The 72,089-nt window shown below is 44.7% G+C and overlaps 2 protein-coding genes and 2 pseudogenes across 2 annotated transcripts; 2 read left to right on the top strand and 2 right to left on the bottom strand.

Annotated features, from left to right (window-relative positions):
• Positions 1-22,891: 22,891 nt before the first annotated feature.
• LOC144715861 (18.2 kDa class I heat shock protein-like) lies at positions 22,892-23,854 on the top strand (annotated as a pseudogene).
• An 11,447-nt stretch (positions 23,855-35,301) lies between these two features.
• LOC144715853 (17.8 kDa class I heat shock protein-like) lies at positions 35,302-36,174 on the bottom strand. The gene is made up of 2 exons (XM_078590856.1): positions 35,629-36,174; positions 35,302-35,516 (listed from the first exon to the last, which is right to left on the bottom strand). The coding sequence occupies exon 1, from the start codon at positions 36,100-36,102 to the stop codon at positions 35,632-35,634; it is 471 nt and encodes a 156-aa protein (XP_078446982.1). The 5' UTR covers positions 36,103-36,174; the 3' UTR covers positions 35,302-35,516; positions 35,629-35,631.
• A 5,077-nt stretch (positions 36,175-41,251) lies between these two features.
• On the bottom strand, positions 41,252-41,937 carry LOC144715420 (17.8 kDa class I heat shock protein-like; annotated as a pseudogene).
• Positions 41,938-42,515: 578 nt separating this feature from the next.
• On the top strand, positions 42,516-43,260 carry LOC144715418 (uncharacterized). Its single transcript, XM_078590326.1, has one exon. The coding sequence runs from the start codon at positions 42,580-42,582 to the stop codon at positions 43,171-43,173; it is 594 nt and encodes a 197-aa protein (XP_078446452.1). The 5' UTR covers positions 42,516-42,579; the 3' UTR covers positions 43,174-43,260.
• The last annotated feature ends 28,829 nt before the right edge of the window (positions 43,261-72,089 follow it).

Genomic DNA, 72,089 nt, shown 5'->3' with positions numbered 1-72,089 from the left:
GTCACCCACTCCAGCGCCGCGCCAATGCCGACTGTTGAGCCACTCTGTGCTACTTCCTACACGCATCCACCGCCCCTGCCCACACCGGATTTGTCCGGACGAATCCCGCCACCAACGATGAATGCCGCCACTGACGAGGTACGCTATTCCCCTTGATCACCAGTATATTACGTCTTCTAATATATCTTCGGCTGCACTCCACCGTGCTCGGGTTAGAGTAGGTGAGAGAAATTCTTCAAGAAAATTATGAGTTGTGTTTCCCAAGGCACGGGCCGAGCCCGTACGTTGCATGGGGCCCCTACGAATAGATTCTGTTCAACGCCGTAGGCACCTTCGTCCCCTCTAACGAGGCTCGAGAGGCCACCGTTGCCCTCACCCGACAACCCCCATTCGGAGCTTGGAGTTCGGCATCCAATCGGGACGAGGCCTGCACGTATGACTCGTAGGACGGATTCATTACATCGTAGTTACATATACCTGTTTAGGGTTTATCTATTTGTCGTACCGCGACACCGTCGACGTCTGACCTCACTATCTAGGTACCGATCCATCAATTTGGTACCGACCGAACGATGTCCTTGACAACGTCCGGCATCACATTACATGGGGTAATACGATGAAAGATATGGAAGAACTGAGATGAGGTGCTACACGCCTTGGTAGTGTTGGCCTTGCACCTTGAGGCCCGCAATTCCACGCGCCCATCGGCCTTGTTGCTACACACGCTTCCAGGCAGGGCACCGCGCGCCTGTGGCCATGGCGCGTTGGCCATCCACCGCCCCATCCCAGCCTTGGCGCTCCATGCGCCACCAGCACCCATGCTGGCGCCTATCACACATGGTCCACATGGGCACCGCCGTGCTCGACACCTCAAGCTGGGCGCTGCATGCCAGCACTACCCGCGAGGGCGCCACGCACCCGCACCATCTCGGCGCTCACTGTGCGCCAATGCCTTAGTCTTCCTGGCAGAATGTCTCCCACCCCGCCCCCTACACACACAGCACACGTGGCGCGCGCACAGCCACACGATATGCCTGGACGACTCTACGCACAACCGCATCGCTACCGCCTAACCTGTGCATCCTGCACACGCATGGGGTGCTTGGCGACCGTGCGCACGCCTGCGCGCCTAGCAGGCGTGGGCCTCCCCTGATCCACTGTGCTTGAGCGCCGATGGGCACACGAACCATAAGGACGTTGGCCTCAAAGATCAGGGTCAGGCATCACCATCCGTAGTGCATGTTGTAGAGTTGCACTTAAGGACTTAGTCTCCAAATCATGAGCCCAGGACACAGACATGTCCTTATAGTTAGCACGCACACCCACGCCCACGCATAGAAAGTATAACATAATCTGTGCAGGAATGCCGCATATTGTTGGGCCTCACACCCACGCATAGAGAGTATAACATAATTGAACCCCTTTCACAAACACGGTTGGATGAGACTCTCATGGATGGCTAACATTCGTGATAGGTTGTGGACCTCTTCAACTAAGATGAAAATGATGCACGAGATCGGATCACCCTACCGTAGACCTTGTGTGGCAATGAAGAATTGAATAGAGTTTCCATTCACCAAGAGAACAAAAATGATTATCTCTAATACAAGCATTGACAACATAAATAAATATGTCAGTTAATGCAAAGAATCATAACACTATATTGAGGAAATTACATTCTACTTTATCAAAGGACTTCTTGATATTGAACTAGATGATAAGGATCGATGCATGAATTTGATAGTTGAGTGAGTCAAATAGTTTGTGAACTAATATAATATTGTCATGGATCTATGGACCCTTGAAAAAATGGCACTACTTAGGAAAAATGTCTCTATCAGGAAATTGATATCGGACGTCGTCGAGGACATCGTCCGGTCGACACTGAATATAATGGTTCGGTGCCAATAAGGGATGATGGTATCACACTACATCAGTGTAAGCGTTAAAATGGTTCTAAACCCTACGAGTCGATGTAACTATGATGCGTTGAATGCCCTACGTGTCGTATGTGTAGGCTCTGACTCGAGGGATGCGCCGAGCCCCAAGATTGGACGGGTCACCAGGTGGGGCAACGGTGGCCTCTTGAACCTCGTCGGAGCGAGGAAGGCGTCTACGGCCGAACGGAATCTATCCGCAGGGCTCGCACGTAGCTGACATACTCATCCGTACCGGTCAGACACTCAGTCGGCATTAGTTCTCTCAATTTGTCCTCTCTCACCTACCTAGCGCGAGCACGGTGGAGTCAAGACGAGGATATACTACAAGAGGTAAATAAATGAACGACGATAGAGGATGACGTACCTCGTCGGCGGTGGCTCATAGTGCAGTGTCGTCGATTGTTAGCGGCAATTCAGAGCGGATGGGGCGGAGAGTCACCACAGAGATCACGGTGGCTCGACAAGCGAGGTAGCGCTAGAGCTATTCGTAAAGGTCAGTGGAAGATTTGTTGAGGACGTCTTGTGCTTAGGGCAACGACCTCTTCGGGGCGACGAGGAATGGATCCGCAAGGAGTCATCCGTCGAGGCGTTGCGGGCCAACGTCGATCGGCGGGGGTGCACGGCGCGGTGGAGATGTCCGGTGGCGTCACCCAGAGAGGTGACAGCGCAGGAGGGCAACGACCATACCTGGTGGCAGCATCCGGCGTTGACGGTTGCAGCTGCCCTAGCAGCTTCGGCTGCTCTGGTGGCTGCGGTGGCGCGCGGCACCTGCAGTCAGCTAGGGTGGCTGCAGCTAATGGTCACGACAGCGCCCGCTGGTCGCGGAAACGCCCGCTATTTGCGGCAGCACCTGCTACTAGCGGTGGCGCCCACTACTAGCGGCAGTGCTTGCTGGTCGCGGTGATGTCCACTGGTCGCGGCGGTGCTTGCTGATGGCGGCGGCTCTGGCTGCTTGTGGCGCCGCCTGCTATTGGCAGCGGTGCCCACTGACCGCGGCGGTGCCCGCTGCTGCCGGCGGCGCCTGTTGGTGGCGACGGCACCCGCTAGTGACGGCAGCGCCCGCTACTGGTGGCGCCCGCTGTTGGGAGCAGCACAATGGTGGCGCGCCTGCAGTAGCTGCTACCTAGGGCTCTGGCGGGGGCTCTGCCAAACAGAGCCCTAGAACCGGCGCGCAGGCGGGACGGAAGGGGCACGAACCTGACCCCGTTTCATTCTGCCCATTTTCTCTCCTCTCTTCTCTTTCTTTTTTCTTCCTTTTCTCCCTTTTTTTTATTTTCTAAATGGTGAGACCAAGCGACAAAAAAACAACTAACTCTTGTCCTTCTTGGTCTGATTTTCTTAGGGCGCCCCCCTCTTCCTTTATATAGGGGAGAGGTCTGGGCCCCCTAACTAGGTCAGGAAAAGGGGGGGAAATAGGTCCATTACGGGCCCTTATAGAATGGGCCCCCATTACACATAGATGGGGAATTAAAATAGAAATGAAATAGGAAAAGGGGGGAAAAGGAGGCCCCTTTCCCATGATGATAAAGCACGGACACGGGACGCATCGCAGTGCCTCAAAAACAGGACAACTACGAAGAAAACACGGGACATGACTAGAAAAAATGACGAAAATCAAAACAAGATAACCGAGCATCTCTTCACCAGGCTTTTGATGACGGTGGCCGGCGGCACAGACGACGTTGTCGGTGATCCTTCATGCCGTGGTCGTCGTCGGACAAGTATAAACCCTTAATTATACCTAATGATGTTTTGAATTAATCAAAATTAAGTAAAAACTTAATTTTGATTTTAAATATTTTTTGGTCAAAAAGTTCAAGATAGGATAATTTTAATTATAAGATCAGATTAATTTGGATTATTAATTCCCCAATTATTATAAATATTAAGACAATTGTTATGAATTAAAATTGGGAATTTAATAATCAAGAAAGGGGTTTTGAAATTGGACTTGAAGATGGATCAACTTTTGGATGAAATTTTATATTTAGGTTTTTTATATATTGAATTAAATTTCCAAACAATCAATTTTGAAATCTAGAGAGTGAAAGTGGACGAATTAACCTAGGTAGAGAAAGTGAAGAATTTGGGGAAAAGGTAAAATCTGACCCTAAATTAAAAATCTAAAAACGCAGAATTGTTCTAAATCTATTTAAAACTATAGATTATAAATCAGATCTCAAATTAGACTCAAATTGCAATGCTAATCTCATTCAAAACAACTTTTAGGGCATGTACATTTCGCCCATGCCAAGGCATTTTAGAATCTCTCAAGAAGAAGTTCAAAATACAAATCTGAAACTTACAACTTTGAATGCAGAATCAAGATCTGTCTTCTTCCAAAGAAACTCTTGTGTCCTTCCTGGCCAAATCCTTGGGGTCCAAAAGTGAATTTTCCCTTTTTCTAGACCTCTATTTAAAAATCCAACCATAAGGATTGTAGAGGGGGAAAAGACAAACATGCCCTCAAATTTCAGGCCAATCGGACGGCTAGATCTCAAGATATCATCGTTTTATTGAGGATTAATCCTAGCCGTTGGTTTAATTTATCTCTCCTCCAAGAAGCTAGGAAACGGAGTTTTCTGATTGGTTGCCACATTTTTTCTCGTTTTTGACCTTCTCGGATCGCGTTCTGGCACGTCGTTGTCTGCGTTCGTAGCTTGCAATCATTGGTGAATCAATGCTCTCTTTGAATGGTTTAAAATGACCCACATCGCCCTCGTTAGCGCCTTCAAAATAAAAAAATAAAAAAATAAAGAGAGGTGAGCTTACCGTCATTTTATTTAATATACGCAACGTTGATTTCCGTGATCATTTAATGCACGCGGCAAATTGACACCACATATATATAATAAAACGACTTCTTAAATAATTATACACGCGTTTGTCGGTTGCCACGTGCAATCAATGCATGCGGCTAACCGATTATACGTATGAGGAAGTACGTCATAAATGCACGCGGAGATTGATTCTCCGCGTGCATTCATTGCATGAAAATAAAAATGGACCTTTTCTCACCGAACGCGCCATGCTGTCATTTGAGTAATCATTCGCTCATTATGGCATCACGATTCACGATGCCATAACAAGCCAATCATTGATTAATCCTGGTGCTTCCATTCATTCGCCCAATTTTTCAGGCGAATGACGTGGACGCCGCCTATTTAAAAGAAAATTGGTATTTAAATATTAAATAAATTAATAAATATCAATTCTTTTAATTCTAAAGTCATTTCTTGACTAAATAATGGTCAGAAAATTATTAAATAATATGGAAAAATTCCATAAAATTTAGGAAAACCCTTACCAACTTTTAGTCAAGTATTTAAAGCCCTTTAAAAAATAGTTCTTCAATGAAATGAGGTTAAATACCATGTCAAAAATAATAAAAAATTAGAAACATCCATAAAATCAAGTGTAACTCATTTATCCCCATTTATTTATGATAACATGCAAATATGGCCAATAAACCACATAAATATAATGTAATATTTATTAAATAAACATGATAATTTGCAAGTTATCAGTCATCCTCTTCTGCGTCCTGCTCCTTGGCCGCGTGCGGCAGTGGCCCATGGTGAAGTCTCATCAACGGGAGTTTTCCCGTGTGGGCGACGACTCGCCGTCACCCTATCCTTGTCACTAGGTGACGAGACACCTAGTGACCTCGGGGAACTACGTGGGGACTGTCGGTGTCCACGGCAAGCATAGGTGTGCTCATGAGGACCGGACGGCACGAGGGCACTCGCCTTGACGAGTGCGGTCCTTGCGGGCTCCGTAGGTTGCTGTGATGGACCGCCTATGGGCGTCGCGGGACGGTGTTCTTAAAGGGCCGTACGATGGCCTCTGTCGTCAGGCGACAATTCGATGCATCGCGGGGAGGTCGCACCTTTAGGTTGTGCCCTCCTGCTCGATCGCGTCTCAATGGCCATATCCCTAGGGTACCTAGATGGTTTTCGAAAAGTCGATGCGATGCAGAAATGATGGCTAAGCGGAGTTGGAGACTTGTTGTGAGCGTCCACAGCCGAGCTCTGATACCAAGTTTATGTCAGACGTCATCTAGTCGACAACGAACATGATGGTTTGGTGCCAATAAGGGATCATGGTATCAGACTCCGCTAGTGTCGTCGTCTGACAGTTCTAAACCCTATGGGTTAATGTAACTACGATGCGTTGAATGCCCTACGTGTCGTACGTGCAGGCTCTGACTCGAGGGAGGCACCGAGCTCCAAGATTGGAGGGGTTGCCGAGTGGGGCGATGGTGGCCTATCGAACCTCGTCGGAGTGACAAAGGCATCTATGGCCGAACAGAATCTATCCGTAGGGCTCGCACGTAGCGGACGTACTCATCCGTGCTGGTAAGACACTCAGTTGACATTAGTTCTCTCAATTTGTCCTCTCTCACCTACCTAGCCCAAGCGCGGTGGAGTTAAGACAAGGATATACTACAAGAGGTAAATAAATGAGCAACGACAGAGGACGACATACCTCGTCGACGGTGGCTCGTAGTGCAGTGTTGTCGATGGTCAGCGGCGATTCAGAGCGGGTGGGGCGGAGAGTCGCCAGAGAGATCATGGTGGCTCGACAGGCGAGGAAGCACTGGAGCTATCTGTAGAGGTCGATGCAAGATTCGTTGAGGACGTCCTGCACTCAGGGCAATGACCTCTTTGGGGCGGCGAGAATTGACCCCCTGGGGAGTCGTCCGTCATGGCATCACAGGTCGACATCGATCAGGGAAGGTGCACGGCGCGGTGGAGATGTCCGGTAGCGGCGCCCAGAGAGGTGGCGGCGTAGGGGGGCAACGGCGATGCCTGGTGGCGGGGTCCAGCGTCGACGGTTGCAGCCACCATAGTGGCTGTGGCTGCTCCAGTGGCTGCGGCGGCGCCCGGCCCCTACAGTCAGCTAGGGCAGCTACAGTCTCTGGTCACGGCGGCGCCCGTTGTGCGCGACAACGTCTGCTGGTCGTGGCGGCGCCCGCAAGTCGCGTCGATGCCCGCTGTTGGCGGCGGCGCCCATTGGTCGTGCCGGCGCCCGCTACTGGCGCGCCTGCTGCTTTTGGTGGCGCCCGCTGTTGGGAGCGGCACAGTGGTGGCGCGCCTGCAGTAGCTGCTACCTAGGGCTCTGGCGGGGGCTCTGCCAAACAGAGCCCTAGAACCGGCGCGCAGGCGGGACGGAAGGGGCACGAACCTGACCCCGTTTCATTCTGCCCATTTTCTCTCCTCACTTCTCTTTCTTTTTTCTTCCTTTTCTCCCTTTTTTTATTTTCTAAATGGTGAGACCAAGCGACAAAAAAACAACTAACTCTTGTCCTTCTTGGTCTGATTTTCTTAGGGCGCCCCCCTCTTCCTTTATATAGGGGAGAGGTCTGGGCCCCCTAACTAGGTCAGGAAAAGGGGGGGAAATAGGTCCATTACGGGCCCTTATAGAATGGGCCCCCATTACACATAGATGGGGAATTAAAATAGAAATGAAATAGGAAAAGGGGGGAAAAGGAGGCCCCTTTCCCATGATGATAAAGCACGGACACGGGACGCATCGCAGTGCCTCAAAAACAGGACAACTACGAAGAAAACACGGGACATGACTAGAAAAAATGACGAAAATCAAAACAAGATAACCGAGCATCTCTTCACCAGGCTTTTGATGACGGTGGCCGGCGGCACAGACGACGTTGTCGGTGATCCTTCATGGCGTGCGCCATCAGAAAAACTATTTGGTCGAATGCCTCAAAAGGAAATTGAGATATCTACGTTTGGAATAAGTGGAAGCAAAGTGGATTTTCAGCTTTGTGGAAGACTTTAAGTGTCTTTATTTGATTAATAGAATGTACTAAGTTGGTGCCAATGATACTCTAAAAGGATATAAAAAACTCTACGGATAAGCCATCTGGCCCTAGGGCCTTGTTCCTACTCAATGACAAGACTACATCCTTGATCTCTCCTTGTGTAGTATTCGCCATGAGAAGGATGTTTTTGGGTTAGTCACCAAGTCTAGCATGTAGGATAATGGATCTTTGGTTATCACCATCTGATCCAGGGTAAGAAGGGTAAGAAAATTGTCAACACAGCCTTCTCTCAGCTGATTAGGTTCATCCCTATTTGTCTCTAATAGGGACACATAATCTTTACTTTGGGTCTGCCCTAGGTTGCTATATATAGTCAATGAGGAAAAATCATCAAGAGTTGTGAATGATTTATTGCAAAATGAAGATCCATAATAAACCAACAATGATATGAAATGCAGTTTTGAATGCAGTAAATTTGTTGGTAAGATATTTTATGAATTAAATATGACTTTTAATTTGCAATAAATGCAACAAGAAAATGAAGGTATGTGTTAGAAGGATATAATTTGGTTTAAAATTCATAAAATGCAGTGCCAAAGGTTAAAAATTTGGTCCAGACTGTACACTTTTTTCCATTAAACTGTAGTGGCCTAGAGGGCCAGATGCATAATATCAACTAACATTTGGTTTCTTTAAAAATTTGAAAACTATGTATAATTAGAGGGGAACTGATTTTAGATGCATCTAGCTACCAGATTGGGGAACTTCCCTTGCATTTTCTACTTCTGAAAACACTCCAACAACTAAAACTTAACATTTAGAAGATCTAGAATGTCTTCAATACGACTTGAAGAAGTAGAAAAAGGGTTTTGAGTAGGTGGCATGGATACATCTAGATGCTAGGCATGTTAATAGCTTAAACAGAATATTGCATTGAGCAATGTGAGAATGGAACAACTTCCAAATAATGTATTAGGATCAAAAAAAAATTTAGCCCTGAAAAAATCCTAACATCCTCTAGGATCAGGATTATTGAAGAATGAAACTAAGCTCATCCTTTTTATGTTTCCTCTACTCAAACGCTTAATGCACCCAGGGATAAAGCTCGTTGGTTATCTTAACTCATTCTATTTCAAAGTTTGAACAAATGTATGAAGCAAGTTTAAGGATGATTAAGAGGGATGTGTGCAAAATTTTATAGATCCAAAGGCATGGATGTAAATATGGAAGGAAGATAATTTTGTCAAAAAATTTTCATGTTGATCAGCTTTGATGATTGTTTAATATCAGATTTTAAATTTGGTCCAATCATAATTCTAGATTTAATTAAATATTCTCTCTACTTGTTGCCACTACCATCAAATCATATATATGGCTTTGCATACTTAGTTTTTCAAAATCTTTTTCAAGCTAAGTCAAAAAAATGCGTCCTTATTGATCTATGGCTAGGAAACTATCTGGTGATATGTCATATAGCAACATGTCCACAAGTGATAACATCAAATTAGATCAGAAATATTACGCTTTTATACTTATTTTTTATGACATATTTTTAGATTTGGACTTGCATTTTATAAAATTTAAAGATAAAATAAGAAATTTATGGTTTATTTTCCTAACCTCGATTTTATATATATTATTGAATTTTGAGAATAACCCCATTTGAATCCTTTGAGTCAAGTGCATTTCTCACATGGTCTTGGCATTTTGGGATACTAATGAGAGGAAAGGAGAAACCCAAGCCATCTCATCGATAATAAGAAGAGGCCCAATACCAAAGAAGCGCACTCTAGAAACACATTCAAACCTACTGAAGAAATGGGTCTACTAAAGGTAAGAATTTTGGAACTAACCCACAATTTGAATTTAAAATACCTGTTTTCAAATCTGGGAAAGAGGAATCATGGATCAAGGCTAGAAATCAATTAATCATAGTCCTTCAAACCCTTGGAATCAAATCCATTGGCTGGGAGAGTTAGGGCACTTTTATTTAATCTCTTCTCCCCTCTCTTTCTATCTAATCTTGGATTTCTGCTCTGAACTTGTTGTTGGTGTCCTAGCACATCATATTTCTTTGATCCATTATTTTTCAAAAAGAGTGTGGGAGAGAGTGTTCAAGGGTGCTCACAATTCTTGGAGAAAGAGCACTACTTGGCATGTGGGGAAGTGACAACAAGGTTTGTGCAATCTCCTGAATGTTTTATTTGAATTTAATCAATTTTTTCTATAGGTAAATATTCCAGTGCATGGCCTAGACTTCAAGCTTTCCAACACATCAAATGATAGAGAACATTAGTGCTGTAACAAAAGATACATTGTTTCAGTCTACTACCCATTGGTGTCGAATTCTTCGACTGCTCAAAGGTTATCTTTAACATTAAATCTTAGATCCTACACTGAAAATTCCTGTCAACTTCTTAAGAAATCACATTTAAATTATGATAACTTATATAAAATCAAATAAATATGTATTTAATTTATTTCAAATAGTTTTGACTATTTTTTATTCGTCTCTTTGATTTTTCTAATGAGGAAATGCTTAAATAATCTAAAATATATAAAACCACCTAAAAGATTATTTTAAAATATAATTGAATTGAAATTTATGCTATCATTACCTTGATATCATAAATTTCCTTGAGGATTTCACCCTAACTTACCCTATTCTAAGGATAATTATATAAATATTTTTTCATATATCAGAGCCTTAAAATGACTTATTTAATCCAAATTCCAGTTCATTAACAAGCCACACCTCAGTATTTTAATGCCATATATATATATATATATATATATATATATATATATATATATATATATATATATATATATTACATGTATATGAGACATATATATGTCACGTAAAATTTATATAATATTTAATGCACACAAATTGAAAATTTTTATGTGCCCTCTAATGTCTTAATGTATTGTTTCTCACAACTACTTGAAGCGGAATGAAAGGAGGGGATCAATTGTCCGTTCCAGCATCAATTGTGCCGGTGTAATGCAACTAGATGATGATGTGGATGCATGTAATTAAGATCAATGAGAAGAATAGACTTAGCGCCGAACTAACGACCATTAACTCACAATAAGAGAGTCCTAGGTATGCCACTAGTCTCCCAATGACCCAAATGTTGGGTTGAAGGCCGACGACGTGAGCACAACTACTGCTGCAAACGCCCTCGACAGGTCCAACCAAGGATGAACTGATAGAAATTCTATCCCTTGGAATGTTGATCCAATTTATACCTATCCTAACCCCAGTGATGGAGATGTGCTCAGGAGGTACTAAAAGAAATAATGAACGTGGAATTGCGAAGAGGTGCAACCGTACAAGATTTTTTGCGACCTGTTCATCCGTGTCAACGATAATGGGAGCCAATGGGTGATCTGGCACTGATGTGGATTGTGTGCAGCAACTAAGCGAGTGGCGTGCGCAAACCTGGCAGCGACAATGCGGATGATGGCACGGGTTTTGAAGTGCGGATGATACGGTGGTTGTGCGGCGATGGTAGTACAACTCGGGTGGCGGTACTGGCACAGCGATTGCCTGGTGTGGCAGTGATGTGGCACAGCGAAACTACAACGTGGTGATGGCACGATGCGATAGTGGTGCAGCGTGGCTCGGTAGTAGAATGGTGCGGTAGTGGAGTGGCGCGGTGTGGCTTCCTCAACGGTTGGCAGCTGACAATCTCAAATTTAGGGGTTTTAATTTGTCGTTGGTAATTGAGATTATTCAATAAAACATATTTAACTGTACTTAATTAAGAGTATTTAGTTAGTGATAAGTATGGGTCGTCTCCCCAATGAACGATGATTAAGGATTTATTTTTCTCACTTTAGTGATTATCGATACGAGAAGAGATAAATACGAGAATAGAGTAGGTGAGATAGTGATATTGAGGAAATATAAGTAGAATTACGCGAAGTGTTATGAGACTAATGTAGATGCCGTGACAGATACGATAGTGATTGAATGTGTGAATGGTATAATGGTAAAGATAGAGATGAGATAATGGGGACGTAAGTAAGTGAAATGATAAATGAAAAGATGATAAAAAACTATAACTATGATAACGATGATGTCGAGAGGGAAACAACATAAGGCGAGGATACTTACCTTAGATCCTTACATTCTGCAAAGATCATGACAATTTGCAAGTGCCTTTAAGCTCCCCCTCTTCTCTAATGGCTATTCCTACACACCCAACAAACCAAGAACACAGTTGATGTATCTCAAAACTCACTATCTTTGAATCAGCCCACATAAGTAGGAAGCAAGTTCTAGATGAATTTGATAGTGATTCAAGCCTCTATTTATAAACGAGAGGGTATGGATGGAAAAAGGAGGGGGAGACGAAGCAATGCTAAAAATTTCAGCTCAATTGGAGCTGTAGATCATCACATATCGTGGTGGCAACGACGTCAATGCACCATCTTCGAACGCGCCGCCACCGTCATCTGAGACGCCCCGCATCCTCACTCGTCGCCAACATCAACTGAAGAACCGCCTTGATAACAACCAAGTCAACGCACCAGCATCAGACGCGTCTCCACTTACACACGACACGTCCCACATCATGCCACGTTGTCAACGCCAGATCCAGAACTGCCCTTTGACGTGACATGATAACACATCATCTACTTTATTTTATTTCTCGTATTTTCTCTTTCCTCTAAGGCCTATATGTAGGCCAATGTTGCAAGAAACATTTGGTGAATCTATTTTCAAGAATTGAAATTTTCTTTCTTCTTGGAAGATTTGCCCTATCCTCCACATCCGGTTCTGGTCACTGCCGCCGCTGATCACCGCCGTGCCATGCACCTTTGGCCGCTGGCCCACGCCCTAGGCCATTGCCCTGCGCTCAGCCACCCACAATCCTAGGCCGCCGCACGCACAAGGAGCCTGCCCATGCGAGCAACCCTCCCACGCACAGGCCGTCGCCTGCACAGGCAGCCTGACCACATGGGCAACCCACCCGCGCGCAGGCAGCCCGCCTACGCGCCGGTCGCTGCCTACGCTGGCCGCGGCCTACGTAGGCCCGCTTGCGCACAGGCCACTGCCCACGCGAACCATCGCTTGTGCAGGCCCGCCCGCATGCAGGCCGCCGCCCACGCAGGCAACCTGCCCGTGCAGGCCTCCACCCGCCCGCGCACATGCCGCCGTCCGAGCAGGTAGCTCGCCCGCGTGCAGGCCCCCGCCCATGCAGGCCACTGCCCGCATAGGTTGCCCGCACGCGCAGCCACCTCACGCTAGGCATGTGTGTTCTGTTCTGTTCATTTAATTCGCACAAAAAAATTGCACAAACGAACCGCATAGGGGTCTGTTCTTTGTTCAGTTCGTTTGGTGTGTGAAAATTAGAACGCACAATTCGCACAATTCGCACAAATTCGCACGATCCGCACAAATTTGCACAAAAGGGAGAGAGATTGGCGACGGGAGAGGGAGAAGGAGAGGAAGAGTGATTGAGAGAACGGACAATGCAGAATTGGAGAAAAAGAGGAAGATGGACAGGGAGAGACATAGACATGGAGACAGATAGAGAGAGGATGAGAGATTGAGAGAGGAGGGTGGGACAGAGTATTTCTGAAGAAGAGAGACAGTGAGAGGGGGAGACATGGATATGGAGAGGGACAGGGAGAGGGAGAGGGGCAGGAAGAATGAATGAGAGACAGTGAGGGGCAGATAATTGGAGATGAATATACACCATGACAGTGGCAAGGGAGAGGGAGAGGCCTAGAGGGGAGAGTAAGAGGGAATGTGGGAGATAAAAAAATGGAGAAGAATAGGGGCAGTGAGAGCGTGAGGAAGAGTCAGTGAACGAGAGAAGAATAAGGAGAGGGAGAGGGGGAGTGATTGAGAGAGGGGGAGACAGAGAATCGGAGAAGAAGAGGGAGAGGGAGAGGGAGAGAACGGGTGAGTTCTTACCTCGCAGAGTGTGATCCAACAGCAAGGAGGGCGAAGAGCGACGGCAAGGAGGGCAGACCGAGGGTTGAGGAAGACCTAGAGGAGGGCGGACTGACGGGAAGGAGGGCGGCAAGGAGGAGGATGGAGGGAGTGAGGAGGGAGTGAGGAAAGAGGGCGGCAAGGAGGAGGACCTAAAACATTTTTTTCTTTAAAAAAAAAAAAATCGTACAATTCGCACAAACGAACCCCACAGGGGTCTGTGCGAAGTTCGGTTCATTTTAGAGTTTGTTCTGTTCGAAAATCCGAACAGAACGCACAAATCCCACGGATTCGCACAAAGCAAACCCCAGGACCATGTCTACCTCACGCCCACAAGATCCCTGCAATCAGCATCACGGCTTTAGTTGGATCCGCAACACCCTGTCAAAGCGCACGTCAATCATCCCGCGAACGACGCGTCGAGAATTTCCCGCAGCCTCTTCACGCACTATCTAGTGCCGACATACTTCTAGAGTCTTTGGTGTCCGTATTCTTCTTCCAGTGTTCTTCGAGTGTTCATCTATCGCCCTCAGATTTGATTGGATTTTGAATCTTCAAGCGACTAGTTGAATAGGTCTTTGAATCTTCTAGCGAGCGCCATTTCGATTTATTGAACGTGTTGCTTTCTTTTCACCATGGTGATTGTAAGACAGTACTCCCGCCCTCGACGAGGAAAGGGGCTGCACCATCATTATTTTCACCGGATTTAAATCTTCGAATTCGATCGTGTGATTTGTGGTTTGTTCCACCCCATGCATCCCCTAGACATCTTAGTATCCGGCTCCCATTGTCACCCTGTCCCCATCTCCTCTAGCCACCCTGCATCACCCCATCATCCCTAGTCATCCTACATCATATCGCCATTCGAAGTTGGAGCAATCCTAGTCCTTGATTTTTACTCTCTCCTCATCATCGTCTTTGGCGCCTCCTCATTTTTCATTTCGGTTGAAATGTCAAATCACTTAGATTCCTCGTCCTCTCATCTTACACGCTCATGTTTTTCAAAGCTGCCATGATGGGGAAGAAGACAAGAGAGAGAGAGAGAGACAGGAAAAAGACAATAGGATTTTATCTTTTTCCTTCCTTTGTCCACGCAAAGAGAGAGAGGAGACAGGAAAAAGACAAAATAGAATTTTATATTTTTCCTTCCTTTGTCCACGGAAAGAGAGAGAGAGAGGAAGAAGACAAAATAATTTGTCTTATTGCGCCTGCAACATTTCTTCCAAATTTAAAAAGAGAGAAATTTTCTGATTGGTCCACATCGCCAAAAAATTCAAACAATCATATTAAATAAAATAAGCCCAAAAAATACAAATAAATAAATATTTTGACTTATAAAAATCATATCTTTCCAAATTTAATGTTGAAAAATTCCATAAAAATCATATTCTGTCTCAAAAAATTGTATTCTTTTAGAATCTATTACAAAAAGATTCTCCAAAAAAGCCATACAATGCACAAAATTCAGAACATATTCTAAAAATAGATTTAATCATTTTAAGCTTGATAAAATGCAAATATGAGTAATTTAACGCAAATAAGCATGTAAATATGATCATATAAGGTACTAAAATATGGATGTTACTAGCAGCGCAGAGGCTTGAAAAATGCAAGGGGTAGCGTTGATACACATGCTTGGATGGCAGCATCGACGACAATGGGGTGTGATGGGAGGGTGCAGGTGTGTAGTCACGTGGCGTGGAGGGGCCACTGAGCGGCGTGAGGGGGCGGCCAGGCAGTGTGAGTGGGCGATTGGGGGTCGGCCGAGCAGCATAAGCGGGCAGCTAGGCCGGCGGCCAGGCGGCATAGGCGGGCGGTAGGGAGGCGTAGGTGGGCAACCGGGCACGTGGTAGAGCAGGCAGCTAGGCAGCATGAGTGGGCAGCATGGTAGGTGCCGAAGGGGATGGCCAAGTGGGCGGTCAGGCATCACATGCGTGTGGTTGAGAGGGCGGCCGGGCGGGCGGCCAGGCAATGTAGACGGGTGGGCGGCTGGGCAGATGGCGGGCGGGGTAGGAAAATTATAAGTATTACTATCCATTATGGCATTATGATTGGCAATGTTAGTATGATATCTTCTCTCAACCATTAGTTGTGATAGTCTTTGCCGATTCAGTACTATGGACTGGGTGGTTGCAAAGTTGATGAAGCTCTTGGTCAAATTGATGCCTTTAAATACAATGTTGGGATATAAAGGCTGAATGAAAATGCTTTTTATAAAACATAAAATGTAAATAATTCATAACTGATAAATAATTTAATAGGTGCACGAGGGGATGGCCAAGTGGGCGGTCAGGCGTCACATGCATGCGGTTGAGAGGGCGGCCGGGAGGGGCTGGGCAAATGGCGGGTGGGGTGGGAAAATTATAAGTATTACTGTCCATTATGGCATTATAATTTGCAATGTTGGTATGATATCTTCTCTTAACCATTAGTTGTGATAGTTTTTGCAGATTCAGTACTATGGACTGGGTGGTAGCAAAGTTGATGAAGCTCTTGGTCAAATCGATGCCTTTAAATACAATGTTGGGATATAAAGGCTTTGGTTGATTGAATGAAAATGATTTTTATAAAACATAATATGTAAATAATTCATAACTGATAAATAATTTAATAGATAATCATATTACCATTGTGGGGAACTAGTTTCATCATTAACTTCCTTATTGGGAGAGTATCTTCACACAGTTCGTGTGCACGACCTCAAAATGTATCACCGCGATCAATGCAGTGTCAGATATTGCGTACTTTTATCAATCGTTTACCTAAGAAGTAATGAATATTCTCACCATGAATTATCTCAAGTGGAATGATTAAATTAAAAAAATAAAGAAGAAAGGAGGGCAGGTCCTAGTGGCCTCAACATGTTAAAATGGGTGTGTGCCCTATATTTAGACTTAAGGTATTTTTCATGAAAGCCTTTATAATTTTAAGTATAGCCACCAACATTTATTAGTCCTATGTGTGGGACCCTCGTCTCTTATGTAGAAGTCTAATTAATAACTTTAATGTCCCAATAACAATTATTGACCAACACTATTAGCAAAGTATACAATTGTAATGACTAATCAATTAAGGAGAGATTTAGACCAGTGAATAAGTTAAAGTTCTAACCCATAGGTGTCAAGCTACACCTCATCTTCTTCCTTTCTCATGAATTGAACTCTCTCACGAAATCTTTAGTGCTATCAGTTACCATAAATGTTTTGCATCGTCTAGCGGAGAGGCCTAGAATGACTTGAATATTTTTAATCATCAAACCATAATTATTCATTCAGTTTGTAGTTATTCATAATAATAATCAATAGATAAATATTTCTCCAATATCTCCATTATTTTATCCTTATGCATCTTCTTCATTGAGTCTTCCTCCCATACTAAGGGCATATGGTTCCATATTGGCCAGTCAACCACCTTCCTAAAATTCTTGTTGTATCCTACATAAGATATATTTGAATCTCATGGTAAGAGGCTCGTAGGTCTTAGTCAAAATATGGCCTTCCATGTACAAGATGTCTTTACTGTCTCAAGTTAACAAACCACTTATACAACCATAACATGTATTGACATAATTTCAACTTAGGCATCATATAATTCAGAGATTCACATAGGTCAACCTAATAAACCCTTCCATAAAGAGAATGAAGCATTTATTTTTAGCATTTCAACAATGATAATCCACAAAAGAGGGTATAAGTTGTTAGTTTCTAGATTAAACAACAAATTTATACCATTCGTTAAAAAGTATAGACTGGAGTACGCGTTGAACCATAGTGAGCCAAAATAAATTAGAGGATTTATCCATGTGATTATACACTATAATTTTCATTGACCAAAACAAAAACCAACTTTGAAAGAAGAAATTGTTTATTTTTTAAGAAAATGGAGTGAATGAAAACCTTGATTATGTCGAGAATAGTTTGATGATATTTTTGACAAACTTTTTGAGGATTGTAATGTTCAAAAATCCCAAAATAACTATTTAAAACTTTCTTATCTTAGTTTTTGTTAGAGGGCGCCAACGTTTTCCCCAAGGAGCACTCTAGACTTGGCATGATAGAGCCAGAAAGTGGATTTCAGGTTTAGTAAAAATGCAATAACTTGAGTTGTAAGATGATTTTTTAGCAATGTTTTTGGGATAGGAAAAGCATGAACCTTGAAGAATGCACAACCTCTGATTTCAATTCATTTCAGTCCAATGATGCACTCTTCTTCAGTTTCCTCAAAATTTTAAGATCAGGTTCCCTTCTTCATTCAACTTCACCCAAACAAAGTGGATCAAATAAACACTCCTATACTCAAGGCTGGCAAAACAGATATTGGGAATGAAATTCAGGGAGGATTAGGATGAGGAATGAAAGGGCTAGAAATAGGGATCCTAGATACTCATTATGTGGCTAGGATTTTGCAATTTGGCCAACCAATTTTGTCCCACATTATAGAAAAGAAATATCAACCACCCACTTAAATATTTCCTTAAAAGTAGGCCCCTCCTTTGATTGGGCTTAAGCTCATTTTGGGCTTCGGATTGGGCTTGCTCCATAGAGGGCTTCATTTCGCTTTGGCTTCCCTTCTACCCTATCATGTATATAAAACTAATATTCTAGTTATCTAAAACTTGTAATACAATGAAACTCTAAGCAAATTATGAGAACAAACCACTTGATTCAAGTGGATCAACTGGGGTTAGTGATGAAAATATATGTGGCCAGCAAGCCAATCACATAGTCCATATCTCGTTCCATGTTGATTAATAGAACATATTCATTATACTGCTTGTGTGGTGCTTATAAATAAGTCCATGAATACATGATCAGACTTAGTGGATTATAGTCAGATCATAAAATGGAGATCAACAATCTTTAAGCATGTGTTTTAAATATTCATATTCAAATTATAGTTGAGAAGGACATCAAAATATATAGATAGAGTAGCAATGTCAAGCTTCACTCATATAATAAGTATGTGATACAGGACAGCTAGATGAATGGGTTTCGAATGACAGATGAGACGGGAAGGGTGACGACAAGTGCTAAGGACTGGGATGGTTTAGGGAGAGGGATAATTCAGACCACAAATCCACACGATCAAATTCAAAAATTTAAATCCGATGAAATAGTAGTGGTGCAGCCCCTTTCCTCGTCGAGGGCGGGAGTACTGTCTTCAACCACCGTGATGATGCCAAGCACCAAATTCAATACTATTGAATTCTCGTTCACGGGAAAACTCAAGAAAGACCTAATCCACTAATCGTTGAAAATTCCAGAGAATCAAAAAACTGATCCAAGGGCGGTGGAAAACTTCTCGCGGAACACTGGACGAAGAACACACGACACCAAAGAGTTCAGGAGTACCTCTGCACCGAAGTGCATGTCGAGGTTGCGGGGAATTCTCGGCGTATCGCTGACGGGCAGGGGGTGCCTGGCGTTCTGGGCGTTGAGTGGCCCTGGTGATGACGTGGCCGGGTTAACCCTGGTCGCTCGGTGGCCTGGGGTGCTTGGGCGGGGCTGATGAGCAGTGGGCACAGACGGCGTGCGTGGGTGGCTGGGTGCTCAGACGGGCGCGCAGGGCGTCCTGGCGCGTGGGCGCTGGGCGGCCTTGCGCCTAGGCGCAAGGTGGCCTGGCGCTAGGGAGCGGGGTGGCCTGGCGTGCGGGCACGAGGCAGCCTGGTGTGTGGGCGTTGGGAGGCCTTACGCTTGGGCGCTGGGCGGCCAAGCACTCGGGCGCTGGGCGGCCAGGCGCTCATGCGCTGGGCAGCCAGGCGCTCAGGCGTTGGGCGGCCAGGCAGTCGGGCGCTGGGCGACCAGGCGCTCGGGCGCTGGGCGGCCTGGCGCTAGAGTGTGGGGTGGCGTGGCGCGTGGGCGTTGGGCAGCCTTGCGCTTGGGCACTGGGCGGCCAGGTGCTCGGGCGCTGGGCGGCCTTGCGCTTGGATGTAGGGCGACCTGGAGCTAGGGTGCGGGGAGGCCTGGCGCGTGGGCGCTTGGTGGCCTTGCGCTTGGGCGCTGGGTGGCCCGACGCTAAGGCGCAGGGCAGTCTGGCGCATGGGCGCGAGGCGGCCAAGCGTTTGGGCACTAGGCGAACAGGTAGAGAGAAGAGGGATAGGGAAAAGGAGAGGACAACATTCAGCAACGCGTGGCGATGACGACGGCGGTAGCGGCAGCGATCTGGGGAATGAGGGGAGGATTAGTGCAAGTCCTCTAAGAAAAGAAAACTCAATTCTTGAATATAAATTTGCCTAAAAAGTTTCTTACACTTTGGCCTATATATATAGGCCTTGGAGGAAAGAGAAAATATGAGAGATAAAATAAAAGTAAAGGTAGACGACGTGATATCATGTCACATCAGAAGGCAGTTCTTGATCTGGCATTGACGACGTGTCATGACGCGTGATGGAGCGTGCATAGGTGGAGACGTGCTTGATGGGGCGTGCATAGATGGACACGTGCTTGATGCTGGTGCGTTGACTTGATCGGTTGACCATAGCGGCGTGTCCGTAGAAGTCGTGTTGACATCATCGCCATCAAGGTTGGTCTCGAATGCACAAGTGTGGAGATACTAAGGATATATAGTGGGTGTTCTTTAGTGCAAAGAGTTCACTAAATTGATCTGTACGAATCCCTGATTGTTATTATATCAAACTGTCAATCAGGTTGATTCATGTCACGGTTTTGTAAGTAACCATTAGATCTAAGACACCAAAGACATCTTATGGGCGTACAGTTATACCTTGACTATGCTTTAAGAGTTGGTAATCATGGGATTCTAAACAGTCTTAGTTTGGTGCATCAGTAAGTTCACGCATACAACTGAATGGTGAAGATGGGATCGTCCACCCTCAGTATAACAGAAGACAACTCAAGAAAGATAATGTAATGAAGTCCTTGGCCAAGCTAGTGAGATATCAAAAAAGAGTTATCCGATGATTTTCGAACACATTAGTGCTAGCTCAAATGATGGATTAGGGTTTGATAGCTGACTATACCCTAAGTCTCCCAAGGAGCGTCAAGTAGAGGAGGGACTATACATACACGATAACCGATGATGAACAGTTTCCATGAGTGAGTCGATACACACTCCTTTGTATATTCTAGTACACGAGGTGTGGCTTAGCACCCCACAAATTGGAGACTAAACATATCAATTGAAGTAAACCAATCCAACATTAATTAATCTATATGATGATAAAGTTAATTGATTTGAAAGGCCAATAAATGTTATTGGGTCATTGGAGTGGTTAATTAGACTAATACATGTGCCTGTAGGATCACACACAAATGGCCTTTTGGACGTAGGAAGATATAGGTAAGGTTTAAGGGTTTTTATGAAAAATACCCACTTAGTATAAATGTGATCTATGCACAGGGCATTTGTTTCATGTTTTGTCGTTGTCGTTCGATTTATTAAAGTTCTTTGCTATGGATTAGTCAGAGTTTTTCATCCAAACCCATGCCTCAAAAACACAACAGCTAGTTCATTAATCATTAAACCCCATTGGTTTCTACCAATTAGAAAATGAACATTTATTTTATTTTAAATATAAATAAGTAATTTTTGTGCATATTTAGGATATAAATAGTATAATAAATCATAAAAGTCATTTAGCTCCACATAATCAATATCATAAAAAACTACTGGCCATAGGATGTGTCATTCATATCATATGACGTATCCTTTGAATAATAATATTCAGTATCCACTGATCAAACCACTGATTAATTCATTATAATCACATCATAATTTACTAAGTCATTTAATGAATTCATGGACATCATTACAAACATCACTCAAGAATAAAAATGAGCACATGTTTATTTCAAATAACTTGAAACATGACATGAAAGTGAGATAGGCTTTATAGAAATATAATACCCATCAATCCTATGTATTCTCTTTAGTTTGGTTCCAAATTCCAAACGGTTATAGATGTCTTTGTCCCTTTCCATTGTTCCATCGGTCATATTGTGGCTCTCAAAGTCTTATCTCCCTCTTTTTTTGCTCTTATTGACTCACAGTGTCATGGTTCTCATTATGCAGCTCCCTCTATCAGATCTCTGTCCCTACTAAACATTAGTGGCAACACGAATAAATATCTCTCTCCATCTCTTTCTTGGACTATCCCGTTCTTTCTTATTTCAGTTAATGTATATTAAATGTCTAGGGTCAATATCTTTAGGAAGTTTATAAGTAAATCATTCAAGATAATCCATCAGAATACAAATATCCTTATGAAATTATAAATTAAATTTTGGGCAGATATCAGAAGAGAATGCAAATTTTACTATGGTATCTTGAACTTTGCGAACAAAGTTCAAGATTTGTTTACATTTTAAAAGAAGATTTTCCTCATCCTGCCTTTCTGGATTGAAGCTAACGAATCACCACTGATCTTAAACCTATACTGAATTTTGAAATCATCACATTATGTACAAAGCTGTCTGAACTTGTTTCATCTGAGGATTGAAGACAGGATCATTAAATAAGAAATTAAATTATCACTTCTGATAATAGGGTATTTATAAATTATCATACTAATGTTGTAATGATATAAGTAAATTCCAGATTAAAATATTGAATCAGAAAATTTATATTTAGAAATACAAATTAGTCATAAAAACGATAGCATCAATAAATAATTTTGTGAGATTTTTTTTTAAAAAAATGAGTGCAGAATTTCATTGACATTAAATAAATGTAGGAAGTGTAGAAACTGTTTAATTCCAAACTTTCTCAGAGGTGATCCCCAGTTATAAGAAGAGCCAATATATGGAACACATTGCATCTGTAATTATCCGATGAAAAATAATTTAAGGTAAAGAGAACATAAAAATAAGTTTTGTCCATTCGTCATTACCAGCCATCCAAGGTTTTTTTGTCCGTGGAGTGAAAAAAAGTCCCTCCTTCTGTCCTTCGTTCGAGCACTTGATAAAATTACCATCCCAGACGCTACGGTGACCTTTAAGTAGTGTACGAAGGTGTGGAATTTACTCATTCTTATTCAACTATAGATCAGTCAGATTCTTTTGGAGAGAGCAAAGTCTCATTATTTTTTCTAGATGATTTTAAATCTTAGCGAAAGAGTGGGACCCCGACACTGGTTCCAGAACGTTCTGGAACGGTTTTCTCGGAAGTTATCGATCCTTCTGGAATATTTTCGAGGGACCCGTCTCTCCTATAAAAACCGAATAGTGGCAGAATTCGAAACTCAGCGAGCAAAAGTTGTAGAGTAAACGAGTAAGTGCGAGGAAGAAGAAAGCAAAGGAAGCGGAGGATGTCGATTGTGCCGAGCATTTTCGGGCGGAGGAGCAACGTGTTCGATCCGTTCTCGCTGGAGGTGTGGGATCCCTTCGTCGACACCTTCCGATCGCTGTCCGAGTCCAAGCCGTCCTCCGAGACGAGCTCCGCCTTCGCGAGCACGAACATCGACTGGAAGGAGACGCCGGAGGCGCCTCCGCGCGGACCTGCCGGGGGTGAAGAAGGAGGAGGTGAAGGTGGAGGTGGAGGAAGGCCGCGTGCTGCAGATCAGCGGCGAGCGGAGCAGGGAGAAGGAGGAGAAGACGGACCGCTGGCACCGCGTGGAGCGCAGCAGCGGCAAGTTCCTGAGGCGGTTCCGGCTGCCGGAGAACGCGAAGCTGGACCAGGTGAAGGCGGCCATGGAGAACGGCGTACTCACCATCACTGTGCCCAAGGAGGAGGCTAAGAAGCCCGAAGTCAAGGCCATCGAGATCTCCGGCTGAAAGGTATTCCCCCCCGTCCCGTTCGTCCTCCGCCGGCGAATGCCTCTTTTTGATGTCGTCGTCTCTAACGGAAAAGAAATCGTCTCCTGTGTCTGGAACTTCTCTCGTTCAGCACGGCGTATAGTAATAAACGATTTCATCCTGATGTTTGCCCTATCATCCAGACTTTAATGGTCCCCAAATTTTTAATGTTTGCCAACATTGCGATTAAACCGGAAAGCGTTGCGCTTCCATTGAAAACTTATTTCAAGAACGCATACTATAGTTGGCTTGGCGGTGAAGGTGATTAGGATGTCTGTCTCTTCCGTTTGTGTGTCCAATATTTGGGAGTCATCTATCATGTGATTATCATTGTTTTCGTAGTGCAATACTGTACCATGTGGAGCTTAGATACTCCGTAACCTCTCTAAATGTCACGCCATCTGAATGGCTCCAAATTTCTAAAGTTTCGCTTGCTATAATCAAGCAAAAAGGGGTCTCTAGGGTGAGTCATGAAAAGACTGTTCGACTAGTCATTCCTGTGGGAAGGGGGGGAATTCTAATAGTTTATGGTTGCATCGTATACACTTGAACCCATTTCTGTTAGAAAGTTAGGAGCCTATTTATGTTGGCTGAATGATAATATTTTTCGTTCGACATTTAACCTCAATATCGAGGAAACATGTTAGAGGCTCTAGTCTGTAGGCGGAAAACTTTCAGAATGTAGGAACTGCCTTATATTTATCGATTTCTTGTGCATCATTTCTGGTGATTAGACTTGAAACAAAAATATAATTTTTTAGAATTAGAGCACACGGAGATGGTTTCAGAATTAGGAGAGAAATTCTCAACTTTGCAGAATTATATATGGAAGAATGTATTCGGTAAGACTACAATAAGGTGATTAGATCAAATCCCTGTAATACAAAGTGGAAGAGGGATCAGATCTGTGCATGACCTATTGTAAATTCATGATCATCTTTCTCTTTGATGCACGGAGAAAATCCATAAACGTTAAGAGATGTACAGAAACCAGAAAAGGCACCCTGTTATCTTACCATAACATTTCTTCACGCCTGGTAACCCTATTAAATCTTTCACCCAATACATTTTAAGATTGCAGTTCATAATTAGATTTCGTATAATGTAGTTTTAGTAAAACAAGGGATTCCTAGACAAAAATTCGCAGCTAAAAATCAAGTATTTTACTCAATATCTTAACTACAACCTAACGCGTACTCAAATTAATGATTTCTAGGTATATGTTATGGATTACTTATTTAAAAAAGGACACCCATTATGTCTCATCATAAAATGTTATTACGGACATTCGGAAATAACTATGCATGCTAGCGGGGATTTCCTGCTCCAGTTCTACTTGTCAAGGAGATAACGATACACTAGTTTGAAGAGACAGATGATAATGGTCGACTGCTGCTATTTCAAAATAGCAGTACAATGGTCGATTGCTGCTATTTTTCAACAGATGATGGACAACGGTCAAGCACACAATGGTCACATTGAGGCCCATAAATACCTGTGTAATACATTAGAGCACTGAGGCTTTTCTTACTCTATTATTTCTCCCAGGGGAGCGGCTCTGCCTGTCACCCTGTCCATCCTCTAATCTATGTCTCTATCTTCTCAGTATTGTTTCAGCCTAGATGGCTTCTTGATTCAAGATCGTGAGATGCCCTCTCTCTCTTCTTCTCTACTTTCTCTTCTTATCTCATATTGGCATCTCACGTTTCTTAACACTACTTTGCCTAGCTGGTCTTCCGGGTCCTCCATCCATTCCCGGTGTGTCTAGTCTTGATGGAATTATTATGGCAGTGAGAGTGACTATATAATAAGCTAATTCTCTACTCTTGGTGCCCTCAGCTATGCTCCTGATCCGTGAAATGGTGTTAAATCTATTAAAGCACGTTAAGGAGCTATTGATGAGCTGAAGCACTCTAACAGTTTTGATTTTTCTTTTGGTGCCCACCAGATCGAACCCCTATACATCGCTTAGCTGCAGAGTCATTCCTATATCACCCATGGACTCGTATGTACCCTGTGCACCTTGAAAAGTGTGGCATCATTTGAAGTTCTGTGTTTTATCAGTCAACTACCCCTGAATCTGACAATGCCAATAATATCCAATGATCTTTTTTATAACCTTCAATAGTTGCCTTAAGATTTCTAGCTGCAAATTATACATGGCTCTCTTGAAGAAATCAAGAAGACCATTGGACAAAAAACAATACAAAAGCATTGCTACATTATTTATAAGTTTTATTACTTTAAAGGTTCTTATTTTATTGATGTATGTATTATGTGATGGATATTATGTGGCCATCAAGCCAATCAGAGCTCCATGTTTTTACTTGAGTGCATTGAATGAAATATTGAATTATTATTATTATTCTTGTGTGATGTTCATAATGAAGTTCATGAACTCGTGTACTGACCTAGTGAGTTATGATGAGACCATAATACAATGATGATTTGTCTTTAAACATGTGTTCATAATATTACTACTCGATGGCCAGTCCAGTTGAACATCATATGATTAATGAACCACAAGTTAGGGTTAAAAATGTCTCTTCAGGCTTTTGGTTTATGGAACACTATTTATAAGTATCCTTCGAGCATAAGGCGAATAATATTCAAATCCACAAAGAGTGAGTATTTAATAAGTGAATTTTATCTTTAGTTTCTATTTTTATATTTTTAATATTTATTTTAGTAATTTCACCTATATCGATAAAAAAATACTTTGAAAATTATTTCAGAATAATTCTAAAAGGAGTAGAAAATAATTCTCCAAAGTGACCTAATATACTCAGAATTTAGAAACTAGTCTTAAAACTTTTACGAGAATTTTACAGGAATTGTAAAGAAATACCTCAGATGTTGTTCGGTAGTGCTGCGTAATGATTGACGGTAGCGGAAGTGAGTGGAGTGCAACGATGAAAGAGTTAGCATTGATAATTTTGACGAAGATGATGGGGGATACATGTCAATCAGTGGCGGAGCATGGACGAGTAAGGATGATTTTACCATTGTTGGTCCGACAGAGATGTATGCAGGTATGCGCCAACAGGTAGTGCAGTTGGAGGTATCATGCATGATAGTAGAAACCTAGGATATTTGTCATGTTAACTAGGAAAAAGGATGACAACGTGAGTTCGAATCAGACAAAAATCACACTAACGGCGTTTTCACGCACCCAGCAGGTCGACAGGCCAAGTGATGCTCTTTCTTTATGTCTCTTGATCTGAAAGTCACTTCTTGAATCCATTGATCCTAAATCACAATAATGGGCCCACATGAGATTCTGAATGTGAAACACCCCTCTAATCATAATTAGGAACATAATACAGGGGTATACTTTATCGATAGTTCCAAAATGATGAATGAAAAGAGAAGGGAAGTGATGCCGGACGTCGTCAAGACGTCGTCCGGTCGACACCGAGGGTAGCGGCTCGGTATCGAATCAAGATCTCGATCGGACAACGACGATCAGCGTCGTCTGATGATGCTAACGGGAAGGTATGAATGATGACGATGAATGCGTGAAAGCCCTACTATGGTACGTGCGCGCGCCGAAGAGCGGTGTTGCCGCTCTAGAGAATGACGGGGTCGCTATGGGTGAGGTCAAACAGACCTCCCGAACCTTGCCCGAGAGGGTCGAGGGCGAGTACGTCGTCGAATAGGGAAACCCCGCTGAAATGCTCACACGCATCGGGAGAACCCGACTCGTACCGGGCAGGTAAGACTCTTGCAAGATGCATCATTTTCTCAGCATGTCTCACTCTCACCTATCTAACCCGAGCGCGGAGGAGGCAATACGAAAGTATACTGAAGAAAGTAAGAGACGTAAAGAACAGGGGCAGGGGAGTACCTTCGTCGCGCTGGCGACAGATACCTCGAGTCAGAGGAAAATCCGGAGATAATAGGAGGTCGGTGACGCCGATGTCTAGCTAATGCGGGAACGAGGGTAGGCGTGAGCGTGGGCGCCCACTGGCGGGCAGGGATTGGCCGTGTGCACGGCACCGAGTAAAGGACCCCGGTCAGTGCAGGGCAGCGTAACACGCTGAGCGCAGGGGCGCGCGGCGGGCACGGCGCGTAGCAGGCGCGCGCGCAGGCGGCGCGGCGCGCGGGCAGCGCGGTGCGCAAGCGGTGCGCAAAGCTCGGGCGGGTACTGAGCTCTGGCAAGCGCGGACGCGATGGTCACAGCGCGGGGCCAATGGCGCACTGGGGCCCGGATGGTGTGCGCAGTCGACGTCAGCGGTCGGGCAACTGGACGAGCGGAGTCGGCGCTGGTCGGGCGAAGGAGCTCGGCAGCGGCGGAGATGGTCGAGCGGGCAGGGTGGAGGCAGCGGACGGCGGTCGAGCAGGGCGGTGGTGGCGAGTGGAGGCCGGTCGGGCAGCGGGACGGGCGGAGTCGGCGCTGGTCAGGCGAAGTAGCTCGACAGCGGCGGAGATGGTCGAGCGGGCAGGGTGGAGGCAGCGGACGGCAGTCGAGCAGGGCGGTGATGGCGAGCGGAGGCCGGTCGTCGGGCGTGCAGCAAGGTCGTCCGGACCGAGAGCTCGCCAGGCAACGAGCGGGCGGACTGTTGAAACTAATCCTTGAAGGCCCCGCGATGCTCCGGACGTGGCAGTTTGCAACTAAAGGAATGCGTCAAAGGCGGGAGCGTGGCAACTCCTCATCCATTCGTTGGTGCACGACCTGCGCGACGTGCGACCAGTTTTTTTTCCCCAGTCTTCCTCCAAACGTGCCAAGGGCACGAAGTCAGGATCGTGGGTTTCTGACTTCTCTATTTAAGTGATAGCCTGAACACAGAACGAAGTAGAATAAGAAGTTGTTGTTTTTTTCTTTGCCATTGGTCTGCGACACTTCTCAGGCGAGAGAGAAATTTGAGAAGGAGAGAGATCCTCTGCTGAGGGCCAACACGGACCGGTGGTGAAGTCGGCGCCGCGGCGGCGAGATCGGCGCGGCTACGGCGAGGCCGGCGCGGCGCCGGCGACGATGGTATGGGCGGCGTTGCGTCCTCCTCTCTCTCTTCCTTCTTCTTCTTCTTCCTTCTCCCTTCTCCTTCTTCTTCTTCTTCTTCTTTCTTCTTCTTCCTCTTCTCACGTTTGTGACTCTTGATATTCCCACGTTATAACCTTTCAATGACAAAAAACAAGAGTAATGTGGGGAGCACCCTCCCCTCCCTTATATAGGAGAGAGGAAAATGGGCCCCCATAACACAAAAGGAAAAGAAAAAGAAAAAAGAAGAAGATAAGGGGTGTTAGGCCCATTAAAGCATAGGGGAGGGGAAGATGTCCTCATATGGGCCTTCCCCTCACTACAAGGGCCAAATGAAAGACGAGAAGCGACGAAAGGAAATAAGAAATGGATAAGTAGACTGCTCCGACGATGGAGATGGCGCGTCGTCATGCCGAGTATCTGAACCCGGGGTTGCGCGTCGATGCAGCGGCTCGTCGTGTTGGCTGGACACGTGTCGGTGGTGGGCTCGATGACGGTGCTGGCTCCTCGGGTGACGACTCTGCGGTGTCGGACGGTGCCGCGCCATCAGGAAGGATATCACTAGTGTCAATTTCATTCTGAAAGAACTTCTCAATGGTTAAATATCATTGTTTGGATTTAAACCAATTTGAGCCATCTGATTTTCTCAATTCTCTCTCCTTTAATTTGTGTGGCGGATTGAAAACCTCAAAATTATATTTTTTGACTTAGAAGTTATTTTATTTACCAATTTAACCTTGAAAATTTTGATAAAGAATTAGAAAATACAAAAATCAGAATATCATTTTTAAAAATATAGTAAACTCCTCAAAATATTGCAATAATTCTAAATAAATATTTTTGTGATGTTTAAATCTTTTTTGTTCATGAAATTAATTAAAAAAATGTATGTTAACATAACTTGTTTTTTTCGACTCTTTGATCTTACAATTGCAAAACACATAAAAATGGATATATTTGTCAATCGATCTACTGTATCACAGTATCTTATTTTTAGAGGGAGGAATTTAGAAGTTTTGTAGTGGGTTCTAGTGACCTAGATCTGGATGAAGACGAGTATTCCACGCATCGTAAGACTTTAAACAGATCATTACTGCATCATTAAAATCATTAAACAAAGGACCTCTACACGGATCGCATCCGTGATTTCTTGGACCCAGAACAAGATGAGTCAAGATGCTACTGTGTGCAGTGATGGAGCGTGCCCAAGAGTCATCGTCAACACGTCATCGGAGCCGTCTTCGTCGGAATCAGCATCACCGCCGGTCCGTGGCCAGCCCGACCGGCACACCAAAGCGTCCGTGAAGACGCCCAGGTTTAAATACCGCGGGTCGAGCACGACCGCATTCATATCTTCGTATTTTCCGTTACCTTTGTATTGTCTTAATTTTGTATCATTTTTAATCTTTTAGTTCCTTTAAATTATGTTGTAAAATGGAGCCGCTTATTGGGCCCCAGCCTCTTATTGGGCCCCTTATTTGGACTCCATTTTCAGATATTGGATTATTGTTTGGCAGTTATAGTTTCCATTCTCAGATCTCACGTTCAAAAAAGAGGAGTGGAAGAAGAAGAGAAGAAGGAAGAAGAAGGAGAGGGTGTACCGTGGAGAATCAAGGCATCATCTGAGATTAGCCATCGCCGTTCTCTGTGTCCTCGTCGCTCTACTGCTTCATCCGAGCCGAGTTGCCTTGTGCCGTCAAGGTCGTACGATTCCCATCTATTTTGTGTGAAGATTCCAAAATCAGTCGGCTGTTCGTGCACGATCTGTCCCGCACATCCATCCTCGACCACAGAAGCTAATGTGAGACACGGCGATCACCAGGATTACCATTGGTGGACATCTCCAAGTGTCGGTCAACGGATTCACCGTGGTGATTGACTGCATCACCGCTTGAAGCCCTCTAGATCGGCTCCCTCGAACGCTGATTCGCCTGCCAAACCACTTCACTATCAGCAGCTGCCTTGGATTATTTCTACCGTCACGCGATGGAAGATATCCCCGCCAGCATCATGCACATTTGGACGTGATTCCCTACTAACTGTCTACTGGTCAAACCACGCGTGTGTTCCCTGATAGTCACCGTACGGTGGTTCTCTGTGGTGTTGCATCTTCTCGGTGGACAATCCACCATTTGGATGTGTCTTCTCAGTGATTCACCCCCTTTATCGCCACGTGAAAATCGATCGTTTTAGTCTGTACCGGTGTGAGTCGTTGCACGCAGACGTGCGACAACCTTTCGACCGTCAGACCCGTGTTCCCCATGGTCCTGCGGTGACCCAACTACAAAGTTACACCGCTAGAGGACTTTGGTGTTCCGCCGTACAAGGTCACGACTTCGGCAACATCATCGTCCGTGGCCCCCCGCCTTGAACACTGTGAGCTGCACATCCCCGTCCGCAGGCGACGAAGTGGAAGCATCCCGCTGTGACCGACACACGTCTTCCCTTCTTCTGGTCACTCTCTAGCCATCATACAAACTCAAGACCCACCGTCGGACGACTATCAACGCTTGCACCTTCTGAACGACTCCTCTTTAGCCGGCCATTGCCCGGGTGTACTCTACAGGCTTGTTCGAGCCATTTCGCCCCCGCAGGTCGTTCCCACCTCAGTCTTGACTCCTCTCTTCCAGGCTCCTCGACTACCGCTCTAGTGTCGCGCCAACGCCGACTATTGGTCCAGTCTGTGCTACCTCCAGCACACCTCCACCGCTATCTGCTTGCACCAGTTCTTCGTGCCAATGAAGACATCAACGACGAATGCCGCCACCGACGAGGTACGCTGTTCCCTTGCTCGTCCGTTACATTACCATCTTCAGTATATTTTTGGATGCACTCTACCGCGCTCGGGTTAGATTAGGTGAGAGAAAGTTATCGAGAGAACTACGTGTTGATTGTCTTCCAAGGTACGGGTCGAGCCCGTCCGTTAAGTGTGAGCCCCTACAGAATTGTTCCGTTCGGCACCGTAGTCACCATCGTCGCTCCGACGAGAGTCAGGAGGTCACCGTCACCGTCATCGGAAGCCCGCCTCGGAGCTCAGAACTCGGTGTAGTCCCCACTCGTCGGCCCTACACGTACATTTCATTCAGGACACACATCACGTAGTTACATTCACTTAGCAATTTTACCCGTCGGACGATGCCATCAATGACGTCCTACATCATGCAGCCTCTAGAAGTATCTCTGATGTCCTCGGAATGTCTTATCTCCTTCTTCTTGTTGACATGCCTCGTTCAATCTCTATCGTCGTCGTTACACATTCTGATTGCATCACGAATGGAGAGGAGTCATGGGTAGAAGGGAAAAGAAAGGGAAGGCCCCTAAAAAATTATGGCCTGGGCGAAATTCATTCAGCACTTTCCTCTATTTTTACTAAGTAGTATTTTTCATAATAATCCCCAAAACTTAATTGTATCGTCTAATGTCTAAAAGACCTTTAGCGTGTGACCGTCTAGGCCCATGTATTAGTCCAATTAACGACTCTAGTAGACCAATAACCTCTATTTGCCTTCCAAATTAATGAACTATATCATCATAGATATTAATTAATGTCGGATCGATTTAACCCATTAAATAGGTTGATACTCCAATCCATAGGGTACCAAACTACGCTTGGTGCACTAGAAGATACAAAGGAGTGTGTATCGACACACTCATGGAACATGCTCATCGTCGGTTACCATGTCCGTATAATCCCTCATCCATTTGACGCTCCTTGGACAACATAGGGTATGGTCAACTTTCAAACCTTAATCGGTCATCCGAGTAAGTACTGATGCATTTGGAAATCATCGGAGAACACTTCTCCGATATTTCACTGCCCTAGCCAAGGACTTCATCGCATCGTCTTCCTTGAGTTGTCACCTCTTTTACAAAGAGTGGACGATCCCATCTTGACGAGTCAATTGTCTTCGTGAACTTCTTGATGTATCTGAACTAAGACCGTTTAGAATCCCATGATTAGAGTCTTGTATGTCATAGTCAAAGTACAATTGTGCATCCACAAAACATCTTTAGAGTCTCAGGTCTATGGACCATTTACACAACTGTGATGTGAATCAACCTGATTGACAGTTTGGTATAATACCATTCAAGAATTCGCACATATCAATTTAGTGAACAATTTCCACAAAAGAGCACCCACTATATATCCGTAGTGTTTCCTCACTAATGGTGAAGGGAACATCCATACTCATCATATGCGTGAGGCTAGATAGTGCTATTCTATCCGAACACTTCGATGTCCTTCTCAGGTATCCTCCGAATAGAAATATTAAGAACACTTGCTTAAAGACTAGTGATCTCCCTATTTATATCTCATCAAATTCACTAAGTCAGATCATATATTCATAGACTTCATTATAAGCATCATACATGCACTATAGTGAATATGTTCTATTAATGAATATGGAACGAGATGTGGAATGTGCGATTGGCTTGTCATCCACATATATTTCCATCAAGATGGGCCTTATTTTATCGCTAAGTCATGCAAATGCAGCCAGCCCAAGGTCATACAGTTCTTCTACAAAGACAAAATACACTTTAAAAGGTTAGGTCCCCCTTGTTTCTGAGTTATTCCAACTTCTTTTTTATTTCAATTGCTAGAAAATATGAACATGATTATCAGTGTACTCTACATCCATTAAACATATGGAACCTTTTATGGAAGGTTTTTCCATACTAGTGCCTTCAATTTATACCGTAGTTGAAGCCCCTAAAGGAGAATTAGGTTTCTCATAGTGTCACGTGGTAAAATCCGGAACTAAGTACGATGCTCAAATCAAACGTGTCTGCCTCTATGCTTGGGCAGGAACGTTTATGCAGCAGAAGTCTCTATGGACAGCTTAAGATTGCTTTGACTTTAATGAGAGAGGGTAGGGCTAGGCCCTTAGTATCAACATGTGACGTTGTATTATAATAAGCAGAACTCCATAAGAAGCCATATCCAGAACAAAAGGTAAAGATTAAGGATGATTCTAGGTAATGAGACGTGACATAACACCAACCGTTGGGTAGTTATGCTCCTACACGTTCAGGCTGCAGCCTGCGCGCACCTACAAGTGGGCCCCTAAGGTAGGCCCATGGGCCATGGCTCTCGGCGCATCCACCGGTCAGTCATACCACATGCCGAACATCCATCCACAGCACCCTATGCTCTATGCCTAGCCTTAACAACCCACACAGCTTCAGCACCTGCACTAACATCCCTACTATTTGGGTTCACATCAGCATTGCCATACTCGACACCCCAAGCCATCGCTCCTATACATCGCAACACTACATGCAAGGTCACCTGCACACGTCACAATGCGTCGTGCGCACATCACCTGCAACCTACACAGCCCCCGCGCACGTCGTGCCCGTGTATGCGCACCCTTGACAGCTTGTGCGTGCAACGCTCATGACCTGCGCTCTTGGCCTGCCCTGATCTGCCATGTTTGTGTGCCAGCAAGCACGAGTACCATGTGGGCATTGGCTTCAAAGATCAGGAACGAGCATCACCACCTTTGATGCATGGGGTTTCTACACTAAGAAAGTCTCTCCAACCTTGAGTCTAAGTATGTGCGCATATCCTCAACAGTTACCACACACGCCTCTACGCAGGAATGTTGCGTACGTTGGTACCTTACATATAGGCTTAAGTGATTTTGAGAGAACAATTTGCCCTTAGTTTCAGTTCAATTGAACACATTTACATGACCCATGATAAAGTTTCTTTGTACATGTTTCTAGCTCACAGTTGATTGTAGATGTCATGAAAAATAAACAATTTCAGGATAAGAAAAATTGGAAAAAGGGGAAACATGATTTCTCTAAACAGATCACAATGTGATGATCGGTTCACCAATAGAGAAGGTTATGGGAATCTCATACACTATTCTCAAAAGCAAGTCCAGAGTAATTAAAAACTTGAATATTGGGTAAGATCTAAAACAACTATAGTTAAAAGAAACTTGCATATATCATATATAAATTAATTACTTAGTTAAGATATGCCTTTCTCTGGGCAAACCCATAAATTCCGCCTGGTATACTTTTCATCAACCAGATCCTTGATAATCCAGTAAAAAAGTAGCTTTGATTAGACTAGTGCATGCTTATGAAATGATCTATCATCAAAGGTTGTAAATAATAAAAATTCACACCTTTTCGTTTAGCTATGAAAGCTGACACGTGTTTTTTTTTTGGGGTGGGGGGGGGGGGGGGAAGGAAGCTGCAGAGAGAGAAAGTCATCTAAAAAAAATAGTATGAGAAGGATTTTCAATGTTCTTGAACAATAAAATCCATTTGAATACCTAAGACAGTTGTAATTCAGAAATGCACCAAGTACTGAAACTTTCAAAGTGCCATTAACACCCATGGTTAATTAGTGGTACATATATTTTCACTGACATCCAAAAATATTTATTCGATGAAATTCAAATTTGAGTTCAGATAAAATAATTCGAGTCTTATTTTTTCTCTGATCGTATTACCCCTGATCCACGATTTATTTAATCGTCATAGCTCTTATATGGTTAATTGTCTGCATACATCTTTCCTTTAACTTAAAACAACTTAATCTAAACTCTGATTAGTAATTAAATGAAACCCTAAAAAAGATTACACGTACCTGGAACTATTATTGAGGATTCATTTCTTGAGATTAGAATATAGGGCATCTTCTTTTACGTGCAATCGAAAAATTACACAAATTTCATCTTGAAATGTCGCCGACAAGAGGATCCGAGGTCAATGTCAATCAATCGCTTGCATCGTAGAGACTTGTCCTATCTGATCAAAGAGCCAGATGGGTGCAATTCTTTAGTAATTAATGTACACATGTTCAGGTGAGTTTCCCATGATTTTCTCGTGCTGAAGAAATATACTAAGTTGAAACATGGCTTACAAAAACTTCAAGCTGAGGGACCAAGTTTAACAAGGCTAACAGAAACGTCAAATTTTAGGAGCACAGTCGAATTTAACACGCTCTCAATCGTTTAACTTAGTCAACCGTCGGAGGGTTAAGATAATTCGGACGCCTTTGGGCAAGTTTTTGCTTTCACGCGAGTTAAAATGTACGAGAATGGAGCCGGGAGCATAAAGATGGAAAATCAGTTGATCATCGCTGTGCCAAAACAAAAAACGGTTACTAATTATAGGCTGTACCAAAACAGACACTCGACATGACTCTTTTTCTTTTTACAGACGATGATCCCTGGCAAAGAGGGAGATCATACCTTTCAGCCGGAGATCTCGATGGCCTTGACTTCGGGCTTCTTAGCCTCCTCCTTGGACACAGTGATGGTGAGTACGCCGTTCTCCATGGCCGCCTTCACCTGGTCCAGCTTCGCGTTCTCCGGCAGCCGGAACCGCCTCAGGAACTTGCCGCTGCTGCGCTCCACGCGGTGCCAGCGGTCCGTCTTCTCCTCCTTCTTCCTGCTCCGCTCGCCGCTGATCTGCAGCACGCGGCCTTCCTCCACCTTCACCTTCACCTCCTCCTTCTTCACCCCGGGGAGATCCGCGCGGAAGACGTGCGCCTCCGGCGTCTCCTTCCAGTCGATGTTCGTGCTCGCGAAGGCGGAGCTCGTCTCGGAGGACAGCTTGGCCTCGGACAGCGATCGGAAGGTGTCGAAGAAGGGATCCCACACCTCCAGCGAGAACGGATCGAACACGTTGCTCCTCCGCCCGAAGATGCTCGGCACGATCGACATCCTCCCGCTTCGTTTGCTTTCTTCTTTCTCGCTCTCACTCGTTTACAACTTTGACTCGCTGAGTTTCGAAGTCTGCCCCTATTCGGTTTTTATAGGAGAGACGAGTCCCCCTCGAAAATATTCCAGAAGGATCGATAACTTTCGAGAAAAAGTTCCAGAACGTTCTGAAACCAGTTTCGACACCGCGGGGTCCCACCCTTTCGCTGAGATTTAAAATCATCTCGGAAAAAAAATGAGACTTTGCTCTCTCCAAAAGAAGCTGACTGATCTATAGTTGAAAATAAGAATGACTAAATTCCACATCTTGGTATACTTGAGGGACTTCGTATACTTAAGGTCACTGTGGCGGCTGGGATGGTAGTTTTATCCAATGCTCGAACGAAGGACAGAAGAAGGGACCTTATTTCACCTCATGGACAAAAAAACCTTGGATGGCTGGTAATGACGAATGTACAAAACTAATGTTTATGTTCTCTTTACCTTAAATTATTTTTAATCGGATAATTACAGATGCAATGTGTTCCATACATTGGCTCTTCTTAGAACTGGGTATTACCTCTGAGAGAGTTTGGAATCAAACAGACTTCTACACTTCCTACATTTATTTAATGTCAATGTCATTCTACACTCATTTTTTAAAAAATATTTCTCGAAAAGTTAGGTATTGATGCTATCGTTTTTATGACTAATTTATATTTCTAAATACAAATTTACTGATTCAATATTTTAAACTGGAATTTACTTATATCATTACATCATTAGTACGATAATTTATGACGTAGGACGACTAAGGAATGGATGACTGGAGTACGGGGAACGTTACGAATGGATGGATGACGGTGGATGGGTTGGGTATAGGAGGGATAAAACAGCCTACAGAAATGCACACAGTCGGATTCCGACTATAAAACCAATGAAAAATTGGTGGTGCAGCTCCAACCCTTGTCGAGGGTGGGAGTACTGTCTTCACCCACCGCGACGATGCCTAAGCACTGAAATCAATGCCCGAATTCGCGTAGCGAAGGAGACTCTCGAAAGAAAGGGAGAAAGTGGGGAAATCCAAACCAAATCTAATCCGACGGCGGTGGAAACTTCTCGTGGAATACTGGACGAAGAACACGGCGACACCAAAGAGTTCAGGCGTACCTCGGCACCGTAGTGCGTGAAGAGGCTGCGGGGAATTCTGATTTGTGATGAGACTGGACGATTTCGGGCATTGACCGGCCCACTGGACGAGAATATCTGGATGTTCCGGGCATTGAGCGGCCCTGGTAGCGAGTTGATGTCGTGGTCGCAGATTCAGGCGTAGGCAGATACCTGCGCGCGCAAAGCACGCGAAGGGTGCGCGGAGTGCACGGAGCGCGCGAAGCGCCTACGCGTGCGCGGAGAGCACGGAGGGCGTGCAGCGCACCCGGAGCGCGCAGAGCTCGCGTGGCTCGAAGCGTCGGACGGCGTTGACGACGGTCGGCGTCGGTGGCACAAGCGTGTGCCGGGGCGGTTCTTGCGGGGCGGCCTGGGTGGCCTGTGGGCAGCCCAAGCGGGCGGCTTGGGGCTGGCCCTGGGCGGTCCTGGCAGGTGCGGTCTGGGCGGCCTGGGGCTGCCTTGTTGGGGAGGCCTGGGCGGCCTAGGGCTGCCCTGTTGGGGCGGCCTAGGGGTGGCTTTGGGTGGCCCTGGCAGGGTCGGCCTGGGACGGCCTAAGGCTGCCTTGTGGGGGCGGCCTGGGGGTGGCTTGGGGGGGCCCTGGCAGGGGCGGCCTGGGACGGCCTGGGGCTGCCCTGTTGGGGCGGCCTGGGGGTGGCTTTGGGTGGCCCTGGCAGGGTCGGCCTGGGACGGCCTAAGGCTGCCTTGTTGGGGCGGCCTGGGGGTGGCTTTGGGTGGCCCTGGCAGGGGCGGCCTGGGACGGCCTGGGGCTGCCCTGTTGGGGCGGCCTAGGGCTGGTCTTGGGCGCCCCTGGCAGGGGCGGCCTGGGATGGGCTGGGGCGGCCTAGGGCTGGCCTTGGGCGGCCTTGACAGGGCAGCCTGGGACGGCCAGGGGCTGCCCTGTTGGGGCGCCCTAGGGCTGGTCTTGGGTGGCCCTGGCAGGGCGGCCTGGGACGACCTGGGGCTGCCCTGTTGGGGTGGCCTAGGGCTGGCCTTGGGCGGCCTGGGCTGGCCTTGAACGGCCTTGGCAGGAGCGGCTTGGGACGGTCTGGGGATGCCCTGTTGGGGCAGCCTAGGGCTGGCCTTGGGTGGCCCTGGCAGGGGCGGCCTGGGCAGCCTTGTGCGGCAGTCCTGGGAGGGCGGTAGAGAGAGAGAGAGGAAGAACGAGGGGTGGAAGGCCGACGACGCGAGGCGGCAGCGGCGGTGGCGGCGGCGCTAGGGCTAGAGAAATAGGGAGGCTTGGGCAGTCCTCTAAGAAGAGTTAAACAAAACTCAATTCTTGAAATATGACTGCCTAACTGTTTCTTGAAACAATGGCCTATACATATAGGCCTTGGAGGAAAGAGAAAATACAACTTAAAGACGAGAAATTAAAGACGAGACGTGCTTCATGTCACGCCAATGGGCAGTAATTGATCTGCCGTTAGCGATGTGTCATGATGCGCGAAGGAACGTGCGTGCGTGGAGACGTGCGTAGTGGAGACGGTTGCGGCGTGATCGTAGCGGGAGTGCTGACGTGCGAGCGTGGAGACGTGCGTAGTGGAGACGGTTGTGGCATGCCCGTAGCGGGAGTGATGACATCAGTTGACTGTGGCGGCGTATTTGTGGCGGAGACGTTGACTTCGGTTGACCGTGGCGACGCGTCCGATGGTGGTGTGTTGGCATCCTCGCCATCAATTTATAAGTACCCTCTTGTCAGAGGCGATAATTTAATTTTTTATTTGATCATTATGTCTTCAATCCTCATATGAAACAAGTTCAGACAGCTTTGTACATAAAAATAACTTTGTGAGAAATATTTAAAAAAAAATAGGAGAAGGTCATGAACGAAATTCACCTAGGCCAGAATAAATAGGGGAATGCCCTAAGCGAAATTCACCCAGGCCAGAGTTGTTTAACGGCCTTTCCCCTTCTTCTCCACTCTCCCCACACCCCTCTCCATGCCTGATGCGATCGGAACGGCATAACGACGACGATAGAGGTAGAAAGGGCTCGTCAAGGAGAAGGAGGAGATTCGACGTGCCGAGGATCGCGTGGATACGTCTAGAGGCTGCTTACGTGAGCAGCTCGACTCATATCACTCCGGGATCCAAGAAATCACGGATGCGATCCGTGTAAAGGTACTCGTTTTAATTGTTTTGTTGATGTCGTTCCAGTCGTCCGCTGTGAATCGTTTAGATTTATTCATCTATGTCAAGGCCTCTAGAACCTAACAGGACAGTTGTACTTTGGCTGTGACGTACAAGCTTCTAATCACGAAATTCTAATAAAGAAATTCATGAAGACAATTGGGCGGTCTAGATGAGATAATTTACCCGTGGTATCAGAGAACACAGCTCAAGTAAGATGATGCTATGAAGTTCTTGGCCAACATAGTACAGTACATGCAGATGATCTATTGGACATTTGAATATATACTCATAGATAAAAGGTATTTTAAAAACAACTTAGTATAAATAACATAAATCCCATAAAAAAATTCACCAAGGCCAGGACTTGCAAGTGTCCATTTGTCTTCTTCATTCTCTCATTTCGTGCACTTATTGGGCTATGAAATATTTAAATCCTAAGTATAATTAAAATAATCGTATTACATTTTTATCGAGGCTTAAATGATTAAATGTATTTCACAATTTTTTTGAATTTTGTGGATTGTTGGGAAAATTAGGGATCTTTTTCACATCAGATTCTGAAATAAACTAACTTTTTAGTCGAAATATAATTTTTTAATGAATTTATGATATTATTTAATTCTTATTTTTGATGTAACACAATGGTCAGAATTGACATTTCATGTAACGTCTAGCAGGTAAAGTCTAAATGCGATGTTGATGACGTAGAAGTCGAAATGAACCAAGATGTCCATGTTGATGGCATGGACATTTCATGTACTTCTAAATGAACCAAGAAAGCACAGATCCCATCCGTACAAAAGTTCTCTAAATGAACCAAGAAACCACAGACCCTATCCGTACAAAAGTCACAATATTGCTGACCATAATACACTGGAATCTCTTAAACTATTGGGTATGGGAGGACATGGAGTAATGAAAAACCAGACGTGCAAAGTAAATATTGATTACTATTTCTCAATGAGATAACAACATGATTCCCAATTACTGCCACACAAGAAAAATAAAAAATATCTTTGGGAATTTTGAGGTCCTTCCTAGTTTTTCTCTTACCTATTTTGTTGTTCCCATTTGGTCACAGAGGTAAATTTTTAAATTTAAAAATAGTTTTTAGTGTTTTTTCAAGACGCTATTTGTATTCATAAAATTAACCACACCGAGTTAAAGCTTCAAAATTTTAAGGCACCTTGATTATAAAAATGCGAAGGCAGTAAGCTTGAAAATAAGGTCATTTGTTAATTTGTTTACAAAGGATACTTATTCATTATTATATTAAAAATCATAAATTTCACCCGTATAGTTATTCTAAATTAATCAGACATGCACGGTATGTGAACTAAGTATGATCAAATCTATGTTTGGAGATCAAATTTATTTTCGGAGAAATTGTACGATGTTCCGGTGTTTACATACATCTTTGCTCTAAATAAAGACACCTGTTGCTAGATTCTGTTTTTAATTAAATGTAACCAAAGCAAATTAGGAACGCCTAAAAGTCTTCTCTTCTATTCGCTCCAAGAATGACACTATTGTTATACTGAAATAGACTACAAAACTTCAAACTTAGGGGCACTCCAAACACTTTCTTTAAAACCCAAATTTGTGAGTGGGGGGGGGGGGGGGGGGGGAAGAGCTTATATTCAGGTGGAGATTGATTAGAGAAATTCAAATTTCGGCACAGAATTGTCTTCGCTGTGCGCTTTCCATCGTTTGCTCATTCTACCATCTACTGTCTATCGGAGGGGTAAGATACTTGGGCAACGCCGTTTACTTCCTGCACGCGCATAAGATGTAAGATTATGTGGCGGAAGCATGCTTGCAGCCTGCACGACGCAGTAAGATGTAAGATTTTGTGGCGGACGCATATTAGACAGGGATAATCAGGCGAATATCGGGATGAAACCGTTTATTACGTACTATATACTGTGCCAAACTAGAAAGGTTCCAGACACTAGAAACACGACTTGTTTCTTGCTTTACAGACGCTGAACTCTAACAAAGAGGGACTCGGCGACGGCGGGGGGGCGGGGCGGAGTACCTTTCAGCCGGAGATCTCGATGGCCTTGACTTCCGGCTTCCTGGCCTCCTCTTTGGGCACGGTGACGGTGAGCACGCCGTTCTCCATGGCCGCCTTCACCTGGTCCAGCTTCGCGTTCTCCGGCAGCCGGAACCGCCTCAGGAACTTGCCGCTGCTGCGCTCACGCGGTGCCAGCGGTCCGTCTTCGCCTCCTTCTCCATGCTCCTTTCGCCGCTGATCTGCAGCACGCGGCCTTCCTCCACCTCCACCTTCACCTCCTCCTTCTTCACCCCCGGCAGGTCCGCGCGGAAGACGTGCGCCTCCGGCGTCTCCTTCCAGTCGATGTTCGTGCTCGCGAAGGCGGAGCTCGTCGCGGAGGACGGCTTGGCCTCGGACAGCGATCGGAAGGTGTCGAAGAAGGATCCACACCTCCAGCGAGAACGGATCGAACACGTTGCTCCTCCGCCCGAAGATGCTCGGCACGATCGACATCTTCGATTATTCTTCTGCCTCTTCCTCGCTCTCACTCGTTTTCTCGGCAACTTCTTTTCTGATTTTCGAATCCTGCTGCCCTCCCGTTTTATAAGAGCGGCGATTCCCTCTCTAGGCCAGTCCAGAAAGACCGATAACTCTCGAGAAAGCCGATCCAGAACGTTCTGGACCGGCATCGACAGCGCAGGTCCCGACGTGTCCGATACTCACGAGCCCACCTCCCAGGAATCAACCCAGCCCATTAATAAACAGAGCCCATAATTTAAAAAACGAGCAGAGCCAGAGCCCCCATTGTTTAGTCAGCCTCTCGGGATGACTGGCCGTAGGTCGACTAACCCGACTCGAGTTATTCTACCACAGCCGGCCCAATACGCCCATTTATTTACCCATTAAACTTTTTCTCTATTTTATATAACCCATTACGCCAATAATTTTAAAAAGTATATTAATCTTGAAGAGAGAGAGAGAGAGAGAGAGAGAGAGAGAGAGAGAGAGAGAGAGAGAGAGACCCTACTCGGCCGGTCGACCCGTGCTCAAAAGGTCCGGCGGACTTTGGGTCGGATTGACCAGTTCGTTTTGGAGTCGTGCGGAGGAGCCCTTATTTCGAGCTGTGTTGTGATTCCTCCTCGACTTTCTCTTATAGGGGGGAGGGTGAGTCTGCGAGTGAGGTGGTCGAGCCGGCGGTTTCTTCTCGGGATGGAGGGGGAAGAGGAGGGGGTCTGCAAGGGACGGGGAGGAGGAGACGGGGGGACGAGCGTGCAGGCGACGGCGCTGGACGGGATCGTGAACGTGAACTCGCTGTTCACGCTGGGCGCCTTCGTGGGGCTGGCCTGGGACCCCAGGGACCCCCGGGGCAGCCTGGCCAGGCCCGAGTGCGCCGCCGGCGACAGGGCGGCGGAGGACATGGTGGCCTTCCACGTCTTCGCCTTCAGCGCCTTCCTCTTCTCCAGCCTCGTCGCCATGTGCCTCAAGCAGGCCGTCCGCCTCGTCCGCCGCCGCAAGGCCCCCGGCGTCGTCCATCTCCGCGGGTTGGCCCTGTGGGAGGACCGCGCCTGGGGCGCGCACCGCGTCAACAAAGCGCTGCTGCGGGCCGGCATCGTGCTCTCCGCCCTCGGATCCACGGCCGGCTGCGGCTTCCTCGTGCTCGCCCTCGTCAACGTCGTCCAGATCAAGCTCGGCAGGCTCGGCTGCGCCGCCGCCGCCGCCGCCGCCGTCGTGCCGCTGCTCGTCCTCGTCCCCGCCGCCATGCTCATCTACCTTCTCATCGTCTTCTACGCCTTCACCCGCTGACGTCTTCCAACTTGTTTTTCGTTCGTGTTCTACTCACTCCCTCTGTGGCTCCTCTCCCCATCTCTTTCGAGTTTCGATTCCCAGCTAGCACTCGTCTGCAACTGCAAGGAGGAATTTTGAACAGCCTGGATTCACACCCAATTCTTGCGTGTGAAATTTACGCCTTCAAAAGTAAGTGCTCATAAACAGCTTTCTGATAGATATCCCGCACGCTTCTTCTCCTCCCCTACATCTCCCTGCAACCACCGTGTGCCTTAAAAGTTGTTTGATGACCCATCGCTGCACAGTCCGTCTCTGACGCGACGGATTCTCTAAGATGAGTAATTGCCAACTACCCAGTAAAAGATGGGATATACCTTCCAATTTATTCGAAATAGACGCTCAAACATTTTTTTTGTTCTGTCGATAAGATACTTACCCTGGTGAGGCCCTTTAATTTTTTGGTAACCACTGTCATGAACAGACCCTTTGCTCTTTGGCCATCAATAGACTTCACTTGGATGTTTCTCTCCCAATAGACTTTATCCAGTTCATCTTTCTTGCATTCCTTTTTTAAGTCTTGATTCATACTAGCTTAATCTCTTTCTGTCTCTATTTTAACTCTTCAAGTTCAATCGAAGACCCCTCAATTCATAAATCCATCTCTTTCTATCTCTACCTATTGAACCCAAATAAAATCATACCCTCTAAGTGATGCAGGATGACTAGATATGACAGAGCCAGGTGATGACGGGAACTGGATCCTAGGACAACTAGGGGTGATGGGATAAAACATACCACAAATCACACGGTCGAATTTGAAAATTAAATCCAGTGAAAATACTGATGGTGCAGCCCCTCTCCTCGTCGAGGGCCAGAGTACTATCTTACAACCACCGTGGTGATGCAAAGCACCAAAAATCAATAACTTCGAACGGGCGATCACTAGAAGATTCAAAGGCCTATTCTATCTATTCGCTTGAAGATTCAAAATCCAAATCTAATCCAACGGCGGCGGATGAACATTCGAAGAATACTGGACGAAGAACACGGCACCAAAGAGTGTAGGAGTACCTCGGCACTTGATAGTGCGTGTAGAGGTTGCGGGGAATTCTTGACGAATCGTTGACGAGTGCGAGGCTGGACACCAAGGCGAGCGCGAGGGCTTGGGGAGCAATGTAGTGGCTAGGGTTGGGTGCAGTGATGTGAACGACAGCACGGCCTGCGCGGGGCCAGAACCTATGCGGGCGGGCACCTGCGCGGGGCAAGCGTCTGTGCAAGCGGGCGCTTATGCGCGCAGGGCGAGTGCCTGGGCAGGCTGGCGCCTGCGTAGGGTGGGCGCCTATTCAAATGGCCTAGTAGCGGGCGCTGCGTGGGGCGGGTGACTGTGTGGGGGGACGCTTGCGCGGAGCGGGCGCCTATGTGGCCGAGCGCCTGCATAGGGCGAGCGCCTGTGCGGGCAGGCGCCGGCATGGGGCGCGCGCTTGTGCAGACGGCCTGGTGTGGGGCAGCGGCCAAGGGGGGAAGGCAGGGTGACGGTCTAGGGAACAGGGTGTCCTGTACGCGGGGCAGCGGCCAAGGAACAGGGGCACGGGCGGCCGAGGCATTGGGCGCGGGCGGGCGGGGCGTAGGGTGGTGGCCAAGGGCGTAGAGCGCGGCGGTGATTTGCGGCGGTGGTGATCGGCGGCGACTGCAACCAGAATAGGATGGGGAAGATAGGGCGAGCGTTCCAAGGGGAGAAAAAAAACTTCAACTCTTGAAATAAACTCCATAAGTGTTCTTTTGCAACATTGGCCTACATATAGGCCTTGGAGGAAAGAGAAAATAAAATAACCGTCAGGGCGAGGCAACATGTCGACTTCCACGTCACAAATGGTTCTACAATTGTCATTGGCGGCGTGTCATGGCCGCGGGATATGTCATGCGTAAATGGAGGCGCGTTCATCGTCGGTGCATTGATGTGGTTGTCATCATGACAATTCTTCAGTTGACGTAGATGACGGGTTAGGATGCGAGGCATCTTGGATGACGGTGGCAGTGCGTCCGAAGATGGTGCGTTGACGTCGTTGTCACCAATTCCCCCAGGGTCAGAACAACTTGACTCCGTCAAGTTGTTGGCAGGAAGCTCCAAAGGCGTCAACAGGTCTGGGCAAAGGTGAGCCAAGTCCGCTTCTGCAATCCACGTGTCGTGCGTCGATGGTTTGCCATGCCAACGAACAAGAAACTTTCACACTGCCCCACCCTTGGTGTAGGTGATTTCCTCATCTAGTATAGCCTCGGTGTTCTCTTACCAGTCAGAAGATAATGAAGGAGGAGTGGACAAGTCAAACTCGCTCATCAGAAAGCCCATGGGTAGGGATTGGTCATTAGATGAGAGAGGTGGGGCTTTATATGTGGCCAAATCCGAAATATTGAAAGTGGTGCTTATCCCCCATGTAGAGGGTATACCAATGACATAGGCATTTTCCCCTACTCGCTTGAGGATCGGGAACGGCCCGGCACTACGAGCATGAAGCTTGATTGCCCGTTGGGGGAGAAAATTGCTCTAGCCTTCCCTCACCATCACCATCATTAAATTTGCAAAAACGACGGCGTAAATCTGCGGTCTGTTTGTATGATGCGTTGCTACTCGTGATGCGATGATGAATGTCCTCGTGTAGACTTCTAATATGATTTGCAAATTTTGATCATCGTTTGAGACTTTAGCATGCGATAACGTGGGTATGAGGTCGGTAGGTTTACGAGGTGGGTGAACATGAACGATTTCAAAAGGACTCATGCCGGTGGTACGGTTGACCGATGCATTGTAGGCAAACTTGGTGCGCGGAATGATAGTATCCCAAGATTTGAGGTTGTCCCTAACCAAAGATCGTAATAGATTGTCGAGGCTTCTATTAATGACTTCAGTCTGGCCGTCACTTTGGGGATGAAAAGACGTAGAAAATTTGAGTTGTGTCCCCAAGAGGTGCCAAAGGGTCTTCTAAAAGTAGCTAGTGAATCCGACATTTTTGTCCGATACTATACTCTTTGGAAGTCCATGTAAGTGGACAACTTCATTAAAATAAAGTTGAGCAACATGAGAAGCATCAGAAGTTTTAAAACATGGAATGAAATGGGCCATTTTAGAAAAAACGATCTACAACAACCATGATGGAATCATAACGCTTGAGAGTTCTCGAAGTCCTAGAACAAAGTCTATGCTCACGTCATCCCAAGGTTTATGAGGGACAGGTAGGGAAGTATAGAGACCCGTGTTTTGTTTTACCTGCTTAGCAAGAGCACATACACGACATTGGGATATAATATTTTCTAAGTCTCATTTTAGGGAAGGCCAAAAGGATTTATGATCAACAGTGGCAATCATCTTATCTCGCTCAAAGTGACCACTTAGGCCTCCGGCGCGTGTTTCCCATACAAGGAAGTCTCTAAGAGAAGTCTGTGGGATGCATAGATGGCGGTCGTAGAATAGGAATCCCTCTTCTCGAATATAGTCTTGGGTTTTCGGGTTAGGGCATTTTCCCACGGACTGGATGATATACGCAAAGTCCGGACAATCGGTATAAAGATCCTTTATCTGATCAAACCTAATTACCTCAATTTTCATGACATTCAAAAGGTGGACGCGTCTACTTAAAGCATCCACAACCTTGTTCTTGACACCTCTCTTGTGCTTTAGGACAAAAGTGTACGATCGAATGTATTCGACCCATCTAACATGTCTAAGATTTAACTTTTTCTGGGAATGGAGATACTTCAATGCCTCATGGTCGGAATAGAGAACGAATTCTTTAGAGAGCAAATAATGTCGCCAGTGACGTAGGGATTGAAGAATGGCATAGAATTATTTATCATAAGTAGAGTATTTGAGCTTGGCATCATTCAATTTTTCATTAAAGAAGGCGATGGGATGATTCTCCTAACTCAACACTCCTCCAATTCCTAATCCTGACGCATCACAAGCGATCTCAAATACCTTACTAAAATTGGGTAAACGTAAGATGGGAACTTGTGCCATCTTAAGCTTTATATCGTCAAAGGATTTCTGTGCTGATGCGGTCCACTCAAAATGATTCCCCTTTAGGCATTTGGTCATGGGTGCCATAATGGTACTAAAGTTAGAGATGAAGCATCGATAGAAGGTCGCCAAACCATGAAAACTACGAACATCATGGTCATTTCTAGGAGTCGGCCATTGGGTTATGGAAACTATTTTTGCTGGATCTACGGATACACCTTGTGCCGATAAGATAAAGTAAAGGAATGAGACATGATCAACAAGAAACAAACATTTCTTTGGATGGGCATATAATTGTTCGGCCTTTTAGAACTTCACAAACTAGGCGTAGGTGGTGGACATGATCGTTCTTGGATTTACTATAAATGAGTATATCATCAAAATAAACCACAACAAAGTTTCCTATGAATGGTCTAAGGATGTGGTTCATCAATCACTAGAGGGTACTAGGAGCATTTGACAAGCCAAAAGGCATGACTTTCCATTCATATAAGCCATCCTTAATTTTAAATGCGGTTTTCCATTCATCTCCAGGACGGATTCAGATTTGATGATAACCACTCTTTAGATAAATTTTTGAGAAATTTTTTTAACAAGCCATCATGTCGAACATATCATCAATGCGAGGGATGGGAAACCAATGCTTAATGGTGATCTTATTAATGGCTCTACTATCAATACACATGCGCCAACTCCCATCCTTTTTAGGAGCCAGCAATGCCGGTACGCCGCATGGGCGAAGGATCTCCTGAATAAATCCCTTGTCCAAGAGCTCTTGGACTTGACGCTGAAGTTCCTTATATTGCGTGGGATCCATATGATAATGGGGAAGATTGGGCAAGGATGATCTAGGAATGAAATCAATGGCATGCTGAATTTCACGCACAGGTGGTAGATCATTGGGTAAATCCTCGGGGAAGACGCTCTCAAATTCAGCTAGTAACTGGGAAACCTCTGGTGGTGGGGGTGTGGAATTTTCAAAGGAATGATCGGGGATCATGGCTAGACAAATAGCCATCTCAATATCTATCTCCTTCTGAAATTGGCGCCCATGGAGAGTGCAGAGACCTAATGACGTTGGTTTCGGTAAAGGTCTTTTAGGGTTATGGGTATAAGGGTGCCATGTGATTCTCTTACCTTGATAAATGAATGATCAAGAGTCACTCCTACCAAAAATGTGCACGTAATTATCATATATCCAAAGTCAACCAAGGATAATGCTGCCCACTTTCATGGGTAACACATCACACAATACTTCTTCCTTGTATGATTGAATTTTGAGAGGAAGGAGACATTGATTCTTCATAGGAATCGATGTAGCATCGATCCATGATACATAATAGGGATGTGGGTGATCAATCAACGGTAATCCCAAACGTGAAGTCATTACATCGGAGACAGCATTGATACAACTACCACTTTCTACGATTGTCTTACACATCTTATCACCAATATTAAAATAAGTGTAAAATATGGATGTCCTCAAAGCAGAATCATCAGTGGATGGTTGGGTAAAGTTGCATCAAACAATTCCCCTAACTGATGTAGATGGATCACTACAAGGAAGGGATGGTGAGCAGTCAGTGATGCCAATGAAGCTCACCAAACCATCTTTGTGCACAAATTCATCTACGATATAATTATCTACCCTGTACTCTTCTTCGTCGACAGGTTGCTTGTCTACAATAGGTTCAATATCAAAATATTCTTGACCTATATGCAAGGCTCGGGAAGGGCATTGGGACGCTCTATGACCACATCCTTGACATTTAAAGCAAGTCATGCCCGACGGACCGATTGTGCTGGACTAGATTGAGGGACTGGATTGAGGCGGAGCTCGCGCGATGGAGTCAAGGGAAGAAGTGGAACGGGAATTAGGGTTGGTCAGAGCTGCTGATTGTGGTGTGAAGGCTGGAGCATGGTGTTCAGTGGAATTGCGATTTGGAGTAGTTATCGGTGCTGGGAGAGCTAGAGGTGGGTTACGCGGAGCTAATCTGTTGGAGTAGGAGGAATGAACACGATCGGTAAGTGCAAGACGACCACTAACAACAGGAGTATTGTATAAGGTCTGGCATAGTTCAAGATCTTCTACAATCTGATAGGCCTGCTTGAGTGTAGCAATCTTTCGAACAAGTAACTCTGTCTCTAAGTATGGATTAAGTCCAGTTCTAAATCAGGATATGACAACTCGGGGATTCTCCTCAACTCGACATCTCATATAAAATCCCTCAAATCGAGTAATGTAGTCGGATATGGGGTGAGCGCTTGTGTGGGCTGGTGCTTGCATGGGGCGGGCGCTTGTGCGGATGACCTAGCGCGGGGCAACGGCCAAGGGGGGAAGGCAGGGTAATGGTCTAGGGCACTGGGCGTCCTGGACGCGGGGCAGCGGCCAAGGAACAGGGGTGTGGGCGGCCGAGGTGCTGGGCGCAGGTGACCTAAGGCACTGGGCGCGGGCGGTCGGGGCACAAGGTGGTGGCCAAGGGCGCAGAGCGTGGCGGCGATCAACGGCGATGGTGATCAACGGCGGTGGTGATAGGCGGTGGCTGCGGGGAACGGGATGGGGAAGATAGGGCGAGCCTTCTAAGGAGAGAAAAAAAACTTCAACTCTTGAAGTAAACTCGCTAAGTGTTCTTTCGCAACATTGACCTACATATAGGCCTTGGAGGAAAGAGAAAATAAAATAACCCTCAATGACGCGGCGATGTGTCAGCTCGTCACGTCACGAATGGTTCTGCAATTGTCATTGGCGATGTGTCATGACGCGGGATATGTCATGCGTAAGTGGAGGCATGTCCGTCGTTGGTGCATTGATATGATCGTTATTGATGCCTCTCAATATGTCATCAAATATTAAGGATTTCTTGAGCATGAAAGTGTCATTTGCATTCATTTAATCCATATCGGCTATATCTTATGTGCATTATTTTCCTACTTACTAACCCCACTTGATTCAACGAATCAAGTGGATTAGATCTCACTTATTGGATTTAATGAGTTCAGATATGGATCAAGCATCAAGAGAAATGCAGGTGACTAAGAGAAGCTGGCGAAAAATTATAAGGGAGAAAAGCCCTAAAAAATCTCCAAGAAGCATAATTGAGATAAACCTATAAATAGCCTCTTGAGGGCTCACATTAGGTTGTCCAGAAATTCAACCTGAACAGGCTAGGGCTTGGAGGAGAGAGTTCTGCACCCTCCAAGAGCTGATGAGCATTGGAGCTGGGAGAGAAGCAAGCTGAGGAATAGCTGGAGCACGACGATCATCGCCTTGCCGGAAGGGAGTGACACAAGGAGGTGTGAGGGTTCCAGTTTCAGTTCTAGTCTTCTTCTCCTTTCTAAGACAATCAAATTTGGGACTGGAAGGTACTCAGCAGTGCTTCCAGTCATTCCGGACAAGATTGTTCTTCGTTCTAGTTTGATTTCTAGTTCATCGTTTGTTCAAATCGATCTTCCTTTCTTTCTCCTAAAAAAAAATCCACTGTTGTTCTTCACAATCCAGTGTGAAATCGTCTCCTTTAGCAGCTTCCAGGAAGCCAGCAACTGAGGCAGCCAGCAACCAAGGCTACACCCTAGGTTACCAGCAGCCCAAGCCGCCACTCGCCTAGGGCGTGGGCAGCCAAAGCTGCCAGCAGCCAGGACCGCTAGCGACCAAGGCTACAGCCTCGGTCGCCAGCAGCCTAGGCCGCCAGCATCGCACGCTGCCAGCAGCCCACGCCGCCGGCAACCAAGGCCGCCAGTAGCACACGCTGCCAGCAGCCCACGCCGTCGGCAACCAAGGCCGCCAGCAGCGCACGCTGCCAGCAGCCCACGCCGCCGGCAACCAAGGCCGCCAGCAGCGCAAGCTGCGGGCCGCCAAGGCCGCCAGCAGTGCACCCTGCCAGCAGCCCACGCCGCCGGCAACCAAGGCCGCCAGTAGCGCACGCTGCCAGCAGCCCACGCCGCCGGCAAACAAGGCCGTCGGCAGCGCACGCTGCCAGCAGCCCACGCCGCCGGCAACCAAGGCCGCCGACAGCGCACGCTGCCAGCAGCCCACGCCGCCGGCAACCAAGGCCGCCAGCAGCACACGCTGCCAGCAGCCCACGTCGCCGGCAACCAAGGCCGCCAGCAGCGTGAGCTGCAGGCAGCCAAGGCCGCCAGTAGCTCAAGCTACTTTCAGCCCAGGCATCTAGGGCAGCACAGGGACGCGCTGCTTGCGCCTCTGCAAGCAGCTTAGGTCGCGAGGAGAGACATCTGTAGGGCGCCCATAGGGTGTTTGTGGATTTGCCTCCAAGGGAAAAAGTAAAATCTTCATTAAAGAAAATCTTTACTGAAGATTTTGTTGAACTGAAACTTTTAAAAAGAACACTCTGTAGATTTTACTGGAAAATTTTAATTGACTTTTTGCGACTGAATATATAGATCTTAATACACATATTGATTTGAAAAGAAAGTACTGCTGTTTTAACTGCTCTCTGTGGATCGACACCTTACTCGCCCTACAGCTGTGAGGTTACAAATATCGTTGCATAAGCTCAATCCTCACGCGATTAACCAGTAATTAACCAGTAAAAAACCACCTAATTTGAGCTTATCAGTTATCATGGCAGTTCTTCAGTTGACGTAGATGACGGGTTAGGATACGAGGCATCTCAGATGACGGTGGCGGTGCGTCCGAGGATGGTGCGTTGACATTGTCACCACCACTAAGTCCACTCCAGTTGTCACATCAATCTGTATCTACCAATTTTTTGAACTTCCAATATATCTCAACTCTGACTACTACTTCTATCTCAACCCATCATCATCCCTCCGTACTCTTGAGTCCTGATGCCTTGATTTAATCGTACAAAACTATTTTCTATGCAAAAAAGTGATAATATATTCAAATAGATTGGTAAAACATCATATATCATATGTACCTTGTCAACTTGTTCTCTTGGAAATTATTATGAAGTCACTCACGTGCGCATCTTGTAGAAGTATTCACACGATCAAGTTGCTCTTGGATCTCTACTTCTTCTCTAACTATTGAAGAAGTTCTTGTAAGTCTTCTCACTATGAATACTCTCTTCTTTGATGAGTGGACAAAAGGAAGGGGGGCCACTCAACTCTGACTGGCTTGGGTGTCCAAAATGGGGGTACTTCCCCTATTTATATTTTCTTACGATTTTTAATAACAGACCATTAAGTGAAATATATCCACAAATGCCCCTTTCTTCTTGTGTGTGACCCTTAGGCCCTTATATCGTTCTGATTAATAACTTTAGTGGCCTAATAAAACTTATTTGCTAAACTTATTGATCCAATATATTAATATATAGATTAAGGATCGACTTAGCCCGATTAGGATGTAAGTTTCCAGCATGTGGGGTGCCAAGCTACACCTCTCGTGCTTTAGAAGATATAGAGTTGTGTTTGAACTGCCTATTTGAACCTTTAAAATCATCGATCATTTATCATATATGTAAGCCTCTCAAATGACAAGGTATGGGTAATTTTCAAAATCTAATATGTCATTCGACTAGTACTAACAGGTGAGATAGATCTCTGGAAAATACCTTATCCAATATCCTCACTACCTTGGTCTGTGATCTAGCATCATCATCTTACTTCAGTCAATCTCCACTTACATCAAGGGCAGATGATCACGTCTTGACCACTCAATCGTTTTTGTGTGCTTATTATTATATTTAAGCTAATACTTGTTTGAATCCCATGGTTAGAGACTTGTAAGTCATAGTCAAAACATAGTCGTCCATCCAATAGATATCTTTGATGTCTCAAGTCAACTATCCCTTATAAAATCGTTAAATGAATCAACTTGATTGACATTTAGGTACATTTCCCTTCATTGTATTTGAATTTTGGTGCATTTTGAATGAAATTAGTTCAATTTCTTGATTGTTCTTCTTGATTGTGGTCTGAAATTTTAGATCGCTTGGCTTGAGCGGCATGCACAAGCCCTGATTAGGATTGAGAGGATAAATTGAGACCTTTAAGTAGGTATTCAACTGCATGTCCAAAGAAAAATCTAAAAAAAAACTTTGAATTCTCGGGTATTAAAACTTTGTTGTTTTTTAATTTATTATCTAATATTGTAGTCAGTTCTGAGTTATCAAATCTACAAAAACAAACCAACCAAATCAAAAATTTCTTCTTAAATCCCTGTAAAATGAATTCCTTGATCCTCTCATTTGGATCAATTAATTCAACTTAGAGTTCCCTAAATTCTTCTACTCTTCTCATCTCTTCTACCTCCCTCTCTAAATTCCCTTTCTAATTTGGTTAATTTGATCTTCATTGAAGATCAAGTTAGTCCTAATTATTAAAAAATCATCAAATTGAACTCCTTACTAGCCTCCCTTGGACGATACCTTCACTCGTCATTGTGCATCTTAAGTGAGGTTTAATAAATTTTACTGTATAAGCTAAAATTGAGAACGACAAGGGTTAAAATTGCGTAAATTATGCCCCTATTTTTGGCTTATCAAGTATGCACCTTTTCTTCAAATGTTTGCATTGAAGCAAATAGTCAAACATGGAGATTAGTAAAATACACTATTAATAAGTGAAGGATCAAAATTAAAAACATTTTATAGTGACTTTGTTGATATATGAATATTACATGTAGTAGAATTATATAAGTTTCCAGCTATCAAATAACTTTAGAAAAAACTAAATTCGGTATTGTTCTGTGTGCTTAATTATAGTTGATTTTTTTATATATGTATCTAATAATTCCATTTTAGGGTTAATAATATGTCGTTGTTTTAAAATGTACTTCTTCAATATAATTTATCAGATCACCTTAATCATAAAATATCATGTATAAAGACAGTCTGGGTTTGAACCACAAAGCTGGGACACAGACTTTATTTTCAGAAAAAGGGGGAAGAACTTTGTATTTGATGTGATAAAAATTATCCTAGTAATTATTTTGCATAAATCATTCATTCAGTAGCTTTGTACTTTGGCCAAGTGACGCATCTTAAAAAAAACAAGATATTTGAACACAAAAAATGAAACTCAAATAGATTAATTTGTGGACACAGTTTATGACCTCTATGGTGTGTATGTGGCCACCAAATCAATTAGACATTCCATATTTCATTCCCTCTTTTTCTATACAATGTATTCATTACAATGCACATTTGACGCTTATAATTATGTCCATGAATAAATGATCAAGCTTAGTGAATAAGGATGAGATCATAGTACGGAGATCACTAGTCCTTGAGCACACATTAGAAATATTCATAATCCAAGTGTACTCAAGAAGGACATTGAAATATCCAGTTAGAATATCATTATATAGTCGTACTAATTTGGTGACTATGGCTAGTTACCTAGATATTAGTGTGGGCACAAGAAGGGTAGATAGAGGGTGCTTTTCAGAGGAAAGAGTTCACAGAATTGATGTGTAAAAATCCCTGAATGGTTTTATAAAAAAATGCAAATCTCTCCTTGGTATAAGAGGGGACAACTCAAGGAAGCCAATGAGATAAAGTCCTTAACCAAGGTGGCTGAATATTAGAGAATGGTTCTCTGATGATTTTAAAATTGTTCAGGGTTCTTGTCCTTCTTCTCTCTTCTCCCCATGGATTCTTTCCATTCATAATGTGATTAGAATGGTGTAAAGACAATGATAAGGACGGTGAGGATATGTCTAGAGACTACTTACTTAAGAAGCTCAAGATGCCCTACTTCAAGATCAACAAAATCATGGAAGTGATCTGTGTCAAGGTGATTTGATGAATTGTTTTGTTGATGTTGTTTGAGTCCCATTCCAAGTCTTCCGCTGTAGTAATCAAGTGCTAGAGGCCAATTCCAAATATCATTTATTTTGTGTTTTGTGTCCTCTAATAGACCTAAGTCATGAACAGGACATCATTACAAGCCTACCCACAAATGCTTATAGCATTGAATGTGGCAAGTAAATCTTTGACTTGGAGGAGCCATGTTAATGTGGTTTTATATGTTCAGACTGTAGTGCTTCACCAAGTGTCTTCGTTCTCCTTCACACCAACTACAATTTTACTTGTAAATTCTGTGCCGCAACGTGTTCCTTTGGATTTCAAATAATGATATCAGGTCAATAATTAGCATATGGATTAGCTAAGCATGATGCCTCAAAGTGCCTTTTAGCACGATTGAAATGGACAATGACGGTGACCTTCTGACCCACGTCAGATTCACCGAAGTCCAAGCTCCAAAGCAGACGATCGGTGACGATGACAGTGACCTTCTGACCCACGTCAGAGCGACGATGGCGACTACGGCGTTGAACGGAACAAGTCTGTAGGGCTCGCACGTAACGGACTGGCTCGGCCTGTACCTAGGGGACGCTCAGATTTGTAGTTTTCTCGACACCTTTCTCTCACCTAAACTAACCCGAGCGTGGTGGAGTGCAGTAAAAAATATACTGAAAGACGTAATATAACTTGACAAGCAAGGGGAAACGACGTACCTTGTAGGTGGTGACACTCCTCATTGAGGTTTGTTTGACACTCGTCACTACAGCTCGTGGCTGGCTCGTAGGCGCGTGAGTGGCGGCAAACTTGTGGACGCACAGGCTGAGATCAGAGGCGGGCACACAGTCGTGTCTGGGGTCAGGCATGTCAGCAATGAATGTTTTCTAGTTTGCAGGCACGGGCAGGAGACTGGACACGGCGCGCGAGCGACGGTCAGCAGAGATCGCACGGATGGAGCTCGATAGTTGGCACGGGGCGTCAGCAGGTGGAGGGTTCACTGAGGTAGCAGTCCAGATTGAGCAGCGTGGCGTGAATATCGGTGACCTGGCCGCTGGGACAGATTGATCGTTCAACAAGTCTTCCAACGGTGGAGCATCTCCTATGGAAACTTGGGCAGCGGAACATGTCTTCAAGACTCCGGGCGACACGCGTGCGAGGTGCAACAAACGAATTGAGGTGCGGCGATGGTGATGAAACTCCGGAGGGCGTGGGCAGGGTTCTTCCACCGAGCAGAAGACCAAAACTTGTCGCACGCACGATGTTAGTCCAGTCGAGAGGAGAGGTCTATCGACCGTACTTCATCTGCAAGAAACAAGCCAAAAATAGCCGACCATCTGATCAGATCAGACCGGTGAAGTGAGAGCAAGCCGCGAGAGCGTAGGGGCTTGTACGATGTGCCACGCCGTGCCGCGTGAACTTCTTGCGGTGATGGTCGTGAGATGAACACCTGTGGCAATTGACCGGATGCTGGGGGAAATATTGATTTGTTTCTCAGGCTTTTCTTATGGCGAGGATTGTTGCTGGGGACACTCGCGATGAGTCGTCCGAATACAGTAGAGGCCTTTAGACGTTACTTGGGCTTCTTGCAGTGAGGAATGATGTGGGGTTACGGTGGTATGAAGCGGGGACGCCTCCTTCCTGTCCTTCTTCTCACTTCTCCTTTCCTCTCCCTTCTCCTTCCTCTTTTTCCCTTCTTCTTCTTGGGGGTGAGACCTGGAAGAAAAATAACTGCCAATACAAATTCAGATCTAAACTAGAACGTGAGGCCATCATGGTCTTATATAGGCCATGATGGGCCCCCTTACAGAGGGTCCAAGAAGGGGACCCCTCCCTTTTACAACACAAATAACTGACATAGGAGATGAAATGAGGAGACGGACGAAAATGATGATGAAAAGAAACCGATACGAATGAAGACGAAAGCATAACAGCAAAAAAACAAACGATGTGCTTGTGGACATGCTCTACCCGGGATATTTAAACCCTGGTGTGTTTACAGACGCTTTGGCGTGCTGGTCAGGCTGGATTTGGACCGGTGGCAATGCTGGTGATGGCGATGACGTCGGCGATGCGTTCACTGATGATTCGTTGGCATCGTCTAGATGCGCTCCATCACAAAGTAAACGAAATCATTATTAGGAACCTTAACATATCTTGGTTAGGAGTGGAAGCTGACATGGGAACATGGATTTATCCTACTTATAATGTTGTTTTTGCCAAAATATAAATTCTGTTGGCTGCATTCCATGAAGCCAATGTCATTTGCTGGAATTTTGGTCATAAAAAATACCAAAACTCAAAGTTTGCATGTGCATGTAACCTTATTCATATTTTTTCCTGAGTCAAATGATGCATATACCAATTAATGTTTTTGCTTTTTTTTTAAAAAAGTGAAATGAGACAAATATATTAAATTGATCGACTTCTAATTGTCTTTTTAATAGCTTTGCATATTTCCTTTGGCTGCTTAAGAAGACTCCATTATTCTGCCTACACTCCAATTTTGCTTTGTACTTAAAACATTAACTTTTGCTATGACCTTCATTCCTTCTGGCGCTGCCATCCGTGGAGCTGATACACAAATCGTCATCTTAACTTCTTCTTTCTAAAATTCTCATACTCTGGTCCTTAAATAAGCTCTAGAAGCTTTCAGGTCTATCGTCATTGTTACAAAGAATATGTGTGATGCAGAATATTATTCATTAGAGTTTAGTTTCCATATATAACTTAATTCCTAACAATTATTTGTATTTTGGGGTATTTGCTTGGTGCTTATAGGAATCAGGACCCTGGTGTCTTGTTGAGTGGTTATTAGAGCTGGAGAAAATAGTCAGATACGATCTTATATTGGAAAATTTTAGAATAATGATAGCTATAGAAATCCTAGCAGAATATGATATACAAAAAAATGTCATCTTCCCCTTGTGCATGCACGGACTATTTGTGTATTGGGCTTCTATGGGCTCCGTTTGATGGGCCTTTGTGAGCTTGACCTTATGTAGGTGTGCATTTGTCAGGTACAGTTGTTGGGGTCCCAATCATTGCCATCTATGCTCAATTGCCTATGGCTGGCTTGTGCACTGCTAGGGTTAGCTAGTGGCTTTGGTGTTGGAAACAAGTTTTTTCTCTTCATACATCTATTTATTATTTTGTCTCATTCATATATTTCTCTTTAGTGTGAAAAAGGTATAATGATGGCTAGAGAGAAAAGTGTTTTTTTAGGCAAAAACATGGTCCCGGGTATGTCCATCCAAGATAGTCGAAAGGAAGGCATCCTCATGAGTATCAAGTATATTGTTGGATGGTACGTGAGCGTTTTACAGTGGTGGATGGTTCAACCATAAAGCTACTCTTTGAGGCATTAACAAGCTGGCCAGAGGTTTTCTCATATGCAATGAGCACATTCATAAGCCCTTAATGGATTTTTAGATCCATTGAGGAAGCAAATAGCATCATGTGCGAATAAAGAATGCGAGATGACCGGGCAATCTCTTTTTGGATAATATGGTTCGATGAGTCCTCTAGCAGTTCCTAGAGTAAGTGATTGGCTAAAAACCTCCTCCGTCAATATGAAAAGGGTTGTTGAGATAGGGTCACCTTGTTGTAGACCTCAGGTGAGAGTGAAGAAACTACTAGAGCTTTAAAATTTTCTCTTAAAAGTTAACCCATTAAACTTAATAATTTTAAAAATCATTTTGCATGAAAATTATTTGAGTTGTAAATATTATACTAAAAGTTGTTTTTTAACCAAGTGTTCAATTTATGAATAAATAGGGAATCAATGTAAAAATAAAGATTATATCAAAAAATGATCCCAAATATGTCCTTTAAATATTTAGAATTTCATACCTTATTTTGGGTTCATTAGTTTTCTCTTCGTGGAGGCTTGGTTGCAACCAGCCAAGGTCTAAGGCATGTGGTCGCTGCGGCAGGTAGCCTTTATAGTTGGCTTTGGGCATCAATGTACATTCAAACATGTGGTAATAAAGTTTATTTGTGTCTTTCTAAGGGCCTAGTCCCAATCCTTTACCCCATACAATATCAAGCATTCCAATCAAAGGCTTTTGCTTCTGAAGCAAAGGCTGCTCAACATTCCTACCCAGGCTTTGAGGTAGGCACATGTTTGATTTGAGTATTTTTCTTAACCTTGGATGTTGCTGTGGGTAACTAAGGTGCGCACAACATAAAGGCACTTCTGTGGAACTTTGCATGCCCTAGGCTCAGGACATTAAGCACAACAGTGCCATTGTAGTCTGGATTTGACCACATGATGATATGACCAAGTAAGCATGTTATCCTTAATAATATCTCTCTAGGTTTTTACTGTCATATATAAATTCTTCCAATGCCTACCTTTATAGGTTTCTTTATTAAAATACTATGAATGGATTTCATCCTCCCACTTACTATCTTTAATATCCATAAATTGGATGAATATCTTACCTTTATATTTTCATATTTCTTCCTAAGTTCTAACAATTGATTTTTATTTACTACGTAACTTCTAAGTTTTCACTGTCTTCATTATTATCACGTCATCCCTTTTATGGCTAAAGAAGCATGACTCATTTATCTTATCATCCATTGTTCTTCCAAAGCATAACGTTGGAATTGGATCTACCTCCAAAGGTCAGTCGCTTATGACACTTCATTACCATTGTACAAAAGTGAGTAAGTTTATAAGATTTCAATTTTTTGTCATCCATATTTAAATGGGAAATGAACATTTAAAATAACATCCGAATATGCCTTCGTTAATTTTCGTTTATGCCAACATATAGGTTTTTGCTAAAGAAGCACGTAGGCCATCAGGAAAGAACAAAATGAGATTGAATCCTAAAATGTTTGATCTATTTAACGCATAACAAAATAATTGACTGAAATTTTGTATTATGGATGCAATGGGACATATTTTATAAGCAATTCCAGTTCATATGCTACTAAAGAAGTCCAGGATAAGTATAGATGCAGAGGAGAAAAGAGAAGAATTTTAAACTAGGTTGACGGCAAGTTGAACAGTGCCCATTTATTATAGAAAGTGAAATCTAGTAAAAATGAATGATTATTGTCGCTTACATTTTATTGATAAGATATTTAAAAAAATTTATTGGAGAAATATTTTTATGTTTATTCATGTTATTATCATATTATTCTTCAATGGAATGTCGAGTTGAGACATTTCCTTTGAGATAATTTATTGGATAATTTAATGCTCCTAGCACATTTAAGAGATATATCAATGCCATATTTTCTGATTTAGTAGACAATGAGCTCATGATATTTAAGGTAATTTTTCTATCTGTGGATCCTCTTTGAACATATGCCTAGTTAACCTAGTAAATCAGATTTAAGATATTTATAACTAACTTAGTATTAAGTTGAAAAAATATCATTTGATCCTCAATGATGGAATAGTGTTAGGAAATCAAGACGAATACTAAAATCATCAAGAGTCTACCTCCTCCCAAGAATGTGTAAAAATTTATAGGGCTTGTATAAGATCAAATTCAATATAAAGTTCATTAAACATATCGTTAAATTTTCTAAAATTCTTTCTAATATTCACGCTAAGGATGTATAGAATCATCTAGAAATATCCAATAAAATGCAATAACATAAAGTACAATAAACACGAAGGGTGTTCTTACTCATAATTGTTTTTCAATATCCATAACATGAAAAACATCATTATGCATGAGTAAGAAATACCATATGCCTGTAAAACCCATCGTAGGACTAAAAAATGTTGACATATGGGATATTGATTGTATGGGATGCTTCCCTAATTCTTTTGGTTTGAAAACATTCTAATGGTTGTTAATTATGTTTTTAAATGTCTAAGTGATTGCCATTAGAAAAAGGATGGTAAAGTAATTACTTATTTGATTGAAAAAGAATTTTAACCATATTTTGGTTTTCCAATTGCTCATTTTACTAAGCTCAAACATGGTATCTTCGTAGAATTTCTATTCCCTACCTTCTGCAGGAAAATGGACAAGTTGAGCAGTAAAATAGAGAAATAAAGAAGATTGTCCAAATAATTATGAGAGCTGATAGAAAATATTGGCTCAAGGAGATTAGATGACATAGTATGGGCATACACACCTCATGTAATATACCTTTATCTATGATCTATTTGAAATTAGCACGTGAAAAATCATGTCATCATCTCGTGGAGTTGGAAAATCAGTCGTATTAGGCTATAAATAAAATATAAATTAATTAGATGTTAGATACAAAAGCGGAATACTGCAACTCTAAATAACAACAATTTCAGAATAAAGCTTATGGTTACTGTAGGATTTAAAAGGCAAAATCAGGATCTCCATGTTGAAAATTAGAATAGAAATTGTGTATAAAAATTTTAAAATTTGGCTTTTCATTCAGACTTAACCCCTCAACCATAGGTAGACACCAAAACTCTACATAAAATGATTATTTTTCATTTATGTAAACAGAAAATTATGGTTCAGCACATTTCTTTTAGAAATCTGCATCTCTAGGGACAGAAATAAGTAGATTGACTGATGAAACGAAGAGGATATAAGAAATACATTTGTGTTGATGGTTTGGGGTACCCACTAAGTTTTTTCATATTTGAAAAGAGGAAATACATATGTGTGTCCTTATATTTAAGCATATGGGACGAAATTATGTTGACACCTTATGAAAAGAAAATTATATATAATAATAAAAGGTATAAATATTATTTTAGTTTGAATCTTGTGTGGTTGATTGTTTATTATTAGATAATGGTATATTGATCAGATACAAAAATTGTCTTACACAATTGTCTGCATAAATGACAAAAAATGATAATATCAAAGGGCAATGCATATTTTTTCACTTATTACATGCATCAACTTTTATTATTAAGTAGTAGAGATTAAGCTTTAAGGGCCTTTTAGCACAATGCTTTAATGTGTGCTTTAATGTTCAAAATAATGTATGCCTCAATAAGGGTTGTGATCAATGCACAATAGGTCCTAAGTTAACTAGTAGATTGATAGCAAGTGAAGATAAAATGGGATCATTAGTTATATTAAAAGGCTACTTAGTTTGACCATACGGTGAACAAGTCAAATCATGTCCCATTTTGTCACACTGCTCAAATATTTATCTGAATTGATTGCATCTGATTTGTTTAATTACTTAAATTCCTAATTTCTACCTTTGAGTATTTAAGGCTGAAGTTCCAAATGATTTAATGAAAATTATTTACATGAAGATACTGGAACCCAATGGTGATATCTTGATTAAAATGATGTGGTTAACATACCTAAAAGTTTAAGATTATTTTAAAGCTCAAATCATTGGCACAATGTCTAGCTTTTGGTCTTACCTCTTGCAAGGACTTTTGAACTTATAGCAAAAATACAAATATTAAAATTTGAAATTAAAATGATTATTATTTTATATTTTAAATAATAATCAATAAATATAACCTTTGGCCTTCTCATAAATTACCATTATGCCCTTTCATATTTCTAAGTTCATATATACAGTTTTCCGTCCTAATTTCAAAGCTCTCTCTTATTACCCTTTGAAAATCGTTGTCCAAAAGCTAGAGATCTTTCAATCCATGGATTAATTTGTAAGCAGTTTTTGAGCATTTCTTCAGCAGAACATTTGATGCTAACATCAATCAAAGTCCAAAGAACTTAGAATCACAGTGTTTGTTGCAGGGTGTTCCAAGATTCAAAGGAAAGAAGGCTAGCCTCTGAAATTGGCACATCATCAACCTTGTGTTAAGTTTACAATCTTTAGCATAACTTTTATACTGATTTTGAGATTTTTTTCTACATTTAAATCCATTTTAACATTCATACATAACCGAAGAACTTGGAGTTGCATCATTTGGTTGAGTTTTGAAAGAATTACAGGGTTTGAAGCTGGAAATGGAGGAAGTGGATGCTGAACTAAGAACGTGAAAAGAGTGATCTATAGAGATTTATCTGATTTGATCTTGAAGACTTTGTGTGAGATAAAAGTTGTGCAAAGTTCTGTTTGGAAAAAAAAAAGTTCATCCCAAAATGTGGAGGAAATGAGGACTCCAAGAAAGAATGACAACAAACAATGAGGTATTACTATAGGGAAGTCATATTTACGTTTATAAATTTTTACCTTTGAATTAAAAAAAAATTCTGAACTGAAAATATTCCTGTTTGAAATACATGAAACTGATCCTTGTCTTGAATACAATTTAGGAACTTTTCATACTAAGTGTTCTTGAGGACAACATATTATTCAGAAATATATTGCTCTCACTAGACCGTTGTGGTCAGTTAAGTTAAGGTTTTCAGGTCCATAAGAAGAAGGCTTTGGGGGCCAAGTTGAAGTAGTTTCTCTTTTTCTTGGTATCCTAGTTCAGCTCTATTTCCAAGTGATTTGCGTGGGGGATATTCACGCAAACATGGTTAGGGCACATCATCACCTTGGGATGGATACACACGAACAACATTAAGGATTAGCCTAAGCTGAGTAAAAAACCTTGGGATCAAGCGGCACATGCTACACCACACGTGAAAACAAATCAGATCCGTGCAACAAGTTATATGATGTTGAAGCATTAAAGAAACAATAAGAAAAATATGTTGACACGAAACTAACTACGTGAAGACCCGGTAATGATACGAAGGGTGTATGATGGGGGACCATCCGCAAGCCGAAGCACAAGATCAACCCATTGCGACGTGTGAGCAGCCACGCCGTGCAGCCCAAGCCAACGCGAAGGATCTGGAGTTCAAGTACACGGCTTGAGGAGGAAGCTTCGCCGAACTATTTTCTTTGTGTTTTCATGGATTTTCTTCGTTGTGTTTGTTTGGGGAGGGCCTACATGTTTTGGCCCTTCCATCGCATTTCAAACCGCGGTTTTATGGCTCGATTAGGGGTTTTCCCTAATTACAGGCCGACCCTAAGGGTTTTCTCTCTCCCCCTATAAAAGGAGAAGAGATGCCCTAGAGGAGATGGAGAAGGAAATTTGTTGTTTTGCAGTTTGTTCGGAAGATAAACCTCCAAGAGAGGGAGACACCCCTTGAGGGAGAAGAGGGAGTCGTCGTCGCCTCGCCGCCGCTGTCACCCGCCGCTGATCAGAATTCACATCAGTAATGCCGGAGCGCGCCGCCGCTGTGTTGCCACCGTGGCCCTGCTTCCGTCTCTCGGAGGAGAGACCGCCGGAGTACGCTGTAGTCACCGCCGAGACCCCCTGTCTCTGCCGCCACTGCCGCCGACTCCGGCGCCCAGCGACAGCCGCCGGTGCCCGCCAAGAGCGCCCACCGCCGCCGCCAACCTAGGCGCCATTTGACGCCACTGCCGGTCCATCGTATGCACTCCGACCTGGGCGCCCGCTTCCGGCCAGCAACGGCGCCCGCCCTGAACGTTGCCTACTTGGCCGACGCTTAAGCAGGTCGTTCACCCGGTCTGCCAACCACACTGGAGTCAAGGCAAGCCCCGCCAGCCGAACCACTGCCGACGCCCCGAGCAGGGCGCTTGCTCCGTCTGACTACCACATCTACTCGGGGCGTTCGTCCACGGGCTGCCGTGGCGCCCCGTTTCCCTGCCTTTCCTGCTTGCCTCGCTCGATGTCGCCGCTGCTGGACGACCTAGGCATGGGGAAGAGTGAGCCGAGTCAGTAGCCGAGTTGACTCAGCACGACCAGCCAATTTCTATGCAAAGTCAACTCAGCGCGACTCGGTTTTAAGTACCGCCGAGTCATTACTGAGTCGACTAAGTGTGACCCAGATTTAAGAAGGGGCATTCGAGGTAAAAACATCGAACTGAAAGGGCATTTTTGCCAAGGCGAAAAAAAGGGAAAGGAAACCTAGGGCTTCAGCGAGCCGCCGCTGCCGCCGCTGAGGAGCGCCGCCACTACCGCCGCCGTCGCCGCCCGTCACCGCCACCGCCACCGCCGCCGCTCGTCGCTGCCACCGCAGGCCCTCGCCTCTGGCCGCAGCGACGACCACTTGTCGCCGCCACTTGCCGCTCATCGTCGCCACTCGTCGCCACCGATGCCGTGCGCTGCTGCCACAGCCGCTCGTCGCCGCCCTCCCCTCTACCCGCCGTTGCCGTCGTTGCCGTTCGCGCCGCCGACGCCCACTACTGTCGTTGTTGCTCGCCAGTGCTGCTGCCGCCGCACGCCGCCACTGTTGTCGCTCGTCCCCTTGCCCCTGCCTCTCGTGGCCGCCGGCATTGTTGCTCGCCACCGCTCGGCGCCGCTGCCGCCGCCGTCACCGCTTGCCACCACTACCGTCGCCTCCGGCTACTGCCGCCGTTGTCTCTTGCCAAACGCTCACCGCCGGGCGCGTCTGCTGATCCTCCGACACCAGGACGCTGCCGGTCGCCTGTCGCCACCCGATTGACTGCCACCGCTCGACGTCCTTGCCGCCGCATCGTGCCCCTCCTGCCACTCAGACTGGCCTTCGGTCCACCGTGACTTACCGGACTTCGGTTCCGCATGTCAAACCACTTTCCCCTCCTGAGTATTATTACTTCTTTCAATATTTTCTCGCGTACTCCGCCGCCGAGGGTTAGTTGTTACACGTGCCTTGTTCGTTTGGGGTTTGGGGAGAGTAGCCAGATTTGTCCGTTCCGCCCCACCTTGTTACCGAATAGATCGTCCGATCGAGGATACCTGCACTGTCAGGGTTCTTCGTTGATTTATCAGGTCATTGGGAGTCGGATCGTACATGGTACGTGCAGATCACTTCCAGGGTGTTCGTCTTACCTCGGTTGTTGAATTTTACGTGTCATTATTTTCAATGAATTTGCATCGACGTTATCATCCATTGAATTTATTACGTGATCGGTTATTGCGCCATGTGTTGCAACGCGAGCCGTCGATCCCGGCCGGACGTGTTGCATCAGTGTAGGTAGCCATCAAGCTCCAAATGAGCCGCTGAATCGATTCAAAGACCCATGTAGCAGGAGATAGATACTGTCCAAAAGGGTCCACAGTTTTCTTCGAGAATGATATTAATCCAACACCTTAAAGAAGATCCTATCTCTCAAGAATAGTGGTTAATCCTATACTATTTGTAAAATCATCGGTAGTGGAGTAATCTGAGGATGACACTGTAAGAAGTAATAATGCTGCAAATAAAGGGGAAAATGGTTTCACCTGAGGGCTGGAGCCCTGATGTCCTAGGTATGGGTGGGCTATAGGCAACTACAACAAGACATGTGAAGTGGGCTGTCTTGTCATGTGCGTGTTCACAAGAGCGGAGGGCGCCAAATGCCGATGTTCTGCACTGCTCTCTGCACGCACAAGTCATGCGGTTGGCAGTTGGGAGCAGGGCGGTTGTGGCCCTGATTGATAGTGGGGTGGTTATGGCTGGGTCTGGTGGTGCATTGGCACAGAGCGTTGCTGGCACAATGCATTGGGAGTGCAGGCAGGCGTAATGCATGGCATGGCGGTGCACAAGTGATGTGGCACTGGCGGGGTGTGGCAGGCACAATTTGTGGGGGGCGCAGCACGTAGGCAGTGCAGTGTGTTTGTGGGATCCCCATAACATTCAAAATACTTTGGATCCCCATAGCTCCGTCGTTCGGGCACGGATCACTCCCAAACTTTTAGAAACGTGTAGTAATTTCATGTAGAATCCATTAGAAGAAAAATTGCCTAGAGGAAATCTGTTTTGCTTGGTGATCGCGGGAGCACCCTTCCTTCCGCCACTCGCCACTACACAAGCCCAAACAAAGCCCTAGGGTGCAACGGTGATCTGCCAATTTGCTGAACAGAGTTTGCTGAAATTTTCATCAACTTCCTAGTTTTGAGAGTGAACTCTCAACAAATTTTTAGCCCTAACAGAGGCCTAGAACTCCAAGAAAATAATTTTGAAGGTTTTGTTTTTAAAGGGACACCCCTCGTCCGGTGTTGATTGGGCACCACATTTTTTGTGCACATCTGTAATACCAAACATGAGCTGCACACCAAATTTCAGCCAAAACCGATGCTTACAGCTCCATAAAACTATTTTGAATGTTTTTTCCTCAAATGAACCTCCCTGGTCCGGCGTCTGCTGGGCGCCAAATTTTGCGTGCAGCTCTGTTATAAAAATATGGCGGCATTTGAGCACAAACCGAGGCCTAGAGCATAGCTAACGAAGAATCACAATTTGAGTTCTCACCTCTCTTCAAATCTTTTATTCACCAAATTTGGTCACAATTATATGAATACAAATTTTCAGCTAAAAATAAGCCTCATTGACCCAAAAATAAAGGAAAAAGAGTAAAATAACCTCCTTTCATCGCCAAAATGATCAAGAAGCCGATGTTGTGGGGCCGCGGGTGCTGGGCAGGCTCTGCCTGTGCTGGGGGGGCACTACTTGGGCTGGGTGCAAGCGGGCCACACATGAGCTACCTTGAGCCATCCGCGAGCCACCTTGAGGTAGGTGCGAGCCACCCTTTAGACAGCTTGAGCCACCCTGTGAAATGGCTGAGCTACCCTTGGCCCAGGGCAAACGGTCAGGTGAGTTCGATCCGATCCTTGTACGACACAAATTTTACTTGTTCCACAAGAAGAGAGAGCCACCAGTTGTTCCACATCATCCCTCGTTAGTGGGCCTTGATTTTGCCCTCTTTTAACCATAAGAAAATACTTGTAAATATCAAGTATAATCCAAAAAATTCTCTAAAATTCAAAATTAATTATCTGTTTATCTAGAACTGATGGAGGACCATCAAGAAGACACAGGTCAGACTCACCAAAAGTCGCGTCGTGGAGCTTGAGACGGCGCGGAGGACCCAACCTTCAAGTACATAACTTGACGACCAGCTCCAACTATTTTTCTGTTTGTGCCTTTTGTCATTATGAACTGTTATGGGCCCTCGTGTTTGGGATTTGTTATATTCTTGTTTTTTAGGTTTCTGTTACATTTGTTTTATTAGGACCATTAGGGGAATGGCCATCTGTGGAAAATTCCCCAGTGGGCCCATTAGGGCAACCACCACTACTTAAAGGTGTGGCCTACCCTAATGGAACTCGGACTTCTTATTTTGATATCAGGAACTTCTGTTTGTTATTAAGTTTTTTTCATTCCGTGGGAGTTCCATCTTGTTTCATTGGGAATTATCTGTGAAGGAAGAATCATCTACACTGCTGCATATCCACGTCACGCCCTCGTCCATCGTGTGAGTACTCAGCCTCTTGGAATGTTACAACGCTCCTATATCCCGGCTCCTCTCCATCACACACAAGTGCCGCTGCATATACTTCCACGATCTCACTCCATGATTTGTCCTTCCCTCAATCCAATATTGTTCCCAGCTGTCGTTCGATCTCAGGTCGATTGTTATCTTCGATGCCCACATCAATGACACTACCGCCACCGAGCTCTCCTCCACGAGTGCCCTTCCCTCAGTCATCAGGGCTTTTCAGATCTTTATGGCCCTCAATAGTTACTAGTTCAAGTCGTCGATCAACCATAACATCTTTGACATCATGCCCTCTGCACTTGAAGAACATCTCGTGACAGATTACAACACAATCATTGCCATACACAGGTCACACCTACTCACCTATCCCTTTATTTTTCAGCTTAATTATCTCTTTCAGTACTGTCATTTGACGTTCCATTGCCAGAGACTTATACTATAGGATTACCCACCTTTTTCTGTGAGATAAAGATCATTTGTTCGAGGTGTTTGATTAATTTTTCCATCGACGAAGGTTGGAACATTTTCGGATAGTGATTGCCTTTTATCTTCTCACTGGTGTTCGAGCAGATCCGGGGGTCATTGGGAGCCTGCCAGATCATAGAGTCCTCATGTTACCCGTCAGGTTCTACCACCCTATTTGTAAGCAAATTGAGTACTCTTCAACGTTTTAAAACTTGCATCATTCTTTTATCACATTGCCCTTAGCTTATCCCCTATGGTGTAACCCTACCGATGAATCCATCGAGTCATTTTACATCAACAACTCCTTTTTGCATGAAATTTTTGACAACTTAATTCTTTTTAAATATAGTATCCATTTCAATCTTTATAAACATCAAAATATACTGATTTTAATGCAAGAATCATTATTTATTGGACATATGTATTTTTGGTGAAAATTGCATAAAATTCATGATAACATGCATAAAAGTTTCTTAATTATGCTCTAAAATCCATGAAAGAAACATAAATTATCATGCTTATTTTCATGTTATTAAATGGTTTGCTTTCATTTAGGAAATGAGTACAACATAAGTGAGGGCATTTTAGAAAGCACGTTATCAGCCCCTTAGAGTGACAATAATTATATTTCTTAATAAATCCAAATTTTTTTCGAAAAATGCTATGAAGTTGAGGAGAAATTTAGGTGGTAGAATGAGATAAGCATACTCATGTTGAATTAGAAAACCCATAGTTATATTCTTTTAACCCATAAAGAAAGAATATCATGTGCTTAAAGTAGGCAATATGTGATAAGTAAATAACATGCACAAACCATAGAAAATGAGCTGCTGTTTGAAATGCTTTTGTGATAAGTTTCAAGTTAAATAAGACTTTATAAATAATTAGGTCAATTTATACATTTTAAACATTTTTTAAATGAATTTTGGAAGAAATTAAATGTTAAACTGATCTATTTTTATAAAAATACACAAAAGAAACAAATAAAATGAATTTTAGAAATTAATAAAATCAATTTTTGGCATTAATACACATTTTCTGGGATTTATTTTAAGTGTTTTTTAAATAAAAAATGTTTTTTTATTGAAACTAGCCCTTATTGGGCCATTTTAAGAGCTAAAGTGCGTTTGGTGCGCAGAGTAACACACCGAAGAGAGTGCTGGCCAATCAAAATGCACGCTCGGGCTTCGGTTCATGACACGCAAGCATGCAGGGTCGTGCGTGTTGCGCATCACATGCGGCATGAAGTGCACCACACGCAGTCGCTCGCCAGCCAATAGCGTGTGGCTTAACTCGCTGCATGCACAACACTGCGTATAGATTTGTCCTTGAAAATCGTACGCATGCAGTGCCATGCGTACGAAAAATGCGCGGTACACGGCACCGTATTAACAAATCACATCGCGTTGTTTGCTATGGCGTACAACGCAGAAAAGAGAAAACAAATAACACAAACAAAAGAAGCTGTTCCTTCGATTCCGCGGTGATAAAAGGGGGGAAAATCAAAATTTGAGGGAGTTCCTGATTTTAAAGCTTGAGGAAAGAAGCCCACCTCCTCAAAGTCTCAGGAACCCACCAGAACCAATTTGGAGCTCAAATTCTTCAAAAATTTTGCAGATCCGTCACTCAATTGGTAGCTGATTCAAGCCAAAATTATTGAAAATTCTGGGTGTTCGTTGCGCAAAATCAGTCCATATCGAGTCTCTGATTATCTCTGGTACCTCTAGGCTCAATTTAACTGCATTTTACAGTCCGATTGGTTTCTAATTTTCTCACCTTCGCAATCCCACCCACGTTTGTCGTTTTTCCCAAATTCTGATTTTAATCATCTGAATTCGTGAATCTTAGTTCACTTTCAAATCATTTTCTTTTTGGCAAAAAACACGGTGCCGGGTACGGCCAACCGTAGGGTTGTGCCCGCAGACCGATCGATCCGTGCCCTGGACGCCCCCCAGGGGGGTTTGATTTATAAAGTGCAGTGTTTTTCATTGTTTTTAGGCGTGGAGCGAGTATATATATTCCAATTACACTCAGATCCCACGCTTCCACGCCCATTTTTAAGGAAAGAAGAGATACATGGATGATACCTCGCAGGCGCTCCGGAAAGTGTGCTTGCCATCGTCCCGCCGGAGCCGCTCCGCGATGACGATGTACTGCGGGATGTGTCCTCTCCGTCATCGAGAGGGATCGAGGAAGTTCGTGCTGACGCGCTAGTCGAGGCGGGCGCCGTCCACGCCTCTAGCTCTAGCAGTCCACGCAATCCTCCAATCCCGCAGGCCTGGTGTCACGAGGATGCGCCGTGTGCGGAGGGTGGGCATGCCAAGACGATTGAGGAGATAGCAGCCGCGAGCCGTGGGGGAAGTGCCTGCCAAGTATGAAAAAGAGAGAAGGGGGTGCGTGTGTGTACCGCGTGGTTGGCGAGGGCATCGGTTGTCTGGTTGCCCTCTCTCAACTGATGACGAAATCAGGCTATGAGGGAGCGGCATCGCATGATGTCTTCCCACGCATGGCTGAGTCGCCACTGGGAGCATGTACCTAGACGAAGCATATCAACCAATATCTGTGAGTTCGATTCTACGATGATATTGTGAAGGTTTTGTTCCTCACAGAGGAGTAGACCATCACAAATTGCCATACCCTCGGCTACTGTATTAGTTTGTATGCCATAAAACGAAGAGAAAGCAAAGAGTATACTCCCCGTATGGTCTCTGAGGATACCTCCTCCCCCTGCTGCCCCAGGTTCCCTTTAGCCGCACCGTCCACGTTCAGTTTGAGAATGCCTATTAGCGGTGGGAGCCAATAAACAACTCGATACTGGATGCGGGTGGCGACGGGGGTCGCCGGGATGCCAATTGAGCAGAGGAGATCTCTCGCGAGTGCTGAGCGGCCGTCTCGAGAGGGAAGCAGAGGTTGGATGTGCCGAAGCCACAGCTGAACTCATCGCATGATGTGCACGGCGCGCATGGGCGAACCTGCAAAATGAGAAGAATTTCTCCCCTTCCAAATCTCCCATACAAGATAAGCTATGGTGATGCGGAAGATGGGGCTCCGTGCAGAGCGGGTTGAGGAGAGGGTAAACTTGCCAAAACACTCAGACGGGGTGAGAGGATGAAGGCCATCAGTGATGAGGCGCCAGCATTCCACAGCTGTCTCGCTGTGGAAGAAAAGATGGTCCATCGTTTTCGCGTGTGGGAGGGTGGGACAACAACGGCAGTGGGAACTAAGAGAATATCCGATCCGAGTCACTCAGTCATCAGTCGGGAGGCCGCGGTGTAAAAGTCTCCAAAGGAAAAAGGAGACGCACGTATGGATAGCCGGATGCTAGATGCGGCGACCCCAGTGCTGTAGGGGGGATTTCACACGGAAATGCTCCCAAGAGGAGTGGCACGTGTAGGCTCCATTGGATATGAGTTCCAGATAGCACTATCAGAACTAGAGTCGATTGGCGTAGTCTGGACCTCATGTAGGGTGTCCAAGGGAAGACCGTGCTGCTCCTATAGGTGTGACGTGTTGTCTCTAAGCAACTGGGTCACAGTGAGTCTCACTCGGTGTGGTACAAACTGTGGGTGGGAAGC

This window comes from Wolffia australiana, chromosome 19 (assembly GCF_029677425.1).
Source record: "Wolffia australiana isolate 7733 chromosome 19, ASM2967742v1".
In the NCBI taxonomy this organism is placed as follows: Eukaryota; Viridiplantae; Streptophyta; class Magnoliopsida; order Alismatales; family Araceae; genus Wolffia; species Wolffia australiana.
Note: the sequence above shows the minus strand (reverse complement) of the source record. Positions and strands in the feature narration are given on the sequence as shown.

Coding starts and splice junctions, on each gene's coding strand:
- LOC144715853 (XM_078590856.1), bottom strand. CDS start 36,102: ATGTCGATCGTGCCGAGCATCTTCGGGCGGAGGAGCAACGTGTTCGAT.
- LOC144715418 (XM_078590326.1), top strand. CDS start 42,580: ATGGAGGGGGAAGAGGAGGGGGTCTGCAAGGGACGGGGAGGAGGAGAC.